Raw genomic sequence first — 72,089 nt, 5'->3', positions numbered from 1 at the left:
TTCAACTTGAATTTAAACATTTCTTGGAAATAACTCATTTACTATTCTAGATGGATGTTTGATCAAAAATCCTGCACATTTTTCAAATCATAAAAACAATATGGCGCAGTAATGCCATATGTATTTTCAACAACATCTGAATTTTCTGCTCTACGCAAGCGTTACATTTTTACACTAGTTTTTGTTGCACGTGGTAATACAGTGCGAAGAAACAGGTGTCAAGCAGGAACTAGATATGCCCTGCAGTGTTCACGATTTATCACTTTCAGCCCCGCTTCGCCTTCAAGGCTGAAGCGATACTCATGGATTTGTCATTTTATACCAGTAATTTTGGAGACAAATTACTAAGAGCTAAGGCTGCGAATTCTTCGTCGCTTTCCTCTTTTAAATCAGGAGAGGATGCTCATTGCGAGCTGACAAGTGTGGTGCGGCAAGCCTCAGTCAGTGACATTGCTTCAGAGTAATGGAATCTGAGTGCTTGCAGGAGCCAGGAGGCTAGAGTGACTCGTACGCTGATCAAACTTGCTAGAAATGGAAGCAATGCGTCTCGTACTATAGCTCTATTAGTTAGAGATAACTCTGATTTGAAAAAAGCAAAGATATTCTTTGATGCTATCAGAAAGTAATTACATTTGGTATGTGCATTTAAACTATGAATCCTTGTTTACTTCTATTGATAGGCTATACTTATTTGGAACTCGACAGATATGTTTTGCAAAAATGTAATGAATTATCGCAACAAATATGTTTCCAACTGATAACTATGCAAACATCCCAGGATAAATATTATATGATCCAGTCAGAGTATGCAATGGGCATTTTTCGGATTTCTGGTGCCCTAGGAGTGGAGACATTTGTCTCCTCTACCACCCCGACTCACAATTTCAATCTTCTTCACCTGCACATCATTATTGGTTGCTTCAAGGCCACAGGACATCCAAATGGTCTTAGGACGATGGTCCTCATTAGGAATATAGTGGTACACCAATAGGATGGTGGGGAGGCGGCCACCAAGCCGGCGGCCTCCCCATTGCCATATTACAGACTCCCCCGGGTGGACATATTGTGGCGGCATTAGCTTCAGCTCTCAGGGAGAGTCGAGGCTAATGCTGCTGTACTGTATGCGCCAGCAGCACACTTGGAATGTGCACTGTCTGCCATGGCAAACATGCCGCATTCCAAGTGTGCTGACAGGTGGACCCCAGCACTGCATTTCCACCAGCCTTTCCAAAGTGGTATCCCAGCCATGGAAAGGCCAGCAGAAAGACAAGTCCTAATCAGCAGGGCCGTGCCGAACTCTGCACCGCAGTTGTTGACCATACCTTGCACCTCCCTCAGTCCATTGGGATCCGTGATCCTGGTGGTGGTGGTGGCGGTGCCAAAGTTACAGCGATCCGACCGCCACCACGGGTATGGCAGTCCATTGACTGCTGTACTCGTAATGAGTGCCTCTTTCTCAGATTGTATGGCAATAGAATTGGTCCCACGGTCATATATGAAGAATGCATCAATGAGTCATGAAATGTGACTGTTATAGATTCTCCTTTTATGAGAAGTAACAACAATGTCAACTCATGCCATAAGCTGATGGATTTTGGATCAAGATGTGCATACAAATGCATGTTGATTATACACCCCAAGTTTATTTTTCTACCGTCATGAAAATATTAAAATAACCTAAGCTGCCCAGAAGAGCACAAAACAAGAAAAAGTGTTCCTCTCCAAAGAACATTTGTGAAAGAAACATTTGTTGACTTCAGCACTCTTGACAAAGTGAGCTGAAGCAAATGATGAACATGGCAATAACCAGCAAGTATTTTTTTCTTCTTTCCCAAATAACCAAACATTTTGTAGATGTTTATGTTATGTTCCATTCTTAGCCTTGCGTACCCATTGGGCAGTCCCATCTCGCATAAGCAAATGAGATTGACTTTGTTTTTCCGCACTTCTTCACTTTTCAAACATATGTCCTCATTTTTACTGCTATATACAAAGGGCCATATTTATACTTTTTGACGCACAACTGCGCCAACGCAGTTGTGCGTCAAAAATTTTAACGCCAGCTAACGCCTTTCCAAAGCGCCATGCGGGCGCCTTATTTATGGAATGACGTTAGCCGGCGCAGCTGACTGGTGTGCGTCAAAAAAAATAACCCACTCCAGGCAGCGCCGGCGTAGGGGAAAATGGAGCTTGGGCGTCAAAAAATGGGGCAAGTCAGGGCTGAGGCAAAATATTGGCCTCAACCCGATTTGCGCCATTTTTTTTTACTCCCAACCCCCATTGAAATGACTCCTGTCTTAGCACAGACAGGAGTCATGCCCCCTTGCCCAATGGCCATGCCCAGGGGACTTATGTCCCCTGGGCATGGTCATTGGGCAAAGTGGCATGTAGGGGGGCACAAATCAGGCCCCCCTATGCCACAAAAACAAAAAATAATAATACTTACCTGAACTTACATTAAGTTCCCTGGGATGGGTCCCTCCATCCTTGGGCGTCCTCCTGGGGTGGGAAAGGCTGGCAGGGGGTGTCCCTGGGGGCATGGGAGGGCACCTCTGGGCTCCTTCCGAGCCCACTGGTCCCTTAACGCCTGCCCTGACCATGCGTTAAAAAATTACGCAAAAGCGGCTGGACGTCATTTTTTTTGACCCGCCCACTCCCGTGCGCATTTTTGCACAGGAGTTTAAATAAGGCGCACATGCCTTGGAGTCATTTTTTAGACGGGAACGCCTACCTTGCATATCATTAACGCAAGGTAGGTGTCCACGCTAAAAAATGACGCAAACTCCAAGATCTTTGGCGCTAGACGGGTCTAACGCCAAAGTATAAATATGGAGTTAGCTTTGCGTCAAAAAAACGATGCAATTCCGGAGCAAACAGAGTATAAATATGCCCCAAACTGTCTGCAAATTGTGCAAACGTGCAAAATGCACATACACAGTTAATTTGCATTGTTCACATCCTTCACTATTTTACCTTTGTGAATAATGTACATGTTCTGTGCAGAAAATGGATTTGTAAAATTTTCCCTTTAATATTCAAAATTAATATGAGATTCAGTGACAGGTAATAAATAATATTAGGCGGAAAGATAGAGCTTTATTTTTTTTACTAAAGATCAATTGATTTGCATTATTTGCCAGATGTTCATGTGTCCTGTAGTAGAACATAATGGTATGTGTAAGGTAAAATGCGTGCATGGGAAGAGTGTTAATCCAAAGTCAAACTGCTTTGGGAGCAAGGTACCCACAAGATTTGCTTGTTTGTGTTGTCAATAAAATAGTCTATTCCGATTGGGGAATGCAAGGTCCATTTAATCTATTCTGCCTCATTATCATTTATATTGCACCCACAGTATGTCAGCGTGTTACTTCCTAGATCAAACCGAATAGCATTAGCACAGAGCGCACATTTAATTAGGATTATGAGAAGCTGGCGCTTTAATATTGTATTGCCTTCAATATGTTAAAACCAGAAAGTAATGAAGCTGCCATGTCCTTCACAAAGAGGAACATGCTGTCGGTCAAGCAAGAAGAGAAACAGGTTTGTTCCCCCTATCTTCTTAGAGAGAACCTTCTTTCAAAGAAACATTTACTCTTTAAAAATTAATATTTCTGGTGGAGATTAAAGGAAACCCGATGAGACGGGTATTAAAGTCTGGACCATTTGACTTTCCTTCGGCATTTCTCTCTCCCGCCACGCTCGATACGTTTCCGAAAATTAATGGATCAGTGCAGACGACTTTCGCAGTGTTGAACATTGCATAAAGGTGAAATTATAATGAGAATGTCTAGTTGTCAAAACACAGCTCAATAAAGTACAAAAATACTTACTAGAATTCACAATTGTGCACATTTTCATCCGTCTAATACGTGGTTGAAGGCCCTAATCATGAGTGATTCAAATGTTCCCAAACCCCTGCTTATACATTTGTTGGCACACGAGTCGTAATTCTGAGTTGTGTGGTATTTACTGCACCCGATAATTAATGAGCGCTGTCAAGTTCTGACTCTTTGCTCCCAGAATTTAAGAAGGAGAAAATGCATACAATTTACCATAAAATGCAGATTTTACTGAGATAAGCATACAAATCCATATTTTTTAACAAAAGCGCAGACTGTGTAACAAATTCTGAACACCTCAATGTCAGATTTGTGTTGCGTATGTTAATTAGCACATCTGATAATCATGCCCGTGGTGTGAACTATTACACCAAGTACCAATTTATCAATGGGAGCAAGGCCAACAGGCACAGTTATGATAGCCGCACTTAAATGGAGTTTCTCATTCACAAGAAATAACTGCAATCCCATATCTCTGTCATGGTGAGGGTTCAGAGCACTACCCACATTTGTTTGCAAAGTGTAGAGATCAAGAGCTGTATCATGAAAATGTCCTTGAGTACACATTGAAATTCACGGCTTTATTTGCAAATATGGAGCTGTCTTTCAGTTGGCTTTAAGGTCAATCATCAATTTGTGCACAGGCCTTTGTGATGAACACAGAAGCACATTTTATCTTTATCTTCAAGTAGTATACAATTTTTGAAGTTGTGCAAAATTGACAATAATGCAAAAGGTTTTTTGACATATTCTAAGGGAGGCACACATTTACAGTGCACTAACTGTTGAAACGTGATGTGCACATTTATCATAAAAAGGCGAGGTGTGCCTCTTATGATTAGGCATGCAAATGGGGAAGGTGTTTGGACAAAATATCGGATAAAAAAGATTGTATTGCAGAAATATTGTGGCAAAAACATTCGGATTTAAAATATATTGTGTACAGAAATATCGAAGGAAAAGTATCATTGTAAGTGGTATCTTTAATATCAATGTACGAAGATATTATTATTAGTAAATATAATATTGTTATAGGTCTTCAATACTATGTTATAGCTTGCATTTTATATTGTATGTGTTTATATTCTTAAATATGTTTTCATTTTTTTAAATTGTTTTCAATTATTAAAATCTTAAAATGTGTAATTTTTAATTCTTTTAATTTGTTAATTAACTATTGTTTTTTAGTAGCAAGATTTTGGGTTAATAGGGAAAACGGTGGGAGAGATTATCAAAAAGTGGGGATTTAAATTTCTAATTTTGAGTAAATAGTTGTTATGGTAGTCCATTTAATTTGTTAATTGTAAAATATACTTAAATATATATAGATATATATTTTTATATATTTGTAAAATTTATTGTGAAATAAGATTTATTTTAATATTTTTATAAAATAAGATATTACATTTTTAGAAACAATTTAATATTTTACAAAAATGTTACAAAGTATTATATTTGTTTTTATATGTTTAGATTTTTTTTTTTTTATGAACTTGTTATAATTGTATAAAAACTGAAAAAAAATTTGAAAGGAAAAATGTTTCTATACATTATGATGTAAAAATATAACCGAAATATGTGTACATTTCTCTAGAGAATGTGGTTAATTGAAACAAATGTAATTGTATTTTGTTAACATTTAGCAATTTTAACAAAATATTATAATTTTGCAAAAGTTATTACTAAATACAGTAGTCTTTTTATTTTTTAAACATTCATTTTTATATATATAGTAGGTTAGATTAGAATCTTACTGATAATATTTTTGAAAACTTTAAAATGTTCTCAAGTATGATAATGTGTAGTATTTATTGTGTATTTTGTATTTATAAAATATAGTAATCTAGGGGGAAAACATTTTATTTTGAATTTAATTTAATACATTTGCATTTTTAAATTTATTACCCTTTCCCAAGTTTCTTTAGATTGAAGTGGTAATAGTAAATATCATCCCTTTAGTTTCCAACACCTTCCCTGTGTTGGTTAATATTGAAGTTATAACAGTAAATGTCATCCCTTTCAGGGTCCTACACCTTCTCCAAATTGGTTTAGAATGGACTAAAAATAGTAAATGTCACCTCTTTAGTCTCTAACACCTTCCCTAAGTTGGTTTATATTGGAGTGGGGATAGTAAATGTCACCCCTCTAGTGTCTTCAGGGGCCCAACGGCCAGCTCCTCTGCCCGCCATTGTTCTTCAATGGCCTTCATTTAAGCGGACTTCCCCTGGCATAATTGGATTCCTCAGCTGCATCAATAACCATGGATGATTTGGATATCCTGAGCCTCCTGTTAAGGAATGGGACATAGGTTCAACAATGAATCACTCACTTCATGATTGTAGCACCTGACATTGCTCACACACAATCAGGACAGGGGTAACTTACCAACCAGCCAGGCCCTCTCTGGGTGCAGTTGTGACATCAGCTGGGGTATAGTGATGTTCAGCAATATGAAGGAATCATGTGCTGACCCTGGATAACGGAACACACATTTGAGATGCAGAGATCCGCCAAACAGACAACTTGCATGTTGATGGAATGGAAGTTTTTTCTGTTGTGATAGACTTGTTCAGTGTCTTGTGGTAGCACCAAACTAACATGTGTGCTGTCAGTGGCCCCCACCACATGTGGGAGGTGAGCAAAACCATAGACACCAGCGTTCACATTGGCTAAATCCTCATGCCAGAGGAAACTGATATAGCTGTCAATGTGTTTAAAAATTGCTGAAAGGAAATTCTTCAACACCAGACTGAACATAGTTTGGGATATACCACCAGATAGGGCCACTATATTTTGGATGGACCATGTGGCCAGAAAGAGCAATACTGACATGACTTGTAAGTGGGTGGTATGCAGTATGGATTACTGTTAGCTGGCATCAGATTTGGCTCCACCTGATGGCATTAATCCATTACTGTTCAGCTATCTAGATGGTACAGTTGGATGACCTTGCATTCATCCATGGTCTGAAAGTCTGGCAATAGACAATAGATGGTAGACAGGAGATTGTCCCAACCTCCCTCTCCCAGGGTACCCATGTGTGAAAAGACATGATTTGTAACATTAGTCTCTGTGTCCATGGCAACATACATAATGCATGCAAACAATATCATGTGACAAAGCATTTCTGACTGGATAGACAAGACACCCAGTACACATCACATCTGGCAACTACACAAAGGTCAAAAGCGACCCCATGGTTGTCAACAGATGTCGCCACAACGTGGATTCAGGTGACACCCAATATCTGCTATACAATAGACCCTCAAAATGCAACTATATTTTCCGACCACCAAAAATACCATCAGCGATGGTGGACCGTGCACCGCTGTCATATGCCATCTTTGCCTTGCAAAACACTACACTTGTGGTGGTATAGTCATACCTACACAACAAGCCAGATTGAGGATGTTTGTGATGCTAATAAACTTATATTGTTGTGACACATTTTACAGGACCATTTACAGCATTTCAAGTTCCCAAAATGGTAGATGCCTGACCTACTTCACTGGAGATCAGAAACCACCCGCGTCTACCAGTGGAAGTCACTGATGCAGTAGGTGGTTCCAACATTGCAAGACACAGCCATAGACTCATATTATTACCTGTGGAGGTCATGATCCAATGGGTGTGTCCATAGGCCCTCATGACAGCATACGTGCATGCTGTGTTGTCCTAAATCACTCACTTGATTCCTGACACTGCTGCCAGTGACATCTCTACCACTTAAGCTGCTGTTTGCCACCTCTACGACAATTATGCAACATCCAGAGGGTGAAAGGGCCCCTGCTTTCTCCTTAGAGGAGCTGGAGATGCTTGTGAGTGAGGTATTTCTCCTGTATGGACAGCTCTATGGCTCACCAGAGGAGCAGGTATGTACCTCATTGGCACATTTGACTCTATTCAAGATCACCCTTGCCCTCTTCACAGGCTACAATATGCCCCTGTGTGCCAGTTAGATTTCTTGTGTGCCTGTTGTTCCAGTCTGTGTGGTATCAATGAAATGTACATGGTGCAGGTATTGATGACCGGTACTATATGTTGTGTTCATTCACGTTGTAATATGTGATGTTTTTTGGGGTTGTCCTTGCGTTCGAAACAAATAACTGGGTAATGAGACTTTACTGACATTCAATAACATTTCTTTGTTTTTGATGGCTGTACATATTAGACAACAACCATGTGCATAACAGCATGAGCGGTGTATGCATCTTGTCTGAGTCATTTGATGATCTTGTAAGCAATGTCTATTGTGCCACAGATCTTTCACCCACATCTGGCCTTTCAAACTGTTGTCTGGAAGGCATTTCATGACTCACTGTGTCCTTCAAGTTGCCACACAAGCCACATTGCTGATGACCCCGTGATGTACTGCCATGCATCGAAGTTAGGGAAATGTGAGTGTCATGTAGGCTCTGAATGCTCAGCCTGCAGAGACCGGTGCCTGTCAAATATATTTCCCAATACGGGACATAGTCCAGGCTGTGGGAGAGTTACTCTGGCTATGTAACTGTGGCACTGTGCCCACTCCCTGTAGACCTGCAGATCCCATCATGTGGCCAATGTGAGGCTCTAGTTGCAACACTTCCCCTGAATGCCTCAGTCCATTGTCTAGATTATGAATGGGTACTGAGCAAAATCCCAGAACTAGTCCACATGTGCATTTCTTGTCATTGTCAATGCATTTCTTTGACTCATGACAGGCCACAGCTCTGCTGTCACCTTGACAGAAGTCATATTTGTCCTGTACAGGCTAAGGGCACAAATGACTGACCCATAGTACAGTATGTAGATGCCAGGGAGACCATGACATGTGAATCAGTAGCTTGGCATACTAACGTATTTGAATGCCATCTCTGTGGTTTAGACACACATGTCCAAAAGAGTGTTCTGTGGTACAGGTACATACCACACAAACCTGCCCTGAAGTGGCACAAGTCTGTATTTGGTAGGTCACATGTTCACATATACACAGGAAGACACTTTCTGTACTCACTATGCCATCTTCTTCATTGTTCCTCAAGTGAAAAAGTGAAGTCTGTACTATGGTAGTTGTCTGTAGGGACTGTGTACAGTGGGTCAATCTTGCAGAGGGTAAATGTGTTGGTCCAGTCAGGCCCAAGGAGTTTACCCATCGGAAGCCACATTGGTGTGTAGTGTTCAATTGTGGCTCACATCACAGTACATGTTGAGGGAGCATGGGCTACCTGATGTCAGTAGGCTTGCTTAGTCATTGTAGGACATGAGCAGGGTAGTGAGTTAGTCTGCAGGTGAATACAAAACTGTGTAGCCATGTCCCTGTACTGATTGGCATGTGTACTTTACACATGTGGTGTTTTGACAAATTGACTATGTTTTGCTTGGTGTTTCTGACATGTGTGTGACACAACCATTTGGGCAAAAACTTGTGTTTGTAATTGCTTGATTTGTCTCTTGCCTCCATACAGGTAAACACCCACCAAAACAAGGAGATTTGGAGAGCCATCGCCTGGAAGGTGTGGACCCTGGGGGCCTGCAGACGATGAAGGTCAACTGTTGCAACAGGTGAGAGTACATGAGATGCTGGGCCCCAAAGATCACAGAGGTCTTGCTAAGGCTGTCATCCCATGATCGGCAGGGTGCACGTCAGACTATGACCACCCTAATGGCCCATATTCTAGCTGTGGCGCACCTAGACCTTGATGGGTGTTTGAATCGAGCACAGCAGCCACAAGGGGGTGAGTATAGGGCATATTCCTCCCTGTCACATTGCCTTGATGATTTGTTAAGTTCTGACATCCCCCACTGATGATTGGTGATGGGCCATGTGTGACACGCTAGATGAGTAACTGTTTGTGAAGATATATAATGTGGTGCATACTGATGTGCCGTGCCTATTAGCCCAGGGTCCTAGGACACAGCTGGGTACAATCCACAAACTATTTGTTCTCCGTGGACAACATATGGCTGTGTATATTGATCAATCAAGTAATGTTTGTCATTTTAGTAAGTTTAAATTCTATGCTACAGACCACTACTCCTCAGTGTTACAGGCCAAAGACTCAAGTAAGTAAATTGCCATCTTCCCACCAGAAACCACTTTTCTTCAGTGTGTAACTAGTGTCTCAATAGTGTCCGTCATGTGAAGTGGCCATCATACACGTAACATGACACACATCGTTCTTTAGGTTCAGCTACAGATTAAAACATTCCCTTTGGTAAGTGGGGAATGACCATTGACATGATTTATGTGCCATCATTGTTGCCAACATTCCATGTGCCTTCATGTTAGCATGTGTCCCTTTCTCTTTAGACAAAATGTGTACACTGCTGTTTCATGCATGGTCTACCTATGTTCATGGGATGATTTCTTTATTCCCTCACATATATATGCATGCCAATCTGTATTTGGAATTGGACATATGCAATGTGCTACATTTCATGTGGCGCTACAGACAGGAGTGTGTCACTATTGTTGGCTCACACATACCCTCACCCGTTATTAAATGTCATTTGGCATGCACAAATGCAGTAGCAATTAGGGACATGACAGATAGATCTAGAGTTTTTACACACAATGTGCATTTACATGCCATTGATGTGGCATCTTGTGGAAATGTGCACTGCAGATGTGTAATGGGGAAGGTCTGTTACCTGACTTTTGGCATGCATCATGGAGTGACTTGCAGTTATGTTGGAATTTATAAATATGTGGTTCAGTACAACCGACATCTGGGTTTGCAGGACTAAAACTAAGATGTCGATAAAGCTTCCCATTGGGCAGCATGTTGAGCGTCATCTACAAGTACTCGCAAATCTCTGGCCCTGTCTAACATGCAGAGGACCAATGGCTTCTACTGATGCAATCATAGTATGTCATTGTAAGAGGTGCCAGGCAGACATAGTGATTTCCCTGGGGCTTGCTGATTCATTGTGTTGTGGATTTTAGAGACATGACTCCCTGACAATTTGCACATTTTGTCGACAGTGTACATTTATATGTCAAATGTATAGCATATCTGAGCAACATTACCTCCATGACTACATTGCAACAAATTACACATAGTGAAGTGTTCATTGTTTATAGGTTTCCATTTTGTCTTGAGTTTTTCCATGCTACCTTTTTCAGGCTACTGCACTGCTGTCAGCAACATGTGAGGATTTTGGAGCATCATTTCTTATTGTTGTGTTATTGTGGATGTAACAAATAGGTGTCTAAATGACCTTTTGTGGGATCTGTGGAAATTAACTTGGCATTGGTCTACTATTGTATGACAACAGGTAACTGAGGTATGCTCCATGAAGCAAAGCGTTGAAGGTGGTCTCCTACTTGTTCAATGGTAACTGTGATTGCACAGCTTCAGCCATGCAATTGTAGTTGTCTGAGATCATAATTTTTCGGTGGGCAAATTTTGACAGTTCAGATGGCAAACATGCATATGGTATGGTACATGTAGGAGCCACTTTGATGCGTTTTTGTGGAGTATGGAGGTGCAGTGTCAGTGACCTGCCCAAAGGGGGCGTTTAATGGCTGTGAATGTACCATTTTTTTGTCAATGATTCTGACTGTGGACACAATGACATATGTACTTGGTGCCCACAGCTTGAGCCCCATATCATGTGGATGACGGTGTGACAATTTGTTGTTGAGCACAATGACACAGGTAGGTGTGTATTTTTACTGTCAATTGTGTCCACAGCAGCATCGATTTTGGGTTCCATAAATATGCAGCAGTGGGACGTGTGTGATGGGCTCCATGGCGGCACAGGACTTGTAGTGCTGCCTGCAGGTGTGTTGCTCCCTTTATCCCACCTTTTTCCACCTGCTGGAACCTGGTTGTTGGACCTCCATGGTCCAATTGGTGGTATGCAACATCATATTGTGTACGGCGGAAAAACTGGCTCCATCGGCCTGGTTGGTCTGCCTCATCACTGTGGCTATTGGCATTGCCTGGTGGTGCCGGCGAGACTGTGACAGTCTTTGCTCTATGGGACTGCCAACATCGTAATATGGTGGTTAGACTGCCAAGTCTATGGCAGTTGGACCATCCCCGTCTCCATGTCAGTACACTGACTGCAAAACTCGTAATTAAGTCCATACATTTTGTTACCACTAGCTTCCATTTTGTATTCAATTGGTGTTTTTTTTTTTCCAGTAGCAAAATCATGGTTAAGTGCTCCCACTTGTCAGAACAGGCAAGTCCTTTTTTAGGGAGAGATTTTACAAGGACTTTGAGGCTGTTTCTTTTTGGATGGATGTTTAATAGCTGTGTATACTGTTGGTTAAGAGTTTTAGGCAAGTTTACATGGGTTTCCTTACTGGTCTGCACTATGTTGTAGTGTCACTTTTTAAAATTGTATTAATAATGTATGACTATGTTATTTAAAAAAATGAGATTTAACATTTATTTTTATGATTAAATATTATGCCTGTGTATATTTGGGACTGTAGTCTGTTATACAGGTAGGTGTTTAACTTTTCTTTTACGGTTTTTGTCTACAAAAGATTTCAATGGGAATTTGGAGTTTACAATTTTTTTAACCAGTTTGGAGCATCAGATGGCCAGGAGCTGGCTGATGCCTCAGTTCTGATGTGTGTTTGATGGTTCTTAGCTATCCACGCACATGGCACTGGTAATTCCTCTGGTACCTGCAGCAGAGGTATTTCCTGCACAGAAAAACAGCCTCTGGAGTTACAGGAGTGCTTCCCCAGCTCTTGAGGATGTTTCTTGAGCCGTCTAGTGCCCCCCTAACACCACCATCTAATATACGGTGCACCATGGTGGTAGTTAGGGAACTAGCGTCAACATTTTTGATGCTAGTTTCGAGCTTTGCAGGATTAGCGAGAAAAAATCCCTTAAATTTCTTTGCAACATAGTTTTGCCCCCCACCATCAGGGGAAACCACCCTTTGCATACATTATGCCTGGCGCAGGCGTAATGTAGCTCAAAGGGTTACAAAGTGGTGCAATGCATGTATTGCGCCACTTTGTAAATTTGGCACAGCGATTTTGGGCTTGTTGGACCACATTAGCGCGTAATGTGGAGCAACGAGGCGCTAGGGGTTCTTAAATCCGGCCCTTTGTTTTCAGTGAAGTGACACTCAGAGGGCATGGCCATACATCATTTAACTGAAAACAAACGTGAAATTAGCCGATCGTCTCTTTTCACTTTCTCTGCATCGGTGCTACCAAGGCTATCTCAACCCCGAGCAGCGATGCAGACAGGAGTGATATCATTGGAAAAGGGAGAATTTATTGAGGCACTAGGCCAAGCTACACAAGTGGGGCAGCATTTTCATTGGCATAGGAGGGGCAATCTTGAGTAGTAGTAATTTCAGGGATTCCTGCTATTTCATAAGTTTGCATCACAAATGTGAGCACAATGCATGATTAAGGCAAAATTGGAGGTTTGAGGGACATTGTGGGTAAAAAATAACAAATAGCATGCATCCAGGCCACACAATCCAGGATTCCCCTAGGTGTCTAGTAAAAAAAAATTACAGGTGGCTAGGTTTCCCTTGGTGCTGGCTGAGACAGTGTCCAAAGTCTATAGCTACCTACATTGGGAAAAGGGTCAGTTTTCTTTAGAAAAATTTGCATTGTCCATGTTGTGTTTTAGGCCGTTTTCTATTGTGGGCCCGAGGTCTTCCCACACAAGTGAGGTACCATTTTTATCAAGAGACATGGGGGAATGTCAGGTGGAAGGAAGTTTATGGCTTCACTCAGATTCCAAAACTTTCCATCACAGAAGTTTGAGGGAAATGTTTTTTTTAGTCAAGTTTTGAAAGAGATTCTGGGCAAACCATCTGGTGAGAGCCATGGGAGTCATCCCACCCTGGAAACCCCTCGATGTCTAGTTTTCAAAGCTCCACAGGTTGGCTAGGTGTCCCGGGGTACTAGCTGAGCTAAGCTCTATAATCTAGAGCTACCCACATTGGAAAAAGAGGGTCAGTTTTTGTTGGGCATATGTGCTGTGACCATTTTGAGTTTCGTGCAGTTTTCTGTCACAGACACTAAGGCCCATATTTATACTTTTTTTGCGCCACATTTACATCGTTTTTTTAAGTGAAAGCGGCACAAACTTATTAAATACAATTATATTTTGTAGGTTTGTGCTGCTTCTAAGTAAAAAAAGGACGCAAATGCGGCACAAAAAAAGTATAAATATGCCCAAACAATTGAGGTACCATTTTTATTAGGAGACTTGGAGGAATGCTGGGTAGAAGGACGTTTCTGGCCTCCTACAGATTCCAGAACTTTCCAGCACAGAAATGGGAGAACATATTTTTTTTAGTCAATGTTTGAGGTTTGCAAGGGATTCTGGGTAAAAAAATATGGTGAGAACCACACAAGTCAGTCCACCCTAGGTACTCCTTGGTGTCTAGTTTATAAAAATCTACAGGCTGGCTAGGTTTCCCTAGGTGCTGGCTTAGCTAGGATCCAAAATGTAGAGCTACCCACATAGGAAAAAGAGGGTCAGTTCTTAATGGAAAAATACGCTGTGTCCATGTTGCATTTTGGGCTGTTTCCTGTTCAAACACAGTCTACCCACACAATTGAGCTACCATTTTTATCAGGAGAATTAGGAGAACCCCAGTTAGAAGGAAGTTTGTGGCTCCTCGCAGATTCCAGAACTTTCCATCACAGAAATTTGAGAAAAATTTGTTTTTTAGTGAAGATTTGAGGTTTGCAAAGGATTCTGGGTAAAAAAAACGTGGTGCGAGCCATGCAAATCAGCCTGTCTTGGATTTCCCTAGGTGTATAGTTTTTAAAAATTAACAGGTTGGCTAGGTTTCCCTAGGTGCCAGATGAGCTAGGGTCTAAAACATAAAGCTACCTAATTTGAAAAAGAGGGTCTGTTTTTGGTGGAAAAATGTGATGTGTCCATGTTGCGTTTTGGGCCATGTCCTGTCATGGACACTAGGTCTACCCAAACAAGTGAGGTACCATTTTTATCAGAATGCTTGTTGGAGCATAGAGTAGTTGAATATTAAGTATTATCAGATGGATTTCTCTGTATTTGTGCTTCTCAAATGTAAGCCACTGTATAAGAAAGATGACATTTTGAAAAACAGCTTCCATATTAGCCACAAGAAGGGGGTATCCACAAATTCAGAGATGTAGAAATAACCACTGTTCCTAAACTCCAATTCTTGTGCTCATTTCAGAAATTGCAGAAATTTCCCTGATACCCATTATTCACTCAGCTTATTTTGCTATCGTTACTCCATGAAAACCATTTTACATTGGAGTTCAGTTGTTGGCTCTGGGTACCTTGGTTTCTTGGAGAACCTACAAGCTCTATATATCCCCACAACCAGAAAGGTCTAGCAGACATAATTGTATTTTGCTTTTGTCAATCAGCCATTGTGACAATAAGTGACAGATTACAATGTTGTCACAAATGCCCCTATTTTTCCTACAGATTTTCAAAATTTCTTAATTTCAACAGTTATTTTCAGTGGAAAAACCTTGAATGATCCACTGATATGACCCCTTGCCGAGTTCATAATTTTGTGTACCTGTAAGAAGTCTATAGCTATTCAGCATCACCCATGAGTTTCATACTGGTTTTAATCACAAACTGGAAGTAGGTTGAGAACAGTGGTTAATCTGTAAATAAAAATGTGCTGGTGCCCAAAACTGTCCTCTGAAACATGTGGCTGCTGCAATTAAATGTACAGGCACAGAATACTGGTGCAGTGTAATCCTGAAGCCATCTCAGGCCTCTTTAATCCATTTATAGCCACTCCCTGCCCGTTCAGCGCTCTCTGGCAGCTTCTTCTCCCTTTGTGATGCTTTTCTGTCTTGCTTTCTTCTGTCTTTCCTGTATGTGTCTTTTGCTCTCATTAATTGCATGATGGAGAAAAATAAGTCCCAGCCCTCCAAAATTATTGCATATGCCCCTTACCGGCAACCACTGGCTCAAATTAAGCACTGGCTGACAGCACAAAAAAGGAAAAGTAGGTTACCTCTTAGAAAAATGCCAAAACTGTGGTACAAAAATAGGTTTTATGATTCAGCTCTGCATGTACCTGAAAGTTGGGAAGATGGTGACTTTAGTACAGCAAAATATTTGTGGATGTTATTTTTAGGGGAAAAAAAACTTTTATCTGGAGCACTTTCTCAACAAAACCTTCAGCACCCATCTTCAGAATCCCCAGATTGGTTGAAAAAAAGGACGCAAATTTGACATGGATAGCTTATGTGGACAAAGTGTTATGGAGCCCTAATCACGAACTGCCCCAAATAGCCAAAAAAGGGCTCAGCATTGGGTGGGGGGTTGAGGGAGCCCTAGCAAGGATAGGATTAAAGGAAATCTGTTTTGTTTCTTGTAAACCATTTGCTTTTACTGAGATTACTTTATTTTCTGGGTTTCCTGGAGCAGTTCTTTTTTTATTACATTTGTATGGACTCTACAGACTTTGGATTGCTTCAAAGGATTTCAGTTGGATTGTTAATATTTTTGCATTTTGTTGTGGCTTTTTGTATTAATTTTCCTCAGTTTTTGGTGTATTTTTATTGTTGGTATGTGGCAATGGCAAGATACCTGGAGCTACAAAACAGTAAGTTTTATATTCATTTTTTTGTTGTTGGTGGGAAATGTAACATTGTTTTGTTTATGTTATGTTTTTGTTATGTGCAATTGTTTCAATTATGCAGTATGCTTATTAGATATGATGGATTGAATTTGTTTTTAAGTTGGTTAGTTGTTTATTATTCATTTTGTTTTAATTATTATTTATTTTTGTATTATATCTCTGATTATTTTTTATATTTTGTATAATATTTAGACTGATGTAGCAAAATATTCATTTAAAAAATATATATTTCATTTGTTGTGTTAGAGTATATTATTGATTTCGAGGATTATGTTAGGTTAATATGAATTTTAGGGAATTTTAGGGAATAGATTTAGCTATTATTTCTCAGTAGTGTAGGACTTTGTTATTAATGAAGATTTTGACTTTAAATTGTAGCATGTCATACATGTTTTAGTCTGCTTGCTAACTTTAGGGCCAATTTGGGAAACAGATTGTTCTTTTCTCAGTTCTTTGTAGCTTTGTTATTTTTGTAATGCTTCATAAATTTGTATAAAGTAGGTTGAGTTCTGCCTGGTATGGATTTGAAGGCATTGTGCCATCCATCCACTTCATTGTTCGTTTTGGCTTCCTGTGCCAGGGTGTTGTCATAGACATTCCACTGTAGTATCTCAAACTGAACTTTGCGTCTGTGTTTTGACTGATACAGTCTGCCAACCCAAGTGTCTTCAAAATAGTCTATTAGGGGACTAAGGGCATGATTATGAGTTTGGATGTCCTGCACTGCCATGGCGGCAGCGGCGACCTGATCACAATCAGCTTGGCAGTCGAATCATCATATTACGATGTTGGCAGTTCCATAGAGCAAAGACAGCTGCGGTCCCGCTGGCATCACAAGGCAATGTCAACCACCATGGTGAAGAGATTGACCAAACAGGCCGATGGAGCCAGCGTTTCCATCAGACACATTATGGTGTTGCATGCCACCAATGTGACTGTGCCGGTCTAACCACCATATTCCAGAAGGCATAAATTGAGGATATAAAGATGGCAACTCACCTGCAGGCAGCATTGCACATCGTGTGCCGCCATGGAGCACATCACACTCGTCCTGCTGCTGCTCATCGATGGAGCCCAAAAGTCATGCCTTTGTAGATTAAACTGATGGTAAGAATGTGTAATTGGCCTCAGCAACAGATTGTTGCACTGTTATCCACAGGATATGGGCCTCATGCCATGGGCAACAAGTACACTTGTCATTGTGTCCACAGTCAGAGTCATTCACAAAGAATGACACATTCACAACCATTGAACACCCCTTTGGGCAGGTCAATGACACTGCACCACCACACTCCTGCACTGGACCCACACATCACCCACATTGCAACACAATGGAAAGTCAATGGGATGCACAATAGTTTGTGAGACACATATTCAAAGATCACAATGCAAATAATTCCCGCACAATATGGACACATTGCACTTTGCACATGCCTCTAAAACAAAGAGGCATATTTATACTCTGTTTGCACCGAATGTGCATCAAATATGTTGACACACATTTGGCGCAAACCGTGCACCATATTTAAACTTTGAAGCCCGAGCCCGCGGATGTCAAAATTCATCAGTGTGAGTCATTTTTTGGATGCAGGAAACTGCCTTGTGTTAATGACATGCAAGGTAGGCGTTCCCGCTCAAAAAATGACTTTAAGGCCTGTGCGACTTATTTATACTCCTGCATCATTTTGACGCACAGGAGAGGGCGGGCCTTAAAAAATGGCGCACAGCCTGATGTGCACCGGTTTTTAACGCCTGGGTCAGGGCAGGCGTTAAGGCACCTGTGGGCTCACTTCCATGGTCTCTGACCATGGAAGGAGTCCAGAAGTGCCCTTCCCTGCCCCCAGGGACACCCCCTGTCACACTCGCCACCCCTGGAGGACACCCAGGTAAGTACAGGTAATTTGAGGTAAGTAATAATTTTTTTTTTTAAGTGACATGGGGGCCTAATTTGGCCCCCCTTACATGCCACTGTGCCCAATGACCACGCACAGGGGACAGAAGTCCTCTGGGCATGGCCATTGGGCAAGGGGGAATGACTCCTGTCTTTGCTAAGATAGGCGTCATTTCAATGGGGGTTGTGCGTCATAAAATGGCGCAAGTCCGGTTTGAGGCATGATTTTTGCCTCAAACCTGACTTGCACCATTTTTTGACGCACAACCCCCATTTTCCCCTACGCCGGCTAACGTAATTCCTTAAATAAGGTGCCCCCACGGCGCGTAGGAATGTCGTTAGTTGGCGGTAAAATATTTTACGCAAACCAGCGCCGGTGCTGGTTTGCATCAAAAAGTGTAGATATGGGCCAAAATTTGCAAAGGAACTGGCCCTTCATGTATCTCAGGGACAAAGAATAGTAGAGCCAATTGACATGCCTATCTGCATACTGTGTAAGTGCGAGTCAGGAAAGCAAATACAACAGCAACAGAATGGGGCATACATCTAGATGAAGTAGCTGGAAGATACACATATCAAACACATTATCAGTCAAATGCAAAGGAAGCTACCACAAATGAATACCCTCCATGTGTAGGTAAACAAAACTTGAGCTTCCACACATGCGAGGAATGTACATTCCATGGCAGGAGGACAATTCTAACACTATGCATGGTGACATTAGCCAACACAAGGTGAAATACTTACCATACTAAACATAACACAATGCAATGATACCCCAATTAAATTCCCTTCCACATATCCATACAGTGAACAGCTATCTTTGTCTTGGGTGGCACCAGCACTGCCCACAAAGTCAGGAATTTCAAAGAACAGCAAATGGATCAGCAATCAGGGTGAAACATACAGAACTGTAGGCATACAACACAAGAAAATCAGGAACAACATAAAGGTAGAAAATTAATTGCAGTACAAATTTGTACCCAACAAAAACATCTTAGGTTTCTTCAATCCAAATGATTCAGATCAAAGGCCATTGGCCAGTCCAAATTAGTTCATGTAAATTACTGTACCCACACTTGACTCTAATGATTGCAAGGAAACTTCCACAGGAAGGAGCATCAAGTATGCGGGCAAGCACATAAGGGGTCATGCTTGGGTACAGTGGGGTAGGATTTGGGATCAGTGGGTTTGGGTTTAGATTTGGGCAGGGGGGTCTTTTCATTGGAGGAGTGGACTTCCTCCTTGGGGGGAGGGGTTTAGGTGCTTGTAGAAGGGCAGCTGTGATAGGGGAGGACTTAGATGTGGAAGGGATGGGTTGAGATGTGGGTGGGGGTCTCGGGTTTGGAATGGGATTTGGAGGTAACAGAAGCAAGCTTGAAACGGAAATTCTCTGTGAAAATGGGTAGGGTCATCAGAAGGGGTTAGAGATTTGGAGGATGGGGAAGTGGTGGGCCTGTCTGTGGGTGTAGATGGCTTGGGTGTATGTGTGTGTGAGGTATGCTTGTAGTTGGGTGATGCCTATTGCATGTGTGAGTGTGGGGGTTTTGTGTCTTTGGGAACTGAGAGGTGGGGGTGCTGGTTAATGTGAAAGTGGTGGAAGTGTGTGTCCATTGGGGTGGTGTTTGTGTGAATGGTGGATGTTGTGGATATGTCTGTGTGTGCTGGGGTAGTGTTTGTGGGTTTGGTGGATGTGGTCAATGTGTCTGTGTGTTTTGGAGTGGTGTCTGTGGGTATGGCTGTTGTGGTGGATCTCTCTGTGTGTTGTGCTGGTGTCTTGGGGTATGGTGTCTGAGGTGTGTCGGTCCGTGGGTTGTGAGCTGTTGTATGCGTGTATGGTGGGTGTGGTGGAAGTGTAACTAGATGTTGTGGTGGTGACTGTGGGTATGCTGGATGTGTTGTGTGGGCCGGTGGTGAGGGTGTCTGTTGAAGTGATGGCAGATGTGGTGTCTGTGGGTGAATGTTGAGTACCTGTGTGCCAGTGTGTCTTGCCAATGTGTGCTGCTAGTGTGAGTTGAGGTGGGTGCATGCAGATGTGTCTGTGTGCTTGGGACGGACAGGTAGGGAGAGAAGGAATTTGGATTGGGAGGAGGGCGGTGGATGGGGGAGGAATGTGAGGGGTGGCTGGCTGCCATAAGTGAGGAGGCCAGAGGCTGAAAAGATGTCTGTTGTCCAGGCCTGGAGCTATGAATGCCTTCCAGGAAAGCATTGGTCTGCTGAAGTTGACTTGCCAACCACTGGATGGCATTCACAATGGAAGTCTGCCCCACAGAGATACGCCTCAGGAGGTCAATAGCCAGGGCAGCAGGGGTAACAGGGGCTGGAGCTAAGGTGCTGCGGCAAAGGAGACACCCATCCTCTTGTATGAGCAGGCATGGCCAAATGGGTGGGGAGCAACAGGGCGGCAATTAAACTGGGGTTGGTGGACAAAGATGGTACAGGAGCAGGTCCTGATGGGTCCACCACCATGAGGGAGTGTCCACTAGAGGTAGAATCCCCTCACACTCCATACCAAATACATGCATGCCTCCTGAACTGTCAACAGTTGCCCACAGGAAAATGAGGATCTCAGACAATTACAATTGCATGACTGAAGTTGTGCAATCACATTAACCACTGAATGAGTAGGAGACCACACCACCTTAAATTCATTGCCTCAAGGAGCATACTTCATTTACCTGTTGTCATACAATGGTCGGCCAATGCCAACTGCATTCCCAAAGATCCAACACAAGTTCCTACAGACATTTATTTCTCACATGCACAATAACACATCAATGTGAAATTATGTTCCCAGAACATACCATGTTGATGACAACAGTAAGGTAGCCTGGAGAATGTGACATGAAATTACATATATCACATTGGAAACATATTAGATATACACACTTTGCCAAAATAATTTTGTCCCAGTGGAGTCACAGAGGTAGTACCAATGATGCTCTGATATGCCACACATTTTGCATGGAAATGTACACTGTAGACATCATTTGCAAATTGACAGAGAGATATCTCCCTAAAATCTAGGACACTATGGATCAGCAAACCCCAGGGAAATCACCATTAATGTCTGGCATTCCTTACAATTACATATTCTGATTGCATTAGTAAAAGTCATGTGTCCTTTGTATGTTGGAGTGACACAGAGATTTGCAGTTGTATATGCAAAATGACATACAGTGATGGTTGAGGTTATGTCAGCCAGCAGTCAATGGTGACTCACTGATGTCTGTAGCACCACATTGAATGAACTCCGATTGCAAATGTCTTATTCCACACACAGGCTGGCATGCACATATATGTGAGGAAATGCCTGAATCATCCCATAAACACAGGACTCACAGGCCACAAGTAGCCCTTCCCCTGCAGAAGGTGAACCACCCCGCAAACGTTCTCTGCAACCCAGACAGAAGCCAGAGACACTTGCCAAGACCACCGCCAGGAAATGAGACTCTCCTGATTGTCCCCCTTGTGTCCTACCCTGTCACCCTGTCCACTTTGAACTCCCTTTGCTCCCCTTCCTATGGCCCCTTGGACACTGGACCTGTGCTACAAACAGACTGGAACAATACCCTGGACTTTCCTCCATTATCACCCCATTCCATTGCACGTTTTCCTCAATTTCATAGCACTACAAAAAAAAACCTTGAACACAACTTGACAACTAGTATTTTATATGTTGCAAGTGTGCATTGATGGAAAGAGACACATCTAGTGCAAATGATCCGAACACTGTGAGAGCATAGAAATAATGACCTGTAGCTGTCCGTAGTCATCACATCAATACACAGTTCTTATCTCACCAACATCTGTAAAATGACGAGCCACAGGTGACAGTAAGTTGAGATGCATGAAAGCTAATGCCATCATGCTACAGCCACATAGAAAACATCAATAGTCAGAGGAATGGTCAGTTGCACTGTCTCACCTGTGTGTCATTGGAAGTATTGACATATAACTGATGTTCTGTTGTCCTAATCCTCATCCTCTGCCTCCTCATCCTCACTGTCCTGAGGATCCACTGCTGCCACAGCGGCATCTCCAGTCACCTCCTCCTGCAGAAAGGGTACATGCCGTCTGAGGGCCAGGTTGAGCAACAGGCAGCATGCCACTATTATCTGGCAGACCTACCCGGGTAAGTAGCACAGGGATTCACCTGTCAGATGGAGTTACCTGAACCTGGCCTTCAGGAGGCCGAAGGTCCTCTCGATGATCTTTCTGGTTCGCCCATGTGACTCATTCTAACATTCCTCAGCCCCAGTCCTGGCATTCCTTACAGGCGTCAGCAGCCATGATAGGTTTGGGTAGCCAGAGTCACCTGCAAGTATTGAGGGACAACATTTAGCCTCACACAATGATTTTGGGATGACACCTGAAGGCATACACTAACATACAGGCCCATATTTATACTTTTTGACGCAAAACTGCGCTAACGCAGTTTTGCGCCCAAAAAATTAGCGCCGGCTAACGCCATTCTGAAGCACCATGCGGGCGCCGTATTTATTGAATGGCGTTAGCCGGCGTTAGCCGACCGGCGCTGCCTGGTGTGCGTGAAAAAAAACCACGTACACCAGGCAGCGCCGGCGTAGGGAAAAATGGTGTTTGGGCGTCCAAAAATGGGGCAAGTCAGGCTGAGGCAAAAAAAACGTCTTAACCCGATTTGCGCCATTTTTTGGGGGCGCCCAGACGCCATTAACATGACTCCTGTCTTAGCAAAGACAGGAGTCATGCCCCCTTGCCCAATGGCCATGCCCAGGGGAATTCTGTCCCCTGGGCATGGTCATTGGGCATAGTGGCATGTAGGGGGGCACAAATCAGGCCCCCCTATGCCAAAAATTAAAAAAAATAAAAAATACTTACCACAACTTACCTTTTCTTCCCTGGGGTGGGTCCCTCCATCCTTGGGTGTCCTCCTGGGGTGGGCAAGGGTGGCAGGGGGTGTCCCTGGGGGCAGGGGAGGGCACCTCTGGGCTCATTCTGAGCCCACAGGTCCCTTAACGCCTGCCCTGACCCAGGCGCTAAAATCCGGCGCAAATGCGGGTTTTTTAGTCCCGCCCACTCCCGGGCGTCATTTTTGCCCGGGAGTATAAATCCGACGCAATAGCATCGGAGTCATTTTTTTAGACGGGAATGCCTACCTTGCATATCATTAACGCAAGGAAGGTGTTCACGCAAAAAAATTACGCTAACTCCATGTACTTTGGCGCTAGACGCGTCTAACGCCAAAGTATAAATATGGAGTTAGTTTTGCGTCTAATTTGCGTCGAAAAAAACGACGCAAATTCGGCGCAAACGGAGTATAAATATGCCCCACAGTGGGTAGTGACCATGGCTCACCTATTAGCCACACCCAGAAGCCTCTGTAGTTGGGCAATCACATTTGGGATGCTGCAATTCCTTAGAACAAAGGCATCATGCACCAACCCAGGATACCTAGCATTGACGTGGGAGATGTACTGGTCTGCTAGGCACACCATTTGCACATTCAGTGAGTGGAAACCTGTTCGTTCTGTGGGGGGGACTAACGCAATATATGTCCCATAAATGGCCCCAACAGTATTGGGTATACTTCCCATTGCATAGGATCCAGTCTTCACAGTGGCCAGATCTTCCACCTAGGGGAAAGCTATGTAGCTGCACATGTGTTTCACCAACAAAACTATTGCCAGCACAATTGAGAACATTGGCTGTGACATTCCTGCTGCCAAGCTCACTGTTACTTGGAAAGAACCAGTTGGCAGGAAATGGACCACTGATAGCCCTTGCACAAGAGGGGGGAACCCAGTTGGATGACAGATAGCAGATATCAGGTCAGGCTCCAATCAGGCACACAGCTCTGTGATTGTGGCCCTGTCCAGTCTATAGGTGAGTATAATGTGCCTGCCCTCCACTGTAGCCAAGTCCACAAGGGCTCTGTACACTGGGGTATGTCTCCTCCTATTTATCCAGAGTAGTAGGTATCTAAGGGACACAAAGTGAGTACGCTGTCACAATTTGAACAGTGGAACCCCACCCTCAGTGTACATAGTGCATTTATGTGATGGGACAATAGGAATGGTGAGGTATGTGATCATCTAAGCTGCAACAAAGTTAAGGTTGATATGACCGTTGTCCGCCACCATGAAATGGTGACCGCTTATCCTGTATGTAGGGACAGGTGGAAGTGAGGTAATTCCACTGACGTTGGACATTGTGATGGAAGATGGTCTTGCACCACCGTGTAATTCCTCATTGGATAATATGGGGCTCTATGGAGTACAGTGGCCAATAGGGATCTACGCCGGCGGTGACAGTGTACACCACTGTGGAGGTGACTGCCATTTTCTATCTGATTCCTCACTTGTTTCCTGACCTTCAACAAGAGAACACCTACACTGCGTGTGCTGCTGTGACCTGTGCCTGGAACCTACAATGGCCCCTGTTACCGGGGAAGGGGCTCCTGCCTTCACTTCGGAGGAGTAGGAGCGTTTGGTGGATGGGGTTCTACCCCAGTACGGACTGCTGTATTGGCCTCCAGACAAACAGGTGAGTACACCATGGGCACGATGCATGCGGGAAGGATGCAAGGAGATGTGTGTGCAAGCATTATGTCATCAGGGCGAATGTCTTGTGGTGGTGTACATGGCGTGCGCCGACCAATGTGTGTGCCAATTGTGACGAAAATGGGATTGGTGGGCCATATGTGAGACTGGTTTGTATGTGTAATGGTGCCCTTCTGTCTGTATTACCTCTGCAGGTCAGCGACAATCAAAAGAAGGGATTATGGCGTGCCATTGCTAAGGATGTGCGGACCCTGGGGGTCTCTGGAAGGTGGAGCACCCATTGTCAGAAACAGTGGGAGGACCTGAGACGCTGGGCACTGAAGACCGGGGAGGCCCAGCTAGGGATGGCCTCCCAAAGAGGAAGGGGTGCCCATTGGAACCTGACCCCCCTGATGGCCCGCATACTGGTGGTGGCCTACCCAAAGCTGTATGGGTGCTTGAGGGCATCACAGCAGCCATAAGGGGGTGAGTACAGTGGGCATTACTACAATAATTGGCTGGTGGCATGGGATCCGGTGGTGGATGTGGCTTAGTGGGTGCCTCTAAGGCCAGGCCATTGCAGCGTGATCCAGCTCAAGGGTAATGGGTGTATGGTAAATACAGGTAACCTAGCTTGTTAGCATTCCATGTCAGTCACAGCTTTGTGGGTACCAGGAGGGGTGCAGTTGGCGGTGTGTGGCCCTCATCTTGCTGTGGCATCTAGCCAAATCACTGGCAGTGCAATGCATAGCACTCAAGCCTTAACCCTGTGTGCTACGGTGCTGTGTATGCCAACTATGGTGTTGGTGCAGTAATTGACCCAGTGTTTCCATTCTCTCTCTACCCCCCCTTTCTTCTTCTGTCATCCTGTCCATGTGTGCATTTGCATTATTTGGTGGAGGAGCAGGGGCACCAGCGATGGAGGGAGCTGCATCCCACAGGACCCAGGAGGCAGAGTCCACCGACGCTGAGGGAACCAGTGGGACATGGGGCGAGGGGAGCACCACAGCGGAGACAGGAGGTTACATGGTGGTGGCGGACACCTCTGTGACCACCCCAGCTGCAGGTACAGCCACCACCCCTGTGCCAGCACCGCCCTTCCAGTAGCCCCTCAGCGAGTTGCCTCTGCCCGCTCACTCAGGAGGGTGGGCATCTCCTTCGCCCCAGGCACCTCACACCCTGCCCCAGTCAGCCGCCCTACCCTGAGTGAGGAGGCTACTGACCTCCTGAAATCCATCCCTGTTGGGCAGTCAACCATTGTGAATGCCATCTAGGGGCTGGCATCCCTGATGCAGCAATGCAATGCATTCCTGGAGGGCATTCACGGTGGATTTGCGTCCCAACAGAGATCAATTCAGGCTCTTGCTTCCTCTCTGATGGCAGCCATTGTCCCTGTTCCTACTGTCCACCCTCCAACTACCACTTCCCAGTCCCCTCAACCCCAACCCATCCTATGCACACATACAGATGAGCATGCATAGAAGACAACACACAAGAGTGGGACAGTCAAACACAGGCACCACACTTCATCCCGCAAGCACTCACGCAAACACCAGACAGTTGCAGACACAACCACACCCACTGCCTCCACTGTCTCCCCCTTCTCCTCCTCCACCTCCCTCACAGTCTCATCCACACCTGCATGCACTGCTTCAACATCCACCACCAGCATCACCACACCAAGCAGCATACCCACCTCACTAGCAGACACCTCCACAACATCCATGTACGTGTCTCCTGTGATCTCTGCCACACTGTCTGTCCCATTTAGAGGTCACAAGCACTCACACACCCAACAGCCATCCACCTCACATCAGCACACTGCCCATGCATCTGCACCCAAGATCATAAGACATACACCTCCTACAACCAGTCCCTCAATCTCCACTCCCATCCCTCCTCCCTCACCTCACCCCATCATCCCTAAGAAGCTTTTTCTTGCCCAACTTGACCTCTTCCCTCCCCCATCCTGCCTGTAAGAGCAGGGTCCCAACCACCCATTCCAGCATCTCAGCCAAACAGTCCAGGCCGACAGTCGAGGCACCACCTAGTCGTGGTGGCAAGTCAGTGAAGGATCCCACTCCACCAGTCAGGAAGATTAAGGATCCCACACCTCCTGCCATGAAGGGGAAGGAGCCCACACCTCCTGCGTGAAGGAGAAGAAGCCCTCGATCCCTGCCTTGAAGGCTAAGGAACCCGCACATCCTGTCATGAAGGGGAAGAAGCCTTCAACCCCTGCCAGGAAGGGTAAGTATCCAACACCTCCTGCCATGAAGGGGAAGAAGCCCTCGACTCCAGCAGAGGTTGTCAGGGTGACACCACCACCAGCAATGGTCACGGGATCCCACCACCAGCTGAAGAAGTACATTCCTCACCTCCAGCAGAGGCTGCACAGGAGACACCTCCACCTGCCAACACAGTTCAGCCATCACCTCCAGTGGAGACTGCCAGGGTGACACCACCACTGCCACCACCAGTGGTCACGGGGTCCTCACTGCCAGTTGAGGAAATACATCCCTCACCTCCAGCAGAGGCTGCCCAGGAGGTGCCTCCACCTGCTTAGACAGTGCAGCCCTCACCTCCAGCAAAGGCTACCCAGGAGGCACCTTCACTTGCTGACACTGTGCAGCCCTCACCTCCAGATGACAGAGTGCAGCCATCACCACCAGCGGAAGCCATGTAGGCCACCCTCCAGTGACTGCTGTACAAGGGCTCCCTCAGGAAAAGTGGGCATGTTCCACACCTGGGAGATTGTGACCTTGCATTCCCTAGGACAGAGAAATGGGCATAGAGCCCCCTCCAGAACCAGTGGGAAAGTCACCCACCTGAGAGACTGTGGTCTTGCACTCCCCAGCACTGAGTAATAGGCATGGAGTCTCCTCCAGAACCAGTGGGCTTGTTCCTGTATTCGGCTGAGGTGCCCCACCCACATCACCCCGAGATGCCTGCTGACTTGCAAACTGAAGTCAGGATTCAAGTTGGACCTTGGACTGTACCCTGGGGCCAGGTGAGCCCTTAGTACATTGAACTGGGCATTGGCCCTTTGTGTACATTTGTACATATCTGTTTTTCATACCATTGGTTCATTTGGTAGCTGTTTATAGAAATATATTCTCATTACTGCATTCTTGTTGTCATTGCATTATTCTGCCATGTATCTTGTACCATTGTTTTTCGTCTGCAGCTGGTTGTGTGAATGGTGTGTTTTGTGCGTGTGTGTGACACTCTCCTTTTCCTCCTTCCCTCCCTTGTGTGCAAGGCCGCTGTACTAAACCGTCGTCATCTTCGTCAGTGTTGGTGTTCCAGGTGGAGCATAACGTAGATGAGCACTGGGAAGACTTGCAGTTCCGGTTCCATGGTAGCGTTGTTCTTCCCTGTGTCTACGATGGTGAGTCTTCGGTCTTCTGTGATGTGTTTCTGCCAGGCTTTTTATGGCGTTGGTACCGCCCAGTAATCCTGGCGGATTGAAGGGTCAAAATATGGTTGGCGGTACTTTGTCTTCCACTTGGCTGTTGTTGGCTACCTCAATGGTCGATGTTGTTAACGCCCTGTCGGATGGTGAGGTACATTGGCTGCCTATGGGAGTTTTCTCCGCCATGGTCATAATTTGACGGTAAGTACTTCCAGCCTGCTGGCGGTATTACTGCTACTATATCACTCACCACCAGGGTCATTATGAGGGCCAATGTGACTAAACGTAATATTTAGCTCTGCCACCAATACCTGCACAATGTACATATAATTGTTGCCACACAGACTGGAAAAACAGGAACACAAGATGTCTAACTGGCCCTCAGGGGGCATATTGTGTCCTGGTAGAAGGGAAACGATAGTGTTGAACAGAATCGATTGTGCCTATGAGATTCTTACCTGTTAGGGGGCTGAAAAAATAGTGCAAAGAAGTATAAAATATTTCTTTGCACCATTTTTTGCAGCATTTTTCATGCCTGCAAAGAGTAGGATTTAAAAGGAGGCACACTATTATTTATAATGGACCTCATTGTGTTTTTCAGGATTAGAGTCAACATTATTTACGCTAATCCTGCAATGCGCCAAACTAGCATAAAAAATGTAGATGCTAGTTCCCTAACTACCATCTTGGTACACTGTATTTTAAATATGGTGTACACATTGTAGGGCTAAGGGGCACAAGAAAAGTGCCGCTGAATTAGATGCAGCACACTTTTCTTAAATCTGTCCCATAGACTCTCAGTACAGTTTGTAATGCAAACATTAAATACAAACCCCTGCACGCACTGGTCCAGCACAACCACACGCAGTCACTCCATGCATTAACTCTGCTATGGTGGATTCGATCATGGGTAAAGTACACACAGAACTAAGTAAAAAAAAAAAAACGCACTGGAAGCAGTGTTTCCCCATACGGAACCCCACCCCAACACAAACACAGAATTCTCACTATGTGCATGCGAATTGGAATGGTTCCTGCAGTGGCTAATTGCAACACTTTGAGCACTGTATTTTCCATGCTCATACTCCCACACACAGTACACCCACACTTACTAATCTTCCGGAGTATTAGAAAACAATTGAGATGAATACAGGGCTTCCCCGGTCACAATATCCTCAAAAATATGAAGTAACCTTAAGGTGGAAGCAGTAGCCCTACCAGTGTGCATGCAGCTCCGGGACGTTCCAGCACAGGATCAAGAACGTGAGCTGCCTAAAATAATTGCGAAACCTATTCAAGTATTGATCAGGATAGTTTGAGAGCCAGACCTAGTAAACCCCAATTACAAGGTAAATCTAATAAGGATTCTACCAGGCAAGCATCTGAGGGTTCTAAAAAGCACTGTGATAAACAAAAACAAGCATTTAAAAAAGGCAGGGTAGAACCTCCACAATCGGAGACCTCTGAGAAATGATATAACTTAACAAATAGGGATAATATAAAAAGTCCTGATAGATATCAATTTACTGATACATGCCAGCACTCACCGGATAAACATAGTGAGAGAAGTTGGTGATCAGAACAACAAACAGAGAATGTGAAACCGAAAAAAAGATTCACAATGCTCAGCAGAAGGCTTCATGAAAAAAGACATTTCTACAACAAAAAACACTGATTCAAAATGAAGAAGGCAGCAGCTATGTCTGCATGAAATGCCACACAACCTGAGAGATTTATTGAAGAACACTGGATACTGACTCTGCTACACAGCGCAGCAAAGGTCACAATATTTTTCAAGAAAGCAACTGACAACTTAATAGAAGTCAATACTGCGGACATGCACTTCCTCCTCATAGGGTGTTTAAAATGAAAATACAATAAGGGGGAGACATTGATTGCATAATTGATATAATATTCTAGAAATACCTGACTGGCATTTGTAACAATTTATTGGCCACCAGAATTTGTCTGTGAAGTCCAGCGGGGGTGGGAGTGAGATCATTAGGCCTTCCTTTTTGCCCTTGCAGGCTGTAGAATTCATTGAGTCATACTCATTTAATTGGGAACTGGCACAAGCTCTCACGCAGTATCACAATCATGTAGGTTGCAAATCCGGACCATTCATATATAATAGTCTTAGATTATAGAAATTTAAGCAATCATACAGGCACATTAGCTATCCACAAAAGCACATAGCACAACACTCATCAATAATATAGAGAGCAAAAATCGCAAAATGATGTTGGATATTTCCAACGGCTTCTTCTGTCAAAATATAGTACCTGAAAGCAGGGATACAACAGCATTTAGCAACTTAGGCTGGCAGAAAAATATTGTAGGCTCCCACATGGGTATAAAAACAGTCCTGGGCCAGTGTTCCGAACGTTAAGGCATTACATCCACATTGAATCCAATGGGCTACGTTTCTGACAGCCACTGATGTTAACTATATTTTCGACCTACAATTACAAACTCAAGCATTCCTTCGATATAAATATGAATATCTAATACCGGCAGACACTTTGCCAGTTGGCTAATATTAAAAATTATCAATACTCTGTTGCTTGTGCAGCGGTGAGGGGCTACATGAAAGATAGTGAATTCCATCCACAAAATACTTACACATAGACCTTAGGGGACTGCACAACTAGCAGATCTTAAGTCTCTGGTCATGGCGCTGGAACACATGATCCAGAATAACTAACGTTGATAGTCTGTGATTCATAGTACTGCGTCCAGTCCTTCAATGGATATCAGCATTACCGGAAACAGAATGGGTTCAGAGATTCAAAAGGCAGCACAATGAAACACAAGTTTCTATTGGGGAAAGTAGTTGATCTGAAGGAAACGCTACCTAATGCCCGTGTAGTTATACATTGGGACATTAATGTGTAGGAGTACATGCTGTAGGCAATACCTTGGCTGATGAAGCATCAAAGTCAGCAGTAGCTACAGCTCCTGTTGCTGCAATAACTAGCTCACAGATGAGGTTGGTTGATGCCAAGCCATTGCCAAAGGAATATCATGCCAAATATTCCTACTGCATAACTAGCCTAAATACTGCCCTAGTAACAATACCAGGGGTGGGTGATTGTGTGATCCCCAACCAAGATCAAAGATCTGAGTTGATAAAAGCAGCACATGAGGGAGTTGCTTCTCCCCATGCAGGTGCGGTGGCTACTATTATTTACTTCAAAAACCCTATTGGTGGCCAGGTCTATACAAACAGACAAAACAATATGTCCTTTGCTGTGACATTTGTAAGTAAACATGTCCGCCGTTAAATGCCCACTGCAGAAACCCCTTCTAATTTCACATAAATAACTACAATATGTGTACCTGGACCATTGTGGTCTCCTGACACCAAATGGTGCACACAAATCTATTCTAGTCACTGTCGACTCATGCACCAGATGTCTTAGGGCCACAATGATCAGCTGACACTCAAACTGTTATTAAAGATTTGCAAGTCCTTATTTGTACACATGCAGTTGTGGCTTTCCACTCAGACAAGGGCTCTGCTTTTGCCTCAAGGGCATTCATGGGCACAAAGGCTTCATTAGGGGTCCAACTACATTTCTGGTACCCCTACCATTCCAAGAGTGATAGTGCAGTGGGGCAGAAGACTTGAGACTTAAAGCAAAAGTCTTAGGCACAGTTCGTAGTTGGCTTGGGCACCTGTATGGACTCAAGAGAAAACTTAATAATCTGCCCAGAAGGTCCTTGGAAGGGCGCATTCCATATGACTTGCTATTTGGGACACAGATGTATGCTCCAGATCTTGATGGCTCTGGCGCAGAAGTGGCAGACACACCTTTTGACATAATGAATGTGTCACTGTCTTGCAGTTCTGTGACTAAAACGTGTCTGCCTGTGCCATCTCCTTGGGACTAAGGGATGCACCAATAACATCTACCAGCTGGATTCTGATAGTTGGGGATCTAGTATGAGAAAAGGTTGCTGTGAAAAAGGAGTTTGGTGCATCCTATCGCGCACCGGTTCCACTCCTGGGAATACACCAGACCAGAACTGTTATTCTACCACCTTCTGCCTTAATCAAAAAGAAAATCACTTTGTATACATTGATAATGTCAAGCTACACCATATGGCTGATTCACAACAGCAGACCTAGTGGACTCCTGGGTAGTTCCCAAATGCCTCTCACTACAGACCAGGATGTTCCTCTACACCAGTGGTTTTCAAACCTGTTAATGCCGGGCCCCACCAGTGCAAAAAAATAAATTATCAGGCCCCTCTCAGAATATTTCATAATTATTCTATTAAGCTGGCAATGTTTAAAAATGTCTAGGCTTATTTAAACGTTGCAGTTGAGTTCTGTTACCTTTTTCAAAATACAATAAACTGTTTTCTGTGTAAAACAAAGCACTATTATCTGCATAATCCTTTTTTTTTTGGCCAGAGCCTGGTGCACCCCACCCCCCCTTGTATCACTTGAGGTCCCCTTAGGGGGGGCCACCCCCCAGTTTGAAAACTCCCTGCTCTACAGGTTTCGAGCTGCAATACTGACACTTCCCCAAGCGTGGGGAGGGTAGAAAATGATCTTTCATTAGTATCACCATCTTCATCTGCGACAAGCAGTGAACAAAGTAATGAGCACTATTACTCAAATGCAATTCAAACGGATGGCATTGTTTGCTATAAACCACTGAGTGAGCCTTCTGTTAGTTCTTTACTTCCTAACACAGCTCCTGCTTTTGCACTAACTGCTTCTGGATATTTTGCCGATCAAGATGATTCCTTTCTTGACATCCACTTCTTCTGTGACACCAACGTCAATATCACACAAGCTGATAAATTGGCTTAAACAAAACTATCTCATTCATCCACGGAACTATCTGTGGCTTTTATTAACTGTACTTTGTGTCTTTCTTCTTTAGATTGGGTTTGTCATTGTATTTTTCTTACTGATACATGGTCATTATCTTCCTGAATGCTCTGCAGTGAAACTAGGGGATGGAGTCCTAAGACCACATTTTTCTTCACATAAGGTCCATTGAGACTTTTCCCTAGTGAACATTTCAGCTATACCAGTTTCCGGTGGGATTGATTGGGATAAAGTATCCTTTGATTTATTCAGTCCGCTCTGAAAATACCATGGGGGTCATTCTGACCTCGGTGGTAAAAGGCCCTTACCGTCGGTCAGAAGTCCGCCATACTACTGCCGCGGCCGCGGTAAACCGCCACGGTCATTCTGACCACCAACTGTGAAACCGCCAACAATCCGACATCCAAGGAAGGCCGCCGCATCAGCGGGCCGCGGAAAACTGGAGATGACCAAACCTCCACCGTCACGCCAACACAAACACGCCCATGCCATTCTGACCCACGAATCCACGCGGCGGTCTTTCAACCGCGGTATTCCATTGGCGGTACACACCGCTGCGCTCAAAATACACACACAGCACCAAAACACAGCCACATTGGACAATTTGAAATACGCACACCTGAGACACATACAAACAACACTCCCACACATCCAATCAACTATAAAACACACACCCACATCACCCACAAACCCCCACTAGTTGGAAATCGGAGCGAAGGCGATACAGACAGAGATAGAGAGAGCGAGCACAGCAATAGAAAACCCCAACACACACAGGAACCCCACTTCATCACCCACACCACATCTACGCACACATCACCACATATCACCACGCACATCACCACAAACACCACCCCACACCTCATCCACACCACCCCATGGCACCCCAAAGACACCCAAGGATTTCTGACCAAGAACTCCGGGTCATGGTGGAGGAAATTATGAGGGTTGAGCCCCAGCTCTTCGGCACACAGGTGCAGCACACCACCATAGCAAGGAAGGCTGAGCTATGGCAAAGGATCGTAGACAGGGTCAACGCTGTGGGACAGCATCCCAGAAATCGGGAAGATATCAGAAAGCGATGGAACGACCTACGGGGGAAGGTGCGCTCGATGATCTCCAGGCACAACATCGCTGTGCAGAAGACTGGCGGCGGACCCCCACCCACTCCACCCCAATTCACAGCATGGGAGCAAGAGGTGGTAAACATCCTGCATCCTGATGGCCTCGCTGGAGTACGCGGAGGAATGGACTCTGGTAAGTCGAATCTCAACTACTTCACCTCCCCCCAACCACTAGCATGCCAAACCCCCCCCACCCCCAATCCCAACCCCCCAGCACACAACCTCCCTGCCAATGTCTCACCAGCACAACCCACCCTAAACAACACCAACCCCTGAATGCCAACACAAACCATAGACAGCCACCACCAAAGCATGACCATTGCACATACCCATACAACCCCCCACCACCCTCACAACACCTCCCACAAGGGAATGCCAGCACTGGGGGACAAGGGCACTCAAAATGCACGCCATGGCACACACAGAAACAATAACCATACTCCTTTACCCCTGCAGGGCCCGAACGCCAACACACCGTCACGGAGGGTCCAGATTTGTCCATCCCACCCCCAGAACAGGCCCCCAGCGAGGACAGCAGCTCTGTCGACCTAGAACCTGACGACCAGCCCGGACCATCGGGGACCTCTGGACAGTCGGTTCCCCACACACAGACACAGGCCACAGCAGACCCAAACCCCTCTGGGAACACCAGCACAGCTCCCACCCAGCGGGCCCATGCCTCTGTCTCGCAGACGCGTCAATCAGCGGTGTGTCCGCCACTACAGGGCACCCAGGCTGACTCAACACCCCAACAACAACAGGGACCTGGGGGCAGTGGTAGTGGGCACACCGTCCAGGGGACAGAGGCCCGGGGAAACAGGGCAACTGGGAGGGCTGCTGTGCGACAGGGGGGGGAGGACAGGCCCAGGGAACCGACTCTCCAAGAGGCCCTCACCACCATCATGGGAGCATACCATCACTCCCAGGAGACGATGGCGACGGTACTGGCCAGGTTCACCGAGATCCAGGCACAGCAGGAGGAACGGTACATGGGGTTCAGCAATGAACTCAGGAACATCGCTACCGCTATGGGGACCATAGTCCAGGCCCTCAACCAGATAGAAACCACATTGCGGGACCATGTGGCACCGCAAAGGGCCCCTGTCACTAGCCAGGAACAGCCTACCACCTCCACCGGCGCTAGTGGTCAGGAGGACCCCACAGAACGACGGGCCACCAGAACCCCACCTCCTGCTGAAGAACAACCACCCCGCAAGAGGAACCTGAGATCTCAAAGGAAGACAGAGTAGGATGCCAAAACCCCCGCCAGCCTAATATCCCCCCGGATGTCATTCCACTGTCCCACAGTGTCACCCTGTCCAACCTTGAACTGCCCCTGCTCCATCCTTCCACAGGCATATGGACAATGCACCTGTGCGACCGAGAACTGGACTCTGCCATGGACATAACTCCACCCTCACCCATCACCATTTTAATATCATGTACCAATATCTAGCACTAAAAATAAATCACTCATTGCACTGAAATCATTCAGGAGTCAGCCTGTATTATTTACAAATGTATAACACATTACTGATCAATAATGTTCTGTTATTTTTGTGATGACAACATACCAGTGTCAATAAGCATTAGTCCATGGGCTAACCAAGCAGAAGTCACGCAGTGGGTCATACAGCACTGAAAAGGGAAGGGAAAATCAAACATCAGTTTAAAGGAACTGGGGGGAAATACACAAAGTAAAGATGCAGGGGGCTTTCAGTAAATGTTAAATGGCGTGGGTGATTCTTACCTGTGTGCTACTGAAAATACTGTTGGATAACTCTGTCCCTGTTGTCTGGGTCGTCCTCTTCGTCTTCCTCCTCTTCACTCTCCGCAGGCTTCACAGCTCCTTCAACACCACCATCTGGACCATCCTCCTGCAGGAAAGGCACCTGACGTCGCAATGCCAGATTGTGAAGCATACAGCAGGCCACGATGATCTGGCACACCTTCTTTGGTGAGTACATCAGGGATCCCCCTGTCATATGCAGGCACATAAACCTGGCCTTCAGGAGGCCAAAGGTTCTTTCTATGATCCTCCTAGTTCGCCCATGGGCCTCATTGTACCGTTCCTCTGCCCTGGTCAGGGGATTTCTCACTGGGGTCAATAGCCAAGGCAGGTTGGGGTAACCAGAGTCACCAATTAGCCACACACGGTGTCTCTGTAGCTGTTCCATCACATAAGGGATGCTGCTATTCCGCATCACATACGCATCATGCACTGACCCAGGGAACTTGGCATTCACATGGGAGATGTACTGGTCAGCCAAACAGACCACCTGGACGTTCATCGAATGGTAACTTTTCCTGTTTCTGTACACCTGCTCATCGTCTTTTGGGGGTACTAAAGCCACATGGGTCCCATCAATGGCACCAATTATGTTGGGGATATGTCCAAGGGCATAAAAATCACCCTTCACAGTGGCCAAATCAACCTCCTCAGGGAATACAATGTAGCTCCGCATGTGTTTCGTCAGGGCAGATAACACTCTAGACAAGATTTTTGAAAACATAGGCTGAGACATTCCAGATGACATGGCCACTGTTGTCTGGAATGAGCCACTTGCCAAAAAATGGAGGACTGACAGAACCTGCACTAGAGGGGGAATTCCTGTGGGTTGGCGGATGGGTGACTTCAGGTCTGGCACCAGCTGGGCACACAGTTCCTGTATAGTGGCTCGGTCAAGTCGGTATCGTAGTATGATATGGCGTTCTTCCATTGTCGACAGGTCCACCAGCGGTCGGTACACGCGAGGATTCATCCGTCTCCTCGCAAGTCCCAGCGGACGGTGCCTAGGAAGGACAACATGGAGCACAGAGTCAAGCAAATCACAGGTACGTTCACCACAACATGCATAGCACACGATTATCTATGTATTGAAAGGCGTGTATGTGTGGCAATGCAAGGCCTAGGCCTGTGTGACGCAGTACAAATTATGCCATGTAGGCCCTTGAAATGGCGGCTGCCTGACCTGTGAAGTGGGACAATGGGATGTGAGGTCAATGCGCTGGCGTGGCACACCGTGGCGGTAGGCGGTCGAAGACCGCTATACGAAGCCGCATTGGCTAACATTGAAGCCTATGGGTTTCAGGAGCCAATGACGAGGTGCGCCGGCGGTCGCGGTACGCACGCCGCGGTACGCACCGCCGCGGGCGTGACCGCCATTTTCTATCTGCTTAATCACTCGAGACCTGATCATCCACAGGAGAGGACCTATACTGCAAGTGCTGCTGTGACCTCGGTCTGGAAGTGACAATGGCTGCTGCGACTGTGGAAAGGGCCCCTGCCTTCACTTCTGAGGAGTTGGAGAAACTTGTGGATGGGGTCCTCCCCCAGTATGCGTTACTCTACGGTCCTCCAGACCAACAGGTAAGTACACTGGGTGCACATTGAATGGGCTATGCCTGTGTGGAGTGGGGTGGATGTAAGTTGGTGGGGTGGGGGGCGAATGAGGAGTGCAACGCATGACAGATGAGAGCATGTGCCATATGGCAAGGTTGGGGAGGGGGGGCCAATCGCATCTAAAATGCAGAAAATTGATGAATCTTTTCTTCCCACCCTGTACATGTCAAATAGGTCAGCGCCCATCAGAAAGTGGACATTTGGCGTGCCATCGCCAAGGAAGTCCGGGCCCTGGGGGTCCACACAAGACGGGGCACCCACTGCCGCAAGAGGTGGGAGGACATCCGCCGCGGGACCAAGAAGACCGCCGAGTCACTGCTGGGGATGGCCTCCCAACCTAGGAGGGGTGCCAGTCGTACCCTGACCCCCCTGATGTCCCGGATCCTGGCGGTGGCCTACCCTGATTTGGATGGGCGCTTGAGGACATCACAGCAGACACAAGGGGGTGAGTATCAGCACATTCTGCTATCTCTCTGCGCAGTGGAGGCGTCTGGGTGGGGGAGGAGGGTTGTGGGTGACATTAGGCCAGGGCGCTTTCTGTAGTGTAGTCCTCTCCTTTAGGCATGGCCCTGTGCTCCCGGCCCCCACCTCTGTAGGGTGACAAGTACAGCTATCGATGGTCCAGCATCACACATGTGTGCGTTTGTCGTCTCTAGACCTGTTGTCCTAGTCAGAAGTACTGAGTAGTGTACCCCGAATGCGCGGCTTAGTGCATGAGGCTCCTGTGTCTGTCCTCTCCGCCAACGGTGTTGACATTGCATGCACTCAACCTGGTCTTCGTTTTTCTCCCCCCACCCTTCTTCTTCATCTTCTTGTGCATGTGTGCATTAGCATCATCAGGCGGAGGAGAATTGGCATCGGAGCACGAGGGAGCTGCAAGTCACAAGGCCCCGGTGGGACCAGGAACAGACACCGAGGGCACCAGTGATCCGGAGGGGGAGGGGAGCACCACAACGGGGACCGGTGGTGACACCAGCGACAGCGACACGTCCTCGGATGGTAGCTCCCTAGCGGTGGCGGCAACATCCGGGCCCCCCGCCTCTCCAGGTACAGCCGCCACCCAGCGCACCAGCCCCGCCCTCCCAGCAGCCCCTCAGCCTACGCTCCGTGCCCGCTCGCCCAGGAAGGCGGGCGTCTCCTTCGCCCCAGGCACCTCAGCCCCTGCCCCTGTTACCCCTGCTGCCCTCAGTGAGGAGGTCATTGACCTCCTTCAGACCATCATTGTTGGGCAGACTACCCTTTTGCATGCCATCCAGGGGGTAGAAAGGGAGGTGCATTGGAGCAATGCCTACCTGGAGGGCATTCATTCGGGTCAGGCTGCCCATCAACGATCGTTCAATGCTCTGGCCTCAGCACTGACGGCAGCCATTGTCCCTGTTTCCAGCCTCCCTCTTCTGACTGCCTCCACCCTGTCTCTGTCTCCTGTTCCTCAGCCTATCCCATCCACACCATCAGACCAGCCTGCACACACCTCAACACCCAAGGGCAGCTCATCCAGACACAAGCACCACAGAACCCACAAGCATTCACGCAAGCAACACCCAGATGCAGACATTCCAACAGTCACTACCACCTCTGTGTCCCCCTCCTCCTCGTCTCCCTCCTCCCTCCCTGTGACGTCTACACTCACACCTGCATGCACACCACCATCAGCCAGTGCTTCGATCACCAGCACACCCTCCAGTCCAGTCCGCACACGTGCAGTCACCACCCCCACTACCATTTACACGACCCCTGTGTCCTCTCCCACTGTGTCTGTCACCCCCTCTTCCAAGACACACAAACGCAGGCAGACACCCACCCAACAGCCATCCACCTCACGACAGCCTCCAGCACAAGCACCTGCACCCAAAGACAGCACACCTGACTCTCCTACAACCACATCCTCTTCCTCAACTCCCATCACCACTTCTCCTACCTTTTACCTTGGTCCTAAGAAAGTTTTCCTCGCTAATCTTGACCTCTTCCCCTCCACTGACCCACCCCCTCCATCTGCAAAGAGTCCCAAGAGCACCTCAGCCACCACCAGCCCAGCTTCGAGTGTCACTGTGGTGCATGGGTTCTGGAGCCCACCCTTTGCCAGCAGTGACACGTCAATCAGCAGCAAGGGGACAGCCAGCCCCCCACCAGGCAAGAGGACCAGGAAGCTGAAGGGCCGCCGTGAGAGGACTGACACGGCTGCCCCCAAGGAGCAAAGTTCGCCCACTTCACCAGCCACAACATCTAGGGGAGGCAAGGGCCCGAGAGCCCCATCTAAGGAGCGAAAGGGCAGCAGGGCGGAGAAGTCAGCCAGCAGGAGCGCGGAGCAGGAGGGGCCCACAAGCCCCATCCCGGGTGTTAGGAAGAACACCAAAGGGCCCAGGACTCCGTCCCCAAAGGGTCCAGCAACAGCACGGTCGGAGGGCGACTGAGCAGGGAGTCCAGGCCAGGTCTGGCTCCCTTGACCTACTGGACGAGCACCGCTGAAGAGGGCCCCGCCGTGCAGAAGAGCACCGCTGAACAGGGCCCCGCCGTGCAGAAGAGCACCGCTGAAGAGGGCCCCGCCGTGCAGAAGAGCACCGCTGAACAGGGCCCCGCCGTGCAGAAGAGCACCGCTGAAGAGGGCCCCGCCGTGCAGAAGAGCACCGCTGAAGAGGGCCCCGCAGTGCAGAAGAGCACCGCTGAACAGGGCCCCGCCGTGCAGAGGAGCACCGCTGAAGAAGGCCCCGCCGTCTCAAGCACCGCTCCGCTGGGCCCTTCCTGTCAAGCACCGCTCCGCTGGGCCCCGCCGTCTCAAGCACCGCTCCGCTGGGCCCTTCCTGTCATGCACCGCTCCGCTGGGCCCCGCCGTCTCAAGCACCGCTCCGCTGGGCCCTTCCTGTCGAGCACCGCTCCGCTGGGCCCCGCCGTCTCAAGCACCGCTCCGCTGGGCCCTTCCTGTCAAGCACCGCTCCGCTGGGCCCCGCCGTCTCAAGCACCGCTCTGCTGGGCCCTTCCTGTCAAGCACCGCTCCGCTGGGCCCTTCCTGTCAAGCACCGCTCCGCTGGGCCCCGCCGTCTCAAGCACCGCTCCGCTGGGCCCTTCCTGTCAAGCACCGCTCCGCTGGGCCCCGCCGTCTCAAGCACCGCTCCGCTGGGCCACGCCGTCTCAAGCACCGCTCCACTGGGCCCCGCCGTCTCAAGCACCGCTCCGCTGGGCCCTTCCTGTCAAGCACAGCTCCGCTGGGCCCTTCCTGTCAAGCACCGCTCCGCTGGGCCCTTCCTGTCAAGCACTGCTCCGCTGGGCCCCGCCGTCTCAAGCACCGCTCCGCTGGGCCCTTCCTGTCAAGCACCGCTCCGCTGGGCCCCGCCGTCTCAAGCACCGCTCCGCTGGGCCCCGCCGTCTCAAGCACCGCTCCGCTGGGCCCTTCCTGTCAACCACCGCTCCGCTGGGCCCCGCCGTCTCAAGCACCGCTCCGTTGGGCCCCGCCGTCTCAAGCACCGCTCTGCTGGGCCCTTCCTGTCAAGCACCGCTCCGCTGGGCCCTTCCTGTCAAGCACCGCTCCGCTGGGCCCCGCCGTCTCAAGCACCGCTCCGCTGGGCCCTTCCTGTCAAGCACTGCTCCGCTGGGCCCCGCCGTCTCAAGCACCGCTCCGCTGGGCCCCGCCGTCTCAAGCACCGCTCCGCTGGGCCCTTCCTGTCAACCACCACTCCGCTGGGCCCCGCCGTCTCAAGCACCGCTCCGCTGGGCCCCGCCGTCTCAAGCACCGCTCCGCTGGGCCCTTCCTGTCAAGCACCGCTCCGCTGGGCCCTTCCTGTCAAGCACCGCTCCGCTGGGCCCCGCCGTCTCAACCACCGCTCCGCTGGGCCCTTCCTGTCAAGCACCACTCCGCTGGGCCCCGCGGTCTCAAGCACCGCTCCGCTGGGCCCTTCCTGTCAAGCACCGCTCTGCTGGGCCCCGCCGTCTCAAGCACCGCTCCGCTGGGCCCTTCCAGTCAAGCACCGCTCCGCTGGGCCCTTCCTGTCAAGCACCGCTCCGCTGGCCCCCGCCGTCTCAAGCACCACTGGCACAATGACAGTGCCGGATCTGTCTCGAGCTACTGTTCACGGTTCACTGTACCCACCATGCCTCCTCCTTGACCGGTGGAGACTGTTATCCACCTGATGGACTGTGGCTTTGCACTCCCCAGGATGGCAGAGTGGGCAAGCCACCCACTGTAGAGACTTGAGAGACTGTGGCTTTGCACTCCCCAGGATGGCAGAGTGGGCAAGCCACCCACTGTAGAGACTTGAGAGACTGTGGCTTTGCACTCCCCAGGATGGCACAGTGGGCATGGTGGCCCCTTCGTGGATCTGGCGTCGTGGACTCATGTGGCTGTGGTGCCCCCCCCTTCCCTTCCCCCTGAGGTGCCTGTAATTTTTTCATCAGATGCCCCTGCAGTGTTCTCTCCAAAGGACTCAGGTCTCCTGTGTGGGCTTTGCCCTTGTGTTGATACACTTTGGCCCACGGACACTTGGAATATCGTTAGATGTGCAGGACTTATTGCCTCGGTTTATCGTATGCACTGGAAATTGAATTGATTTTTTTGAATTGTTATTGCTATTTGACCGTGACTTATCAGTGGTTTTTATTTCTCATAAATTTCGGGTCACAATTTGATTATGTCCTTGCTTTTTTTACGGGGGTTTGGGTGGTGTCACTGTGACTTGTTGCTCTGCATTGGTGTGTACATGGTTTGGGGGGGTGGGTGTATCGTGTATGTGTGTGCACGTAACCTTTCGTCCTCCCCCCTCCCCTGTGTCGTAGGTGCAGTACTCACCGTTGTCGTCTGCGCCGGCGTTCGTGCTCGTGGTAGATGAGCAGGTAGACGAGAGGAGGTAGGATGTTTAATTCGGGTTCCATGCTGTCCTCCTTCCTCGTGGAGTGCGTAGAGGTGCGCGTTTTCCCGTTCGTAGTCTGTTTCCGCAGTGTTTTTATCGGCGGTGCTCCCGCCCCGGAAAAGGTGGCGGATTGGCCGGTCATAATAGTGTGGGCGGTACATTGTCTGCCGCCTGTCTGTTGCCGGTGACCGCCGCGCTGTTTGTCGGTCCCGCCGTGGCGGTCGGAGTGTTAATGTGGCGGGCTGTGTTGGCGGTTCCCGCCAGGGTCAGAATTAAATTTTTTGGACCGCCGGCCTGTTGGCGGGTTGGCCGCCGCTTTATCACCGACCGCCAGGGTTAGAATCACCCCCCATGTGTTTAAACTTTCTTTCAATTATGTAATAATACCTGGAGTTGTATCTGATGACTGGGATGTAAAAAATGTTGGTTCTACTTTATCTGAATTACAGTACTTTACTGTATTTGAAAGTAAATACATTTACCAAACAAAAGAAAATCATGGTGATATGTTCTGTTACAATTATTATAGACATCATTTCATTCAGAGAGAAAGTACCCGAAAGATTATTTTTACTTATACACAATGGGAACATTGTCCTACCCCACAGTTGGGAGTTCTAAAACATATATGATTAAGTTTATATCTTTTTCTCAGCATAATGTTCAGGATGTTGCATCCTATTACTTTAAACTGCCCACAATGGAAATTCAACATGTATTGTTGACTGATAGAAAATTGATTTATTCTGATTCCTTTGTCTCCTGGTTGGCTATAGAAGACTATGAATTTTGGATGAAGTTGATTGACCTGAAGAGTGTTTGGGTAACTAAACATTGGCAAATATAGGGAAGGGAAGCTTTATTTAGGGCATGCCTGCTACCTTTAGAAATTATATTTTTAAATGACACAATGCAGCAGACAAGTGGTTTAGGCTTGGCAAAAATAATTGGGGGCAGATTTACTACAAAGTGGTGCAGCGTGGTGCTGCACCAAAATTAGCAGCACTGTACTGTGTTACTTTAGAAATGCAGGCATGCACCGTATTTACTAAATACGGCTCACCCCTGTGTTTCCCCCATGCCAGCACTAAATATAGCTGACAGCACCAACTGGGCATCCTTGCACAATACTGCAAGGGTGCCTGCGTTGAAGAGAATGATGGTGTATGTGCAGCAAGCTGTACCCTGCTCAAGGCTGTATCCGATATTGTTGTCTGTACAAAGTAAGAACACCACAATCTTTGTCACTTCACAAGAAACATACGTGTTCTTATAGTAGGACGGTTTTCTCAGAACACCAAGGGCCGTATTTATACTTTTTGGCGCACAACTGCGCCAACGCAGTTGTGCGTCAAAAAATGTAACGCCGGCTAACGCCATTCCAAAGTGCCATGCGGGCGCCTTATTTATGGAATGACGTTAGCCGGCGGCGCTGCCTGGTGTGCGTCAAAAAAAATGACTTACACCAGGCAGCGCCGGCGTAGGGGAAAATGGAGCTTGGGCGCCAAAAAATGGGGCAAGTCAGGCTGAAGCAAAATTTTCGCCTCAACCCGATTTGCGCCATTTTTTTTGACTCCCAACCCCATTTAAATGACTCCTGTCTTAGCAAAGACAGGAGTCATGCCCCCTTGCCCAATGGCCATGCCCAGGGGACTTATGTCCCCTGGGCATGGTCATTGGGCATAGTGGTATGTAGGGGGGCACAAATCAGCCCCCCCTATGCCACCCCAAAAAAAATAAAAAAAACTTACCTGAACTTACCTTAAGTTCCCTGGGATGGGTCCCTCCATCCATGGGCGTCCTCCTGGGGTGGGCAAGGGTGGCAGGGGGTGTCCCTGGGGGCATGGGAGGGCACCTCTGGGCTCCTTCCGAGCCCACAGGTCCCTTAACGCCTGCCCTGACCAGGCATTAAAAAATGACACTAAAGCGGCTGGACGTCATTTTTTTTGACCCACCCACTCCCGGGCGTCATTTTTGCCCGGGAGTGTAAATACGGCGCACATGCCTCAGAGTCATTTTTTAGATGGGAACGCCTACCTTGCATATCATTAATGCAAGGAAGGTGTCCACGCTAAAAAATGATGCAAACTCCTAGATCTTTGGCGCTAGACGGGTCTAACGCCAAAGTATAAATATGGAGTTAGTTTTGCGTCGGATTTGCGTAAAAAAAAACGACGCAAATCCGGCGCAAACAGAGTATAAGTATGCCCCCTACTGTTTTATTATAAAACATCCCTCTGCCCCTATAGGCTAGAGGGAGAGTTACAGCCAGAAAATTGCCACTGCATGCAGTTGCTTCATTACAACTATCTGCTGAGACTTGATGTATTTTCCAGCTACATGAGAGAGGATTCTCAGTAGACCAACAGCCCTCTTTAAAACTATCATATCCAGATATGGGGGATGGGGTCTTCTCAGAGAACCTGAAGAACTGTTTATGGCAAACACTGCTGTGCTCTAGTAGTACCTTAGTAGTGTAAGTAGGAATTCTAAGCTGAAGCACTCTGATACTATGGTGGGACTTTTATTATTTTTCACCTTTTTTTGTGATCGCATTGCTATTACTATGTTTTATCACACTAATCATTGCAGTACATTATTTTATGTAGAAAGCAGCTTATTCAATGAAACACATTCATCTGTTTGTCTTTGAATGTGTGAGACAAACATATCTGAGAGCAAAGACTGAGATCTGTTGAACAATAGATTTCTTTGAGAAATCAGAATGGCATGCGTACAGCTGCCACAAATCACAGTCACTTCCAGGTGCTAGTGATGTACTGCTAGCTGGCCAGGAGGGTTAGGCTCACATTTGTCATATGATGTGGAATTGGACTCAGCTCCCCAGAATCCCCAGTGCTGCTGCATGAATAGAACAACTTCATTAGTATAATGAGCACCAGCATGACAGCTGGGTCCAAACGGGCATGGCAAGCAAAAAAACTGATGAATTAAACCCAGATGTGTTACTGAGGGTGAATGTTTTATTTTCTCTGCATTCCCTCCATCATCTGATCTTTTTGTGTTATCCAGGATCAGTCCATGATTCCTTCATAATGCAAAACAGCACCATACCCCAGCTGATGTCACAGCTGCACCCAGAGAGGGCCTGGCTTGTTTATAAGTCATGTCTGTCCTGATTGTGTGTGTGCAATGTCAGGTGCTAAAATCATGAAGTGAGTGACTCATTATTGCCCTTATGTCCGATTCTTTGACAGGAGACTACGCATCTCCAAACTGTCCTTGGTTGTTGAGGCCTCTGAGGAATCCAGCTAAGCCAGGTGAAGTCCACTTCAATGAGGCCAATGGAAGAACATGGTGGCCAGTGGAGTGGGCTTTTGGGCTTCTGAAGGCCAAATCTTGCTGTCTGGACCGGACTGGTGGAGCTCTCCTCTATTCACCCAGTGGAGTATGTCAGATCACTGTGACATTCTGCATGCTCTACAACATCGCCCCATGAAGGAATATTCCATACATCCCAGAGGAGGGAGATCCTGCTGTGCCACCAGGTGAGACTCCTGAAATGCCAAGTGAGGATGACAGTGGGGAAAAGGAAGAAGCTGACTTGCAGGAAGATCTCATCAATAGCTACCTTTTATGAGTGTATGTCATGTGATGTAATGACTGTGACTGTACAATGAACTGTAGTTGTGTATCGAGCTGAGTGTTTTAGAAACAGCTAGGGAGATGATACTCTGCAATATTCAGCCAAAGGCTGCTTGATAAGATAGCTTTTCACACATCCCCACCTTGATCATGTTGCTTTGTTTGTGTCAGTTTCCTTGCAATGTACATTGTTTTCCAGTTTGCATGCCATGTGACTTGTGTTATAGGAATTGTTTAAAGGTTATACTACTTGTTTTGTTCTTTGTAAAGGCACCATCACCATGGCATCTTCATGTGGGCATTTCAGAGTTGTAGCATTGGCATGTATATAATGCTGTCCTGACATACAAAGTGGGCATGGATTGTTCCAGGTAATGTAGGTTTCAGAGTGCGGATGTATGAGACCTATACCAAGACCATTAGCACAGTGTTTGGGTGGAGGTACTGAAGTGCACATCGCACTTGTTTTGTTTCTTGTGGTGGGCCTGATGCATTATATCTGCCATCATGTGGTCTGAATATATGTAATCCTTGCTTTTGAGCACAACATTTTTCCTTCATATTGGCTAAACACTCTTTTTGTATGACCTATATATAGCTGTACATTTCATCATTGCAGGCCACAGTGCCTCTGCCACAAAATTGGCATATGTTTCTGTAATACCACCAGATGCATGAACATTGGATTATAATGTCCCTGTGATCAGGGACAGTTGTACTGACATCTATCTGTATCTTGGAATATGTGATGTTGGATTACTTTGGTATGGTATTTGATAAGGCTCAAGCTGCTGCCATCAGCCACTTTAATGTTTGCCTATTCTACAGGGCAATGTCTGAAAATTCCCTGCTTCCTTGGTCTACGGGTCTGTTCCTCTAAATATGTCAATTTCTCTCAGTATGAGTCACTCATTCTTATTTCCAAAAGTCCAGACATATTGCCAGCTTATATGCTCAACACTGTAATAAATTGTTTGGCTTGACCAATGGTTATAATACTGAGCTAGACACTTTGAACCTGTAACATATCCCTGCTTGCACAATTAGTGTGTATCTTCATAGTATGGTTCACATTGTCTTACATCTCTACATAGCTAAATGTGAAAATTAAGGAAGCAGACAATAAGTTTGGTTTGTGATGGGTGAATCTATTATACTGTTAATACAGAAAATACATTTTGGACAAAAAGTAACAAAAATTTAAAGTGAAAGGGTTAGTCATGGTGAATGACATAATTGGAGTAGATGCCACACCATTGGGAGTCAAAAGTCCAGAGTATTCTTCCCATTTGAAGTGGTAGGTGATTGAGGATCAGTCAATAGCGTGAATGTGTGTTACAAAAGAAGGTTCTTTATGAAGAGGTCACTTGCCGGAAGTGGTAGGTGTCTTGCCATCTGCACCTTCTGGATTCTTAGCTAGACATCCATGCTTTGGTGGGGGGGCTGCTGCTCCAGTGGGAAAGGGTTTCTGGTTATTCCTCTGGCGGGCCTCCCTTCTAGTGGCTGGCACCGATGTTGATGCACCTGGTGTTGATGAGCCAAAGGAAGGGGTAGACTGTTATTAAAAAGCCCTGCTCAGGGAGGTGTGAATGTCCCTCAGCACCCCTGTTAGGGAGGCCATGTTGGTGTAGTCGTCATCCATCTGTTCCCGCATGTCTATGTTCATGTCCCCCTGTAGCTGCTTGATTTCCCAGAGTTCGGTCAACACCTGGCCAATCATGCCTTGGGACTCCTAACAGAACCCCAAGATGTGGCTGATGGTGTCTTAGCCAACAACAGTCCAAGTAGCCTCACCCCGCTGCCCCACAACATCCCTCTCATGCACCTTACCCCCAAGCGCCTGTGCCCTCTTCAACTTGGTCCTGGACCCTCATTGTCAGAAGTGTTGCACTACAACTCAGCATTCAGGACTGGGGAGGCATGAGATGGTAGACACTGTGCTAGGTACACAGGTTGGGGGGGGCGTATGGCTGTGATGTAAAGGCAACCGGGCTGGAAGGTGTTGATGTGGGCACAGAGAGACTCACTGCTGCCATCTGACCAGATTGCCCAGATGGGCCAGAACCATCTTCCATGTCCAGACATTCAGGAGTGTCTTCCTCACTGAGGGCTTTATCCAGGGGGTTAGTGGCAGTCTGTTCTGTCTCCTCTGCGTGGCCAGTGGCAGCTCAACCTGTTGATGTAAAATATACAGTGTTACTGCTTGTATTATGACATCTGCATCCAACGGTTTAGAGTTACAGTAAACAGAGAACTTGTACAAAGTTGCAGTTAATCCTATTGTGGCAAGTAAACATGGTATTGGGTGTATTGACATGACGTGTGAAACATGCCAATTCATTTTGACTCAAGTAGATACTGAAATGTACAGATCATTAGCACTTAGGAGGATCACCTGAAAATGACATTTTGCTACCGCTACCAGCTAAAAAGGTGGCTTGACAAGATTTCACTTTGCCCATTTGGAGGCCAAGTTGAGTGTGGTGCAGGGAAACCCATGAATGTGTTGTATATATGACTGGAGTCATCATGTGCACAGTGCAGTGATAATGTGTCTGCTGCCAACACCAGTCTGGTGAGGCAGCTTGATGGCTTTTGAATACTTATCATACAAACTGGGTAAGGTGTAATTCCTGTCCTCAAATATTTCTCCTTGGGTTAGCAAGTCAAGTTGGAGCTATGTTGACCGATATGTCTCTGATTTGTGCCAGATCTGTGCTTGATCAGTCCCAGGTGAGTATTCTTCATATGAGAGTTGACAAACAAGGGTATTTAGACAAGTGGCTACTGGCCACTGTGCTGCTGGTTGGAGTTAGAGTAACAGTGCCCATTGGGCTTTGTAGTCATGTCACTCCCTCTGCTTCACACACTTGACAAATATTATCCTCTCAGGTGAGTAAACTTCAATTGGGAGTTACTAAACAGGGGTCTTTGGACAAGTGTACCCTGGTCTGGTGTTTGGAGTTAGAGACACAAAGGGGCATATTTATACTCTGTTTGCGCCGGAATTGCGTTGTTTTTTTGATGCAATTCCGACGCAAAACTAACTCCATATTTATACTTTGGCGTTAGACGCGTCTAGCGCCAAAGTCCATGGAGTTTGCGTCATTTTTTAGCGTGGACACCTACTTTGCGTTAATGATATGCAAGGTAGGCGTTCCCGTCTAAAAAATTGACTCCGAGGCATGTGCGCCGTATTTACACTCCCGGGCAAAAATGACGCCCGGGAGTGGGCGCGTCAAAAAAAATGACGTCCAGCCGCTTTTGCGTCGTTTTTTAGCGCCTGGTCAGGGCAGGCGTTAAGGGACCTGTGGGCTCAGAAGGAGCCCAGAGGTGCCCTCCCATGCCCACAGGGACCACCCTTGCCCACCCCAGGAGGACGCCCATGGATGGAGGGACCCATCCCAGGGAACATAAGGTCAGTTCAGGTAAGTATTTTTTTTTTTTTTTTGTGGCATGTGGGACCTGATTTGTGCCCCCCTACATGCCACTATGCCCAATGACCATGCCCAGGGGACAGAAGTCCCCTGGGCATGACCATTGGGCAAGGGGGCATGACTCCTGTCTTTGCTAAGACAGGAGTCATTTCAATGGGGGTTGGGAGTCGAAAAAAATGGCGCAAATCGGGTTGAGGCGATAATTTTGCCTCAGCCTGACTTGCCCCATTTTTTGGCGCCCAAGCTCCATATTCCCCTACGCCGGCGCTGCCTGGTGTACGTCATTTTTTTTTACGCACACCAGGCAGCGCCGCCGGCTAACGCCGGCTAACGTCATTGAATAAATACGGCGCCCGCATGGCGCTTCAGAATGGCGTTAGCCGGCGTTAACTTTTTTGACGCACAACTGCGTTGGCGCAGTTGTGCGTCGAAAAGTATAAATATGGCCCAAAGCCTCCTCAGAGTTGCAGTAATGTCGCTCTCTCTACTACACACAACATACACATGGTACCCTCTCAGGTGAGTACACTTCATTTGTGAGTTACCAAACAATAGTATTTGGACAAGAGAATACAGGACTGGTGAGTAGAGTACCATTAACAGAGCCTCCAGGCCTTAGCCGTCAGGTCGCTCCCTGGACTACACACGCTTATACAAATGTTATCCTCCCAGCTGAGTACACTTCATTTGTGAGTTACCACACTACGGGATATGGACAAGATAACACCGGGCTGGTGAGCGGAGTAACATTAACAGAACCTCTAGGCCTTAGCAGTTAGGTCACTCCCTGTGCTACACACGCTATACTAATGTTATCTTCCCAGGTGAATCCACGTCAATTGAGAGTTACCAGACAAAGGTATTAGGACATGTGACCACTGTGCTGGTGGTTGGAGGTACAGTAAACAGGGCCTGCTAGGATTTTCAGTCATGTTAGTCCCTGTACTAAGCACACTATACAAATGTTATCTCCCCAGTTGAGTGCACTTCTTTTGTGAGTTACTAAATAGGAGTATTTGGACATGCGAACACTGGTCTGGTGTTTTGGAGTTAGAGAAACATTGCCTCCTGGGAGTTGCCGTCACATTACTCTCTCTACTACAAACCATATATCCATGGTATCCTCCCAGGTGAGAAAAGTTAAACTGGGAGTAACCAAACAGGGATATATGGGCACGTGTACACTGGTCTGGTGTTTGGAGTTAGCAAAACAGTGCCTTCTGGGAGCTGCAGTCAGGTAACTCTCCATACTACACACACTATACAAATGTTGGGTATTACATATCTGTATGCAGATTGCATTTAGGTTTGGGCATACATTTACCTGTTGAGACAGACCATGAGTCCTGGGATTATTATTGTATACTGAAAGATTTACAGGCCCCATTTGGACCACTTGCATGTGATGGACCTTAGTAGCTGTGCTGTTGGGTCCAACAATGCAGATTGATAGTGTTTAGATGAACAAGACAGAGGCATAAAGTGAGCTGTGAGCATGCAGGACAATGTATTTTTGTGACATTGTGTTGTGATTTAGCAGCCTCCACTCCCCCAGGTATTCCTGTCAAGCCCTCAGGATGTAGGATGGCCAAGACCTTCTCTGCTCAGGCAAAGAGATATAATGGGGCACTGGGAGGGCCACCACCAGTCTTCTTGGCCTGCAGGTGGTACCTGGAGCCGAGGGAACACACCTTTCCCCTCAGGCCATTCCACTTCTTCCAAATGTCCTCCTTTGTGTGCAGGGTGGTGCCTACAGCATGCACTCTGCCAACAATCCTGTCCCACATTTTGAGTTTCCTACTGAGAGGATTATGCTGGACTTGAGCTCCAAACAATTGTGACTTTACTTTTATGGCTTCATCCGCATTGACTTTTAAGCATCTTCTGAAAAATGGGAATTTTTACAATGTGATACAGTGGAACAAAAAAAGCTGGGTGACAGTGACTTACTAAACAGGGGAAGTACAAAAGGGATTGAATGGACAAAAGTGTGTGCAGTGTGTTCTATGTGGTGGTGTAAAAATGGGGTACATAATATATGTGGTGTGTGGCAAAAAGGTGCTCTGGTTTCTGAGTTTTGCATTGGAAATGTAAAGGATTGTGATCTGTGAAGGGCTGTGTTTCATAGTGCCCTTTGCAGGTGTGTCCACTGTGGTAATGTGTGTCAGCTGTGTTGTTTTCAAATTCATCAAATGTGCAATTGTCTATTACTTTGCTGACCACAAACCACCATGGTTTGGACTGCCATTGACTGACCCTCATGCAGGGTCTGCCACAGCTACTGTATGCTTTTAATATGCTCGGTGGTTGGTGCCGGTACTGTTGAAGCTGGATGTCAGACCGCCTATTTCCAGGCCACTGCACTGCTGCCATTTTTGCTTGACGGTCAATGCTTCTGCTCGTGTAACTTTTTATAGGGTTGTCTGGAAGACCACCACCGTGGTGGTCTTTTCAGGACCACCAACATGGTGGTCTGGCGGTCCAACCACCAAACTTGCAATGAAACCCTTAGTCAAGACTCAGCTAGCTTGGAAGCATTTACAGCCATTGTGTGAGGTATGATTATGTTGTACTCTGCAGTGACGCATAAGCAAAAGCTACATTATACATTTCTTTCTGCCATTCTGAGCAGAGATTTATCCAATTTGGTAGTAAGGAGTCCAAAGCATTGTAGGGAAAATCTAAATGTGAGATGAAGTATCATATTAAGAAAATACTGTCAATGCAATTACAATGGGCAAAAACATCATGAAGAAGGGGAAGAAAAAACACTGGCCCGGACTATTAAGAGAGGAAGACTGGAAAAGAAATTCATACTATGATCTATCCCACCAATAGTCTCCTGTGTAACAAACTAGAAAATATTTTGGGCCAGATTTACAAGGCTCTAGCGCCTCCTTTTGCCGCATTAGCATTTTTTTTTTTACGCTAATGTGGCTCAAGGAGGTCATTTTCTGAGCGCCATTTTAACAAAGTGTCACGCTGCATTCATTGCGCCACTTTGTCACACCTTGCACCACATTATGCCTGCATCAGGCATAATGTATGCAAGGGGGCGTCTTGACATTAGGAGGCTTGCATAAATGGCGCAGTGAAATCTACACATTTGTGGCGTCATTTTTAATGCCTGCTCATTGCAGACGTTAAAGTGACACACACATTCTAATCAGTGGGCCTCCTTGCACTTTCCTATACTACTGCTAACATTTTTGATGCTAGTGCAGCAAAGCTTCACAATAGTGTTGAAAATGTTGGCGCTATTGTCCTAAAATTGACCATGGAGTACTGTATTGTAAATACAGCGCAACCATGGTGTTGTTAGGTGGCATTAGGGGCACACAAGAAAAGTGGTGCATTGAGACCAATGCTCTACTTTCTTGTAAATCTGGCCCCTTGCGTTTATTATGCCTATTTTTACCAGTTGAAATACACTATTAATGATAGAGAAACTAATACGTTTCTGGATAAACTCACAATCCCTTATTTCACTGCAGAGCCTAATAAATTCATAATTCAGACTTTTAAACAAGGTTGTGATCACTAGTCTCCTGAATGAAAAGGTTAGCTGGGAATATGGCCTTTGAGCTGAATTTCTTTAAGACATTTGCTACACAACTGGTTAGCCCGATAAAAACGTTGGGCCTGATTTAGGAGGCCCTAGCCCACCTTAGATTAATTTCTTTTACACTAATGTGGCGCTAAAGTGGCATTTTACACTTGCCATATTTACACAGTGGCACAATGCATGCATTGCACCACTTAGTAAACCCAGGCACCACATTATGCCTGCGCAACGCATTTCTCTATTAGGGGGCTGAAAAAATGGTGCAAGGAAATCTAAAAGTCTTCCTTTTGCCATTCTTTTCGGCACATTTAACGTCTGCACAGAGCAGGCATTAAAACGGGGCATGCCATTGAATACAATGGGTCCCTTTCTACTCTGCAGGATTAGGGCCAACATTTTGGCACTACTCCTGCAGAGTACATCAATAGCGTCAGGATTTCTGCCACTATTGCCTCCTAACCTGCGCCATGGTGCACTGTACTTTAAATGCAGAGCACACATGGTGGCAGTAGGGAGCCTGTAAAGGGTGCATAGAAAGTGGTGCTGCACTGGGGCTAGAGCCACTTTTCTTAAATCAGCCCCTTTGTTTAAGCAAGTTGGGTGTGAGTGTCCCACCCTCTTTTAAATTGGAGTGCTAGCTTTCTAAAACCTGCTTAAGTTGCAGGTGAAATATTTCTTACAGCCTATTGCACTTTTAATAGCAATTTTAAAATCTTGACTAAATTATTAATGAAAAGCCTCAAGCTGTACTTTTCTGAGATGATCAGTTTAGATCAAACTATTTTTATTATCAAGTGAAACATCGCTTCAAATAAATATTATTTATCAAAAACATAAATCAGTTTGGGGTACAAGACGTCGCTGCAGTAATCCCAATATTTGGATCTAGTGGACTTTCTCTTCACCATCATGAATAGAGTAGGTCTACCACCTCCCAGGGTTAAAAAGGTCACTTAACACAGACTTTTCTGCTACAGTGATACTAAAAACAGAGTTTGCAAGAAATGTGTAAATTACTAGATGTACGTGAAAAGAGGGGCAACTTTTCACAGTTCCTTTAGATGTGTTTGTAGGGGCATTTGCAAGAGCGATTTCAACATCTCAGCTGATAACGCCATTAATTGATGGTACGGCTAAAAAAACTATTTCTACAAGTCTAAAACAGACTTTAGGTTTCATTGCCATCTTCACTGACTTATTAGGTCTTCAAATAAATGCAAGTAAAAGAAAGGCCCTAATAGTTATTACTATAGCTTTTAATACATGGTTTATTATACAAAATGCTGCAAACGGTGTCTAGGGGACTGAGTAACAGAAGTCATTTCCGAACTATATTATCATACATGCCTCCCAGTACTTCCAAATGTGACAATCCTAGAGAACAGATTTTAGCTTCTTTCACAGTCTATCATGGGGAGATTAGTTCTTGTGAAAATGTCCATTATCCTGCTTTTTCACTATTCTCTACTTTACAGTGCCACTTACAACCACATACTTTACCAAACTAGAATGCCAAATCTACAGGTGGATGCAATTTTACTCCAAATGAATATTGTTTTGCACATCAAAATTGCTTTATAAATTAAATATTAGAGCAACACAAAACTATGATTGCGGAGTGTTGAAACTTTTTAAACACTCACCCCAGTCACAGATCTGAGTTTAGTCCATCCTTTTTTTGCTCACCATGCCACCCTAGTTTGGACCCAGCTGTATGCAAATCAGTCTTAAACATGTTCCCCCGCACTGCCAGGCCAGGTCCTCCTTGGACCAGAAACAAGAATCATGGAACCAGTTCAGAGAATCACCCTTCATCAGCGAGGCTAGCTTGAATCCACTATCTCAGTTTGCATAGGACCCACATCCGAGCATACCCTTTTCAGTTAGAGTAACTTTAGCAACACAAAAGTATGCTGAAACTTTTCAAGCACTCACAGATCTGGGTTTAACCCATAGTTTTTTTACTCACCATGCCACCCCAGTTTGAACTCAGCCATATGCAAATCAGTCTTGACCCTGTTCCCCAGGGGAACAGGCCAGCCCAAACTGCCAGACCAAGTCCTCCATGGACTGGAAACAAGCATGTTAGGGCCAGTTTCAGGCTATCACCCTCAATCAGCCAGCATAGCTTTAATCCGGACGCACAGTGAAAACAGGTCCCACGTCTGGGCATACCCTTCTCACTTAGGATAACTTTAACAACAAATAAGAATGATGAACGGAGTGCTGAAACTTTTCAAACACTCACCCACAATCACAGATCTGGGTTTAATACATCATTCTTTTGCTTACCATGCTACACCAGTTCGGACACAGCCATATGCAAATCAGTCTTGATCCTGTTCTCCCGAACTGAGAAGTCAGGTCCTCTGAGAACCAGAAATAAGCATTCTAGAACCAGTTTCAGGGTATTACCTTTCATCAGGAAGGTAAGCTTGAATCCAGTGGCACAGTGAGCATGGGGCCCACGTGTGGGCATACCTTTCCCACTTATTGCAACCTTAGCACCACAAAAGGATGATGCACAGAGTGCTAAAACTTTTCAAACACTCACCCCCAGCCACAGATCTGGGTTTAATCCATCGTTCTTTTGCTCATCATGCCACCCTAGTTTGGACCCAGACATATGCATATCAGTCTTGACCCTGTTCCCTCTGGGAACAGTCCAGCCAAAACTGCCAGTCCAAGTCCTCCCTAGACCGTACTCAAGCAACGTGGGACCAGTTTCAGGGTATCACCCTTCATCAGCCAGGCTAGCTGGAATCCAGAGGCACAGTGAACACTGGACAAACATCTAGGCATACCCTTCCCCTTTAGGGCATCTTTAGGAACACAAAAGGATGACAGATAAAGTGCTGAAACTTTGCAAACACTCATTCCAGTCACAAATCTGGATTTAATCCATCTTTCCTTTGTTCATCCTGCCACCCTACTTTGGACATGAACAATTCCAAATCATTCTTGAGCCTTCTTTCCTTAAAAACAGTCAAGCCCAATCTGCCAGCCCATATCCTTCACTGATCCAGAAATAAACATCCTGAGACCAGTTTCAGGATATCACCCTTCATCAGCCACACTAACTTGAATCCAGAACACAGTGAGCATGGGACCCACGTCTGGGCATACCCTTCCCACTTAGCGCAACTTTAGCAAAACCAACGGATGATGGACGGAGTGCTAAAACCTTTCAAAGACTCAATCCCAGTCACTGATCTGGGTTTAATCCACTGTTCTCTTGCTCACCATGCCACCCCATTTTGGACCAAGCCATATGCAAATCAGCCTTGACCCTGTTCCCCATGGGAACACACCGAACTGCCAGGTCAGGTCTTCCCTGGACTGGGAACAAGCATCCTGGGACCGGCTTCAGGGTAAATTTAATAAACTACTATTTACTAACTGCCCTAGGTGCTGCAATGAAAACATAGCAAATTTATTGTGTATGATATGGACATGCTCAAGCCAAAAAATGTGTTTGAAAGTCTACATTTAGATGTATGTCAGAGATTGTTTCAGTTTTGATTAAACCTAGTCTTGTGTTTTGGAGAGTAAACCACATGTGAACGGTTTAGAATAAAGTACTTTAAAATTGTTATTTATTGTAACGGTAATACACCATATAACAATAACACAAAGGTGCATACTGGTATTATAGCCTGAGTTCAAACACTGGAAACAAAAATGATCCATAGATGTAAGCTTAAGAATTGTTTTGCCTTGGGAAATGGTACACTAAAAATGTTAATCAAGTCATGGATTTGTTTATTTTATTTAATGATCAATGAAGCATTTCCATTTTTGACTAAAGGGAGGAAAAATGAATAGGAGGCACTACAGAAATTAATCTTATTGTCTGAATCACTAAATCTTTAGATAGCCATTTGGTTGTTCACCCAAATTAATTACTTCTTATTTCTTACATATTCATTTTATCAAGGATGATTGTATTACACCTGTTTCATATATGAATTGTTTATGGTAATGTGTTAACTTTTCAAGTTGATAATATTCACCTCAATGTTATGTTATATTATGTTTTGTTGTGTGAATTTGTAAAGTGTGCTGTCATCCACAAGAGTATCCTAGTGCTGAGCAGATGTGTGTGCCTAGCCGTGCCTATGGTAGAACTGTTAATTGAAAAGTAAGGTCTTCAACTTCTTGCTGAAGTCAAGAAGAGAGGAGGAGGCTATGATGTGGAGTATAACATATATGAAACATAAAGGTGAGTAATTCCATAGGCCATTATCAGGAACATTATTAAGATAATCTTATATTTAAAATGCATCTGAGATGGATACTGTGATAAATAAAAAAGAAGTGTTAAGGAATGTGAATCCATCTAAAATCAATGGTAGAGGCCTGTCACAGTGCACTCATGCACTGCAGTATAACTCAATCACTTCACTGCATTCCACAAAGAATAACAAACCACAAAGTGATAAATATCCAGTTAAATGACTCATTCAGGAGGACTAAAAATACCTTTTACCTTTTTTCTTTATCAGGTAGGGTGTCAATTCTAATCCACAAATTTCCATAGAAAGTGGATCTTTGGATGTCACAAATATGGGACATCAATTTATAGCAAGGAAAGCTTACAATCAGGGAAGTTTCACACCATGAGTGCACCATATAGTTTGCAAACATGGTATGCATCTGCAGTGTAGCAAAAGTGCGACTTGATGTCCCATCACAAGAATCTAAAGGGAGAACAAATGTTACAATGTACCCATCCATGAAATGTCATGATCATGATAGACAGGTCTTCCAAATCAAGTTGTTCTGAGAAAATTAACCTTTAAAAACATTCTGAGACACAAAGATTGTGGCAAAAATATTGTAATGTCAAACATATCGTGGACTGAATATAGAAGGAAATGATATAGCTAATCTGTGTACTTTGCGCATTTTTTTAAAATACAGTTGCGTATTTTTTTGCTGTATTGTATTAATTTTTATTTGTAAGTTATTATTTTTTTAGTATTAGGTGTGAATATGTTTTATTATTGTTTATTTCATTATTGATTTGATAATATGTTGAAGGAATTTTGTTCAATTTTATTTGAACATATTTATTGGTGTGTTGTTGGGTTTGTGGGGTAGTATGGTGGAATATTTTTTATATTTATTTTTAATGTTTATAGATGCTTTCTTATTTCTAATTTGTCAAATTGAATATTAATTATGTCAAATATTTAGATTTTAAGTGTACATTATTTAGTGGGTGATTTTAATCAAAAGGGTGAATAATTGTTGTAATTGTTGATTAGTTAGTTAGATCCTTGATGTTGTTATTAATTGATTTGATTTATTTGTATAGCAATTGATTTTTTATATGTATTGTAATATTCGTCAAATGTATAAGTGCATTGTTTAAATATGAAATTATAGTTGAGTCCCCAATGTAATTTCTCAATGTGTCTTTAGCTTCTGGAGGAAGAGACCTGCAGTGAACCAGAAGCTGGCTCTTCATTTGAGAATGACAGAATAAGGTAGGATGTATCAAACATAAGCAACAGAGTATGTTTGAGGGTAGTCTCTTTCCTTAGTTGTGGGCAGACTAGAGTGGAATGAGGCAGGATAGCATTGGAAACTTGATGAAGAGAGTGCGTGACAAAATGAGCCAAGAATAGCAGATCCATATCACCCCAATTTACACATCTAAAGTTGTGTGTGGCTGCATCTATCCATAATCTAACCAAAGTGTTCTATTTTCAGGCCTAAATTCTGAACTATGCATGGTAAAAGTCAAAGCATGATGATAAATATCATACTTATTGATGACAGAGTAAGAGGTAATAAATGGTATATAAAGCTTGGAACTCATATTTAATCAATATTCAAAACAGCCCTCCAACCTTTAAAGTCTTCCCTTGTTGGTTTATCTGCAACCGATCTCCCATTTCATCTGTAAAGTAAAAAAGAGAACAGAAAATCCCTTGGACAACATCCCTGTCTAAGCACTGAAATACTCAATCTAAAAAAATGAATTCTGGTAATATAGGGACTTCTTGTGCTTTGCACTAAAGAGCCCCCCATCCCAGTCATATAAGGAACATATTGTTTCCTTAGGACTGAATCAGTTAAGTTGAGGCCTGAAATAGTTACTAACAACAGCCAGACTGCATCTATACCTGAAGACAATGTAGCACCACCAAAAAAGATATTGGAACCTGTGGGTATAAATGTAGTATAACAAGAATTATATCTCAAGAATTGCTTCCTCTCCTGACTGGACAGCTTGAAAATAAAGGGGCTCATAGCCATAGGCTGTGTTTCTTGCAGTCTAGTAATAAACTTTGAAAAAAAGACAATTACTCTGAAATACTGTAGAATAAATTCAATCTGTATTCTAAGAAGTAATGGACATGCTCTCAGGGTCCATACCAGGTTAGGGCCTGATACACTATCAATAAACTAAAAACCTGGAGAGGGCAACATGAAGGCAGATACAAAACATAGCATACAAAGACAATCATTAGCACCAAGGAAAGACCACAACTTCCAATTATGTAACTCTGTTAATCAAACAGGTCAAAACCACCTATGTAAATCACCCTGTTATCAAGTTATCAACCATTATGGATCATATGCTTGCCCTGCCTCCTATCCTCATTATTTGCAGTGCTATTTTGACCCCTTTGGGATCACACAAGAAAATAAAGCCAAAAATTAATTCCTATGATTTACAGAACCCAGGTTCTTACGAGGGAAGAGAATGCAATCACTCAAGGTCCTAAACCTGAAGCAGTAGCCAAGAAGGCATTTCAGATGTCAGAAAAATTAAGGGGAATATTTATACTCTGTTTGCGCTGGATTTGCATTAATTTTTTTAAACGCAAATCCGGTGCAAACTTAACTCCATATTTATATTTTGACGCTAGATACTGAGATGCAAAGTAGGCGTTCCAGGGCAAAAAATGACTCAAACGCCCTAGCGTCTTATTTATCCTCCCATGCAAAAATCACACACGGGGAGGAGGAGGGCCTTAAATATTGGCGCTAAGCCTCCTTAGCACCATTATTTAACGCCTGAGTCAGGGCAGGCATTAGGGGACCTGTGGACGTTTTGCCGTGGTCAGAGACCATGGAATCAGCCCACAGGCACCCTTCCCTGCCCCCAGGGACAGCCACATCCACCAGCACCCAAACCTGGAGGACACCTAAGGATGAGCGGACCCACCCCAGGTAAGTCCAGGTAAGTATTTTTGATTTTTTATAAAGTGCTATAGGGGGGCCTAATTTGGGCCCCGCTACATGGCACTGTGCCCAATGGCCATGCCCAGGACATAAGTCCGCTAGTCATGGCCATTGGGCTGGGGGGCATGACTCCTGTCTTTACTAAGGCAGGAGTCATGTCCATGGGGGTTTGCGTAAAAAAAATTACACTAGTCAGGGTACAGTCCTTTTTTTTTACTCTAACCTGACTAGCGCCATTCTTTCCCGCACAACCTCCAGTTTTTCCTACACCTCCCATGCCTGGTTAGTGTCATGTATTTTGACGTTAACCGGGCCTTAGCGCCGGCTTGCCACATTCCTTAAATATGGCGCCCGACTGGCGTCCTGGAATGGTGCTAGCCAGAGCTATACTTTTTGACGCAAACCTTCGCTAACGCAGGTTTACGTCAAAATGTATAAATATGGGCCTAAATGGCTTAAGAGAGGGAGTTATGGAATGGGTGCCAGGGAGTTGATCCCATAGACAGTATGGATTATTGTGATGTTTCAGGTCTGCTGATGACATTCCATAAATCATAACAATAAGATAACATTTCTATCTGAATCCTCATCAATGTTGCTAGTTAAAATAAGGACATTGTGTAAATTACACTTCAGCTAGAATCAAGTGTTTGATGGAATCGTAAGCTGAGACGAAAGTCTGCAAAGATATAAGTCATCAAGTTATTGAACTACATCATACTAGCATTTATCAATTAACCATCTACAACTGCTTCAGGTCTCAGGTCCTTACACATCTGATCTTCATTCATGAAAATTTCAAGAAAGTGTCACTTTGGCCAATCTGTTTAATTTCCTCTCAAACCAAGTAGTCAACCAATGTCTTCCAAATTAGATAATATATGAGACATCAAATCAAATAGACAATAGATGGCACTCTCCAAGGCTCTTACATCTAAACCCTATTCTTTACTTTCTACTCAAGACTATTCATCACTGATTTCTTCCCTTCTCTGTTACACCCAATGCATGCATCTCACATAATATACAAACAGATGTTCCCTTTCTCATGAAGTTCAATTGAAAGTCTGTACTCCAGACACACATTCTTATTCTCTTCTCTCTGGTGTAAGGTTTTTCACAAAATAGCTTTGCACCAATAAAGGAATCCCTTTTGGGGACTTATTTCCCCTGGATGAATGCTTTAGAATGCCTCAGTCACCCCTGAATGATAAAGTACTGATGCGCTGCAACCATCTAGCAGAAGTCAATGATTAGAAGCTAGGAAGGGACAGAGACCCCATTACAAAGAAAGGCTCTGTTCCAGAAAGCTGTCTTCTAAATCTCACAGGACTCCAGCTAATCATTGGTAACAGAGGATGAGTTCTTCAAGATGATCCAAGACCACTTCTCCTTAAATGCTCTTTAAGGCTGGGAAAGTTTTAATATAGACATTTTGTAAAATGTTATGTTTGAGGGCACAGATAGGTCTGGTGCAGAAAGTGGCCCCTATACTCTGGCAACCAGTGCCACGAGACTGCAAGGTAAATGAACCAGCCTCAGTCCAGAGGAACATGAGGATGATGCTCATAGTGACACTGCGATTGTCTGTGTGGCAAAGGATGAAAATTCAATGTTGAGATGATGATTTTGATAGTGATTTCAGATTATTTAAATGTTAAAACAATACAATCTCCCTGAGATCTTTTCAGTGAATTTGCATCTGCTGGGTTGGTAGAAAGTATGATTCAACAAACATAATGATTTGCTTAACACAGAAACAGCATTTTTCCCAGGTGGGACTTTACACGGGAGTTACATTGACTAAGACAGTCACATAAGTCAAAACCTAGGTAGGTACATTACAATGAGGTTCTGGAATTTGCCTAGCATCCAAAGACACCTGTAATACAAATTAGAAGTAGTAAATATGGGTTGTGGCAGGAAAACGTTGTAATGTGGTCGAATACATTCATGTCCATGATGATTTTGTGATTAAAAATACAGAACAAAACCCTTCCCTCCAAAGACTCGAAAGGTGAAGAGATCAGAGACATTGATAGATTTAATGATACTTCAGAAGAAAAATAAATACAAATCATTTGATTAGAGTTATTCCTCAAGGTTTTAATGGATAGTGAATAATTAATGACATTTACTTTAGTGAACAATAGCTTCTCCTTAAAGTTGTTAAGCAGGACCTCTAAATAATGAAAATCTTTTCAAATGTTTTACAAAAATGTTATGTGCTTGATTTAGGAGGCCCTAACGCCACCTTGGTGCCGCCATTGTGCCATTTTTTTACACTAAGGTGGCGCTAAAGTGGCTCTTTACACAAGCCATATTTACAAAATGGGGCAATGCATGCATTGCCCCACTTTGTAAACCCTTGCGCCACATTATGCCTGCACCAGGCATAATGTGTGCAAGGAGGGCGTTCCGCTGTTAGGGGGGATGAAAATATGGCACAAGGAAATCTAAGAGATTTCCTTACATCATTTTTTCAGTACTTTTCATGCCTGCTCAGAGCAGGCATTAAAAGGAGGCATGCCATTGAATACAGTGGGGCCCCTATGTGCTCTGCAGGAGTACATCAATAGCATCAGGAATTCTGATGCTATTGTCCCCTACCCTGCGCATGGTGCGCCATATTTTGAATATGGTGCATATATGGTGGCAGTAGGGGGGTGCTAAGGAGTGCAAGGAGAGTGATGCTGCGCTGAGTGCAGCGCCGCTTTTCTAAAATCAGCCCCTAAGAGTGTAAGAAGTGCAATAATGGCTATGCCAGCTCATGAGACATAGGCAAATAAGGAGGGAAACGAATATGTTCATAGAAGTTTTATGAAATTAATCAGTGATTATTTTCTTGCTAGTTGAGCAGTTCCCCTCCACAAAAAGCATTGGGAGAGTGCCCCCATTACTTTTTAAAATGACCCCAATCGATGACTACATAGAAGAAATGTGTTTGCTCAGGGCAACCACTGTTTTCTTCAAACAAATGTCCACAAAAGTACATTTGATTTTTTTTTCCTTTCATGTTACATCAGCAAGAGTGGAAGAGTTACCTTCCCATTTACCATATAAAGAGAATACTAGAGCTGGCTAAAATATATGGTGTATAAATTAACCATAGCGTGAAATTGAACAGAGGCCTAGCCTATCATTATCTGGCCTGTGACAAGCTGAAGAGGGGCCTGTCCTCAGCCTGAGCTGCGGTTTGGTGTAGACATGTGCATTCTAAACGTCTGTGATCACTGGCAGTCTTTGTGGTTCTATGGTTGACAGGATGCAATTAGTGCAAGGAACTGAGTACACAGGGTTCCTGAATGTGCCTTTGCTTCCTGTCATTGCCCTGGCTCTTTTTGTTAGTCTCGCATTGTAAAAGAATCATTGCCAGCCGCTAATGATACCATGGTTGTTCTAGGTGGGGATATGACTTTCATAGGGACTGTGAGTTCTAAAGGTCCCTGTTTGTCTTTGGTTCCTTTCTTTGAGCTCACAGCTCCTCATATCAATGGTGCCTGGGAATTATGGCAGTGAGGGAGGGGGGCGGGTCACACATGCACACATACACACTCACACCCACGCATACACAAATCTGTACACACAAATCTGTACACACACACACACATATTCACAATACTCACAACAAATTCATTTATTTATATATGATAATGCACACACGCATCATACATTCAAAAACATAAAAATGACCTACCCTGCAGCTGCCACAGAAGAAAACCTCTGAGGTCCCAGGAGGGTTAGGACTGATGACTCGTCTCATTGGCTGGCCTTATGTAGGCCAATGAGAAGAGGCAGCAGCCCTTCATTTGTCACAGACTATGATGTGGTCTCTGTGACTGCTGATGCTATCTCATTTTGTGATGAGGTATCATTGATTGACACTCTGCTCTGTGCACTTCAAGGCTTAAAACTGAAGTACCCAGGTCTGAGGTAATCATCACGCTTCCCTTCATCATGAAGGAGAGGGGTTCAAGGCACATTTGCTAGGCTGAGGAGGATATGCCCCTACGGGCTGTGAAATGCTCAGCCTGGTAGAGTTCAGCTCAGACAGACAGATACCTGCCCATTTAGCACCTGTCTAGTTCCTGGATATCAGACTTGAACAGGAAGAATGCCTGTCAGACTGCCCTTGCACAGCCTGACAGACACTCTTCTGAGGTGTGGCCCCTCCTCCCATATGGTCGGGCCACAGCTGCTCATATTGATTTCCCCTAATGATGCTGTGATTCAATTAGGTTAAGCTGTAAGTGAAGAGCTGATATCTCTACACTGGAGTCATGCAAAGTGTCTCTCTCTTTCAAAATGTCAATGGCCCAATGGTCTTCATGTCAGCAGAGGATTAAATCCCATTGTTCTTTTGAAATTATTTTGGAATTAAGTTTACTTACACACACACACACACACACACACACTTACTTTAATGGTCTAATCTGCAAGGATCTTTTTATTTTTATTTTTATTCACTCGGGGTGACTGTCAATCATAGATTGCTTTTTATGCTTGCAATAACCTGGTTTCCACTACTGCCAGAACGCTGAAAGGAAAATAAATAGAACTTCACTGCTTCTCCATTGGAAAATTGTTTACTAGTTGTTAGAACCCTAAAAGGCATTTACAGCCATCTCTGTCTTGAATCCATGGGACAGGATAACTTCTCTGTGAGTACAGGTGTGAGAAATTGGGTTGTTGTTGGTTGGGAGGATGTGAACCCTGGTCAAATTACAACCACAATCCTGTCAGGGTGAATCACAAATATTCACTATATTAGCCTGTTCTTAATTTGGGTAGCTTGCCATAAAGGCAGTGAAGCCTAACTTAGAGGCATTGCGCTAAGTATGTGTGCAGCACACAAACAGTAATAAAGTAAAAACACAGGACAAGAAAAACCCCATACCAATTTAGACAAATAGAGTAAATGTGAACAATTTATTTAACAGTAAAACAACAAAGTTTCAATCAGTAGAACAAGATATATGCAATTCTAAAGACTTAGGTAAAAGAAATGTCAACTGAGGGTATCTAGGCGCTCTAGACTTGGAATAAAGCTCAAGCTCAAGTGCAGGCTTGGCATGGTTCCAAGTCTGGACCACTGAGGATAGAATCTTATATCCTTGGTACACGGTCTGCACAGTGCTGCATTGTGAGGCTTCATGTCATCCTGCGTCACTTCCGATGAAGCTATGCTCTGAGACATTGTAGGGCTTTGCATCGCTCTGCATGAGATCTGATCAGCTGTGTGGCAAGGCTTTGAATTGCTCGATGTCAGTTCTGATCAAACTGACAGCCGTGCGGTGAGGCTTTATGGGATTTGGTCATTCTGTTTTGATTCTGATGAATCTTACAGCTGTGAGGCAAGCCTTTGTGGGGCTTTCTGATGCTTCACCTTGGTTCCTGTGAAGATTATAGATGTGAGAGGATCCTTTGCAGGGCTCTATGCTGAATTTGATGAAAATATCAGTTAGACCAAAATGAGCTCTCTATGATATCAGCCAAGAGCTCTGAATCTGGGGAGACACCACTCAGGGATCAGGAGCTCACTCCAGCAGAGGCAAAACTTAACATCCAATTAAATGCAAAGTCAGATCCTAAGTTACCATTGGGGGTATCTGATCCATGGCGGTGTTCAACTGTAAAGTTCATTCAATGTAAGGAGATAGCTGACCTCAACAATTAGAGAATCTCACTCCTCATCTCTATTAGCCATCTCAGGGCCTGTGATCTGTATGAACCTGGGAGTGAGTTCCAGACAGGTTTGTCTCAGTTACTTCATTGCTCAGACCACAGCAAAGGCTTCTATTTCAACAATACTCCTCCTCTGTCCCCTGGGAAGTAACCTCCTGCAATAAAGGCTACTGGTTGGTTTAGGCCCCCTCATTCAATTGTGCTAAAACAGCCCCTGTGCCATGCCCCAAAGTGCTTGTCTGTACAATAAATTCCTAGGAGAAGTGAGGGGCCACGAGCACTGGTACTATGTACATGGCCTCCTTGAGGTCTCCAAGGCTTTCTGGCAGGTCTCTGCCCAGATCATCTTCATGGCCTGCTTCTTAGAAGTCAGTTCAGTTAATGGGGCAACAATGGCACCATAGAACTTAACAAACATCCTATAGTAACTGATGAATTCCAGAAAAGCCCTCTCTGCAGTCTGAGTTTAAGGGAGTTTCCAGGCCAGGATAGTCTAAATTTTGACCTGATCACGATGCACCACTGAACCATGCCCAATCTGGCACTTGCTGGCCTTGATAGTTAGGCCTGTCTGTTGCAGAGCCTGAGGCACATCCTAGAGGAGGGAACTCATAGACTGCATTTTCATCAATGGTGATGTGTGACAGGGATTTGTGCCTGCTCCCACCCTGTTCTCCCTCTACATAAACAATATGGTCAACTTCTTATCAACTAGCATCCACGATTTGCCCAAATCGAGGAGCCTAATTATTCCCACATCGCTATTTGTGGATGATAGTGTGTTCATATCTTGTCCCTCATTTGGGCTGCAGAACCTTTTGGACAGCTTTGCTGATTACTGTGATTCCCGTGAACTGGAAGTAAGTTCTTCAAAAACAAAGAACATGGTCTTAAAGATACACAGATCCTTTAAAGGGGAATTCCATTAAAGAAGGATCAAACTCCAGCAGGTAGACAATTTTGACTACCTGGGATTCACAATTGATAAATCCACCAAATGGAAGGCCCAAATACTGGAACCAGAACTATCCCTACTTCATAGTGCTTCTGTAGATATTAAACACTATAACGCCACCCCCTTGCAATCAGTATCTCCAACAATCAAGATCTATAGGGCAAAGGGATAATTAGCATTATTTTATGGCTCTGAAATCTGGGGCATAGGAAATTTGAGTGGGTTTATTTTCAAAGAGAACAGTTTAATACATTATTGTTTAAAATGCCAAGAAACACTCCAACTGTTCCAATGTTCTTTGATATGGGCCTCAAATAGATAGGAGACCTGGCCAGACTGAAGATATTACTCTTTTGGGCCACACTGCGGTCTACCCTGGTACTGGCCTCCTATGGATTAGCACTAGAGGAGGCCATTAAATTATGGAAGAGCGGCTCCATTCCTTGGTTACATTATTTTAAACAGCAACTAGGGAAGTTAGAGATGTCTAAATCCTATATGATAAACTGCAACACCAAGGCAGCTGTCAAAGAGAAATATTGGATTAACATGTCCAACTATTACCATCTAAACACCAAGGCAGGTGGATTGGATGAAGACTTCCTGTCTTTCAAACCTACTCCCGAATTATAAATGTACATAGATGTACAAGAAGAAATGCTCATTGATGTACATGTACCAGCTCCAGCTCACACTCTGCTTCTAAAATTTAGTGTAGGCACACTGCTTGTGACTAACTTTACCTACAAATGGGACCCCAACCAACACTAAATGCAAACCTTCCAGGTTTCGAATCATAAAATTGAAGATGTAGAACACATCATATTCTTGTGCCCAGTTCCACCAAACCTGGGAGATCTTGGTTGAAACTTATCTGCATTTATTTTGTTGTGAAACATTAAAGAGTGGCAATCAAATTTTAAGAACAGACTGCAGTACTTCAATTGCATTAGGTTCCATCAGTTACCTGCAAGTTGTTTGGTGAGTAAGGAAATCAGCGTGGTATTTTAAACCAACTATTAAGTTGCAAATTACTGAAAGACATGATTGTCAGAAACTGCATGTATATCATTATAGCACTTTAAACTATTCATCAAATCTTGTATTGTTTATTGACATGATTGTTGCTAAATTGTATATACTAGCTCTAATTTTCTTTGTTTTATTTATAGTGTTTTATAAAGTGCGGACATGACCTTCACAGTATCAGAGGGCTGTACAAGGAAAGCTAATGATGGGTGCAGTACAGAAAAGATGTCTGTCACATAGAATATGCTGTAATTAGAATTTGAAGAGCAAGGTATACAAATAAATCATGTACAATGACTGATCAGGTGAATGCCAGATTCGGAAAAGTTCTTCTATGTGGATTTCAAGGAGCAAGGCAAAATTGTGTACACTAATGAGTAGAGTGGATGGCAGTTCCCCAAGGGTTCACTTCTGACACATGTTTTTCTACTAGTAAGGCTCCAAGTTCCTTCTTGAAAATCCTGAATGAAGTAGATGCTCTCATGTCAGGTGGTAGAGAGTTTCATATTTTTGGAGCAGGTCCAGGAAAAGTACGCCAGTGGGTTTTCCTTTTTGGAATTTGGCTGGTTCTAATATGAGAGAGAGCACTTATAGAATCCCTTTCTCCTCCTGATTGTTTGATCCTATTTGCCATGTATTTTGGTCTAGAATTGTGTAGGGCGTTGTGAGTTATGCATGGAATCCTTGGTTTTATCCTCACTTTGACAGGGAGCCAGTTGAGGGCACTGAGTGATGGGGAGATGCGATCGTAACTCTTAAAGATCATAAAGCCTTACTGCTGCATTAAATGTCACTTTCAGTGGATCTAGGCATGCTTTGGGCAGACCTATGGGTACGACATTCCCATAGTCCAGTTTTGAGAGCAATAGAACTTGAACTGCGGTTTTGAAGTCTCCTTCCATAGAATGTGCAGATGTAGGTTAGTGCTTTTGGAAGTGGATTGTGTGGGAGCTCGCATGTTCAGATTTGAGTCTATTGTGATGGTTAGTGATTTTATGGAGTCTTAGATGGTTGGGGTGAATTTTAGCAACTTGAGGTTCAGAAAAGATGGTTGCCATTGTTGAGGTCTTAGGGCTGGGGAGAAAAGCATACATTTAGATTCAGTTTTCTGTGGATTCAACTTTAGCTGATTGTGTGCCAGACAGTCTTGTGTTATCCTCAGGGTATCATATAGTCTCCAAAAATTCTCATGCGAGGAGAGTTTGATGTTGAGGTGCATATCATCTGCATACATGTGGTACAATATTTTAGATTGTTTGAAGATTTCAGTGAGTGGTTCCATGTATAGATTAAGGAGTAATGGTGAGATTGTAAATCCTTGCAGAACTCACCTGTCAATGTCTGCAACAATTTTTTTTGAAATTCATTGTAATCTCAACTGTCTGAGATTGGTAATGTTAGGATCCTTCCTACATAGTTGTTCCCACTGTCTTACATAGTATTTTTACTAGCACTGTTTTCTTATTAGGGTGCATGAATTCTAGCTGCTAATCACTTTGTACTCTTTAAATTAAGAATGTAACCAAGAGTGTTTTTTTTTCTTTTTATTGTACAATGTTTTTTTATGGGCCTGAATCCAAAGTAAACAATATTATTACTACTGCTTGGTACATGTGTTCCTCCCAGCTGGAGCTGTAGACAGTTATTTCATCCAGGTAAGCGATACTGACAATCTTCTTCCCAGCCAGCGCCTAGTTAACCAAATGCTGAATGGTGGCAGGGGCATTTTCCAACTAAAAGCACAAACCCTGAAATTGAAAGTAGCCCTTTGGGATAGAAAATGTAGACCTCTCTTTGGTCCTCACAGTCAGGACAATCTGCCAGTAATCTGATGTTGTCATAGGTATTTAGGAACTTAGCAGCTCCCAACCTGTCAATGAGCTAATCTGTTCTGGTGATGTGATGAGTGTCAGTTTAGGTGATTGAATTGAGCCCCATGTAATCCATGCTGAAAATAATACTGTGTTGGTAATAGGTGCTGTGTCTTTTGGCATCATTACCACAGAACTGGATAAGGGACTTCTGGGGTACTCAACTGTTCCCAAAGGATGCATTTTAGAGTCTTCTTCCTTAAAGCTAGATCACACTTTGTCTGATAACATGCACATTTTGCATTCACAGCCATACTCTTTCAAGTATCCATGTCATGGGTACACAGGTATGAAAGCCCAGGAGTATAGAGAGCCAAACGGTCAAACAACCTGAGACAGTCCCTTTGCTGTTTTGGAGTCAGAGTAGGTGAGAGTTGACAACCTCTACTGACCTATGTAGCTCCTTGGAAGATAGGAGGTTAGGGTAAGGTTAGCTCTACTTTTCCACCCCATCATCTGCACCAGAAGCATGGTGACCTCAGACCTTTCATAGTTGGAATTAAGGTTGTTGACAATGAGGACTGTTAGACCTGGCAGCTTTTTGGCGTGTGTGACGGGCTGGACCCTGCTCGCCCGCACTCAGCTCCTGCTTGTGCTGACACTGCCCCTTGTGCTCTGATGCTCCCTGCTCGTGATTGGTGGAAGGGTCGGCAGTGGCGGTGCGATGCAGGTTCAAAAGTGCTGCGGCATACTTTTCCGGCGTTCAGAGCTTTGGAGGAAAAACCAGGAGACCAGGGGAGAGCTGTGAACCCTTTCGTGGAGGAGGAAACACCCAGCAACAGAGATGTGAATGTGAGAACCCAGGGGCAGATATCGCCAGAGAGTCGGAGACGGCGGTCTCATCCAAGCACTGGAGCTGAAGACGGAAGACGAGCGTCAGGAGATCCTGCTCCAGGCAACCGGGAAGACTAGTGGCTGCATCCCGCCACGCTTCAGGAGAAAAAGCGTGGCCATTCAGGTGCGTGGGACTACGTCCCTGAACGAGAGTGCGAGTGAGAGACAGAGAGCAGAAAGGGAGGGGGTCGGAAAGCATGGAAAGGCGGGAGGGGAAAGACAAAAACGAGGAACTATAACAAGCACGAGCACGGAGAAAAGGGGAGGGGGTTGGAACAGAGTAACAGACAAGTACCAGAGGGGGGGGAAGAGAACGAAATAAAATACTTACCACAAGTCATCATAGAGCTGCGCCACCGATACAGAGACCAGCAAACCCACGCACAGGTCCGTTTAAGCACTAAAAAGAAAGACAGAAAAGGACAGAAGTGGAAACACTGAGAGACAGCAGGGATACAACACCTACTAATTTATAACAATCGGAATGTAATAAGAAGACCAGTGAGTCAGGGAAGGGGAAAGGATACAGAGACTAAACAGAGAACGGTGGCATGTACACTTACAGCTATCTTCTCTTCTCTCCACATGCACTTCCCGGGGACGACATGTGAACCAAAGAGACAGAAATGAAGAGTGAAGACCGAACCTCAAGAACATCCCCACCCTCAAGACACACAATCAAATATTCACCTGTTTTCTACTACATCTTCAGATTTCAATAAATAAATACACCTTTCTTCAGACTACCGCGGTCTAGATTGCTTTATCCATGACCTCCCGCTCACAGCGTGTTTCTTTCCCCTGTCTTTTTTGCCTTCTGACCTCCTGTTTTTATTGTACACTGAACTCTGTTTTTGCTGGTTTATTGTCTCTGTGCACTTTACCACTGCTAATCTGTGCAAGTGCCCCCTATGTAAATTGTATTGGTGATTAGGTTATTCATGATTGGCATATTTGATTTACTGGTAAGTCCCTGGTAAAGTGCACTTTGCTTCTGATATAAGCCTGACTGCTTGTGCCAAACTATCAAGGGGTGAGCAGGGGTTATCTGAGTGGTTATCTCCTTCATCTTGACTAGAGAGAGGGTCCTGCTTGGACAGGGTGCAATCGACTGCCAACTAGAGACCCCATTTCTAACAAGGACCCATAGGGAAGGTGTTTCTGACTGTTCTATCATGAGCTAAAGGTAGATCACTGGCACCTTTTGGATAGTTCGCGGACTTGTTTTCTGGGAAAAAAGGTAATTAAATGGGTTATTTCAAAATTGAAAACTGTTGTTTTTTCCCATTGTAAAAATGGATGGATCTTTTCATTTTGTGAGTGGACCTCTTCATAATTGAGTTTAGGCCAGCATTATCAAATCCCTGTCATGAAGTTTTCAATGGTGCTGCACCACCTATGTTACTCTGCCCAGAACTGCTTTAAGGACATGCCTGGTAGTACTGCAGCAA

Source organism: Pleurodeles waltl, chromosome 2_2 (genome assembly GCF_031143425.1).
Source record: "Pleurodeles waltl isolate 20211129_DDA chromosome 2_2, aPleWal1.hap1.20221129, whole genome shotgun sequence".
NCBI classification, from domain to species: domain Eukaryota; kingdom Metazoa; phylum Chordata; class Amphibia; order Caudata; family Salamandridae; genus Pleurodeles; species Pleurodeles waltl.
This window is presented reverse-complemented; position numbering follows the sequence as displayed.